At 40.3% G+C, this 63,390-nt stretch overlaps 1 protein-coding gene across 4 annotated transcripts; it reads left to right on the top strand.

Moving 5' to 3' along the window:
• Positions 1–3,406: 3,406 nt before the first annotated feature.
• Positions 3,407–54,183, top strand: EPSTI1 (epithelial stromal interaction 1). Of its 4 annotated transcripts, none has more exons than XM_074931363.1 (12): positions 3,407–3,597; positions 13,224–13,282; positions 15,286–15,369; positions 19,268–19,341; positions 19,972–20,055; positions 25,590–25,663; positions 37,575–37,668; positions 40,845–40,928; positions 43,685–43,758; positions 45,280–45,385; positions 50,340–50,372; positions 53,770–54,183. In XM_074931363.1, exons 1-11 carry the CDS (start codon positions 3,407–3,409, stop codon positions 50,358–50,360), a joined length of 945 nt encoding a protein of 314 aa, XP_074787464.1. In that variant the 3' UTR covers positions 50,361–50,372; positions 53,770–54,183. The 4 variants fall into 4 exon arrangements, with proteins under 4 accessions (XP_074787464.1, XP_074787473.1, XP_074787455.1 ...); XM_074931372.1 differs by lacking the exon at positions 53,770–54,183 and adding an exon at positions 52,642–52,677; XM_074931354.1 differs by lacking the exon at positions 53,770–54,183 and adding an exon at positions 51,878–52,117.
• The last annotated feature ends 9,207 nt before the right edge of the window (positions 54,184–63,390 follow it).

Here is a 63,390-nt window from a genome sequence, read left to right as displayed (position 1 = left end):
AACTTAAGGGATGACTGAGATCGTCAAGTGCCATGCATTTGATTTCTGGTAAGAGCCCAATCACTATCCAGGGCAAAATGTTTGTGTTCCCCACAGAGACCAGAGGTAAAGAATAAATACACACGTAGTCCAAGCCTATAATGCCCTTTGGTCTTCTGGCAGTTCCTGAAGCCATCGGCAGAGGACACACTCTTGCCCACACCAATATGGAACACCCTTAAACAAGAAACCTGCCCAATGTTGGCTGTTGGCAATATCAACATGGAGCTATGACCCAGCAATATCTTACAGACTAGGTGTCCTCCTTTGCCAAAGAATATGGCTTTAAACAACATGAGGCAAAGAAGGCTGTTACAGTTTATGTTCTGCTCTGGCTTCCTGGGCAGTTTCCAAACCAAGATGGGCTGTCTGAGCAAACAATCTGATTAATGGCACAGGCAACTAAAAGAGATTGGAATTAGAGAGATCAGGGCTTGGCAGAAGTTAGATCGAGGGCCTTTGGGTGACTCCTGCTCTCTGTCTCCAAGAAGTGACAATACTGGACTCTCTCATGGTGTTTCTGTGTGTTCATAGACCAGGCTAGACCTGTTGGGATTCTAGAGGGCTTTCTGCAAGAGAATGGACATGTGAGCAATCCTGCGTGAGAACAAGACTGATAAGAGCCTCAGCCGAGCAAGAATGCAATAAAGACGTGACCCTGAATGAGGGGGGAGAAACTCGACGAGACAAACAACCCCCGGAAGGGGTTGGGACGGAAGAGGAAGTTCCACAAGGCAGGAAACCTGGCAAGGCTGATGGGGCACCTTTTATCCAATCATAAGAAGGTTTAAAGCGCGGGCTAAGTTAACTGTCCAATCTTGAGGACTTGTACTGCATGTTACTTACGTGTGCGGGAGAACATTATAAAAGGGCTTTCTTAGTTGTAATAAACGGGCATTGCTTGATCACACTGGTCGTGTACGTGCTCAGCTCTCCCGCATAGACCCATCATGGCCAAGAAGCAAAACAGTTCTGGGAGTGGTACAAAGGACTGTGCATCAGTTCATCCCTTTGCAACACACTGCCATTGCGCTCCAGACTCTCTGTGGAATGTTTCATGTACAAAGAAGATCATTCCTGCTGCAGAGCATGTGTGAGAGATGACTTGTAACTCCCTGAAACAGGGCCTTTGAGAAACAGGCCTGCAAGAAACAAGGACTGAGAAAAACAGCCTGAGAAAGAGATAAGGGGTAGTGGGGGAGTGGGGCCCCTCCGAGCCAATAAATCTCTCAAACACTTTCAAGTAACAAAACTACAGTCACAGGGGGGACAGTGTGGAATTTGGAGCTGATAAGGCTGCCTGGACAGCACAGGATTGGCTGGAGGAGCCCTGTGGAGACAGGACGGTTCTGCTTTGATGCATCTTGTAAAGTTTCAAGGGCTATCTGTCTGGTGAATGACCTTTGCTTTATTATCCACAAAATGCATATTAAAGTTGACACCCCTGAATATGCTAATGAAGATTAAGAAGATCATTATTGTGGTTTGAACTCATCTGGTACAAATCACCATGTGGCCAGTTGTGTTTTCCCTCCCTCCCCCAGTGAAATAGGGGAGGGACAAAAGAAGAAATTTGTAGGTTGAATAAAATTAATTTATTAATACTAACAAAACCAACAGTAACAATAGTAGTCCAAAATGGGTACAATGTAGCAGTGGCTCACCAAGCAGCAACCAGTACAGAGCCCATCCCCAGCAGCAATCCAACTGCACCAGGGAATCCCGCCCGCCCGTCTGGAAACCGAACACAAAGAACGTGGGTGAGAGAGCACATGCCTGCCTATATGCTGAGCATGATGTCACAGGACACAGAATGCTCCAGTGATTGATCAGGACTGGCCCTTTGGCTGTGCTCCCTCTCAGCTGAAGAAAAGTTAACTCTATCCTGGCCAAAACCAGGACAATCATGCTATTATATTACATCATCCCATGAAGCACTTTACCCCTCCCTATATATGGGATACATAGGTATGTCGGTCAACCTAGGGGATGGACCCAAGGAAACTGTGTATAAATTGATGGAGGGTGAGGAATGAAATACAGAAATTATAAATAAATCATGAAGAAGATGGATGCATCCCTGATGAACTCAGCCAGGACCAACGCAGGAACCCAAACCAGTGATGTCTGTTTCTCTACTCTCTCCTTTTCTTTTTCCCCTTTTCCCTCACTACTATTAAGGAACACAAGGCATACTATATCGCCTGCCAATTATATATCCAGTTAGTACATTTTGGGAAATTAACAAATGTCTGTGCATGGACTTTGAGACTTGTCTCACTGTTGTTTGCGCTGTTGGGGATTTATGAATCTAAATCACTCAGTCTCCATCTGAGTGGAATGTGACAACATGTTAGGAGGGATGGTGGAAGGGAGAAACCATTGATGCTGCCATCATTGAGCATACTTCCTGCTGGATGTGGCAGCTCTGGGAAGTGTGCTGTATTGATGGGGTTCCATACAACACCCAAAGGAGCATCACGAACACCAGGCAGCCTGTGCTTCTCCATGTGCATTTTACTTTGCTACTTTCCCAGCATGTGTGGGGTGCGCTATGAAACCCAGACAGTCTGGATCATTAGGAAACCTGACCAAAAAGTGACAGGATCTACATGTTTGGAGTTGGATTTCCTTAGCTCTACTGCATAAAGCTTGAATAGCATGACTAGTTCTTTTTTTCTTGGGTTAGGAGCTGCCAAACATCTTTATTTTACTAGTGATATTAAGAAGGTTGCTGACTTTCCCCAGCCCCACAGATCCCATAGATACAGTATCGCTGGTCAGATGTGTTCACTGAAGGGATCTGCATTTTCACAGGAGGATTTGTTCTTTATTCATCAGGTAGAATTAGGAAAGTCAAAGTAAAAAAAAAAAAATAAATAATCTGATTGGGCAGAATTGAAAGGCAGAGCTGGAGTTGTGCAGGACCATTGCCTTAGGATTTATCTGAGGGTTAGTTTTTAGTTTCACTTTCATCTTTCTTTGTACACTCCTACAAAATAGAAACCAGCAAACCCCCTAGAGTTATTTCTCTCTGTCATAGGCAAATTTAAAGCGCTGGGGTAAAAAACTGTCAGAAATATGGCTTTCAGCCAGACCTCACCATGCTTATGCTGAAGCAGTCTATTCCAAGACTCACAAACTGTTGCTGACTGTTTTATTATTATAGAACAGCTTTGCTCTCATCCCATGACTCCAGTTGACTCAGAAGCCAGTGCATCTATTTGCATGCCATAGAGGTCAGAGTCCAGGCAGGGGCGGGTCTTACAAGGAATTGAAACCAACTGGGGAGAACACAGAGTTCTGAACCTTTGCCTATACTTAGTGGCAATACTCCTTTCTGATAAGGCAAGGTACTCCTGAAGCAATGTCTGGGGTTAGAGGATGGAGGGAAAGCAACAGGTACAGGACGGCTGCTGCCTCCAGTACCCCGGTTTCCTCTCATGGTTACCCCTGGGATAGCAACACCAAACCAGAGAAGGCTGAAAACCCCCAGAAGCTGACAACATCTGAAGAGCAGCAAAGTCGCCAAGCATCGGTCCAACATCAAGAGCAGTAGTAAGTAACAGGGAGCCTGAGATCGTGTTATGTGTATCAGGTGCCTGTTCTCCACCTTACTCGAGGTATGCACCTTCAAGGGTGGAAATACTTTATAGAGAGCCTGTGAATGGGACTGGGCACACAAGCAGCATATCCTTATCCTCTCGCAGCCACCTGTGGTCAGCCTAAAGCCCACCTATGAATGATGCTTCCTACATGGGACCCAAGCTGTTCTGCAGTTTCCTGATAGCATGGCTCACACGCCAGGCAATTGCAGTGGCCAGTTCTGTATGTTTGATATTGGTGTACGTGGTGTCTGTTTCTTGGCATCTTTTTTCAAAGTGAAATTTCAAATCTGGTTCTAGCTCCCTATTTTCTGTTTCCTAATATTTCATCCTAGGAAGTCTAAATATACTTCCTTTGGCTAAGAGATGGATGGAGGCTGTGTTCCAGCACTGATCTGAATGCAGTCCAGGACAGAGAACAGCTTCCAATAACTTAATGCTGATAAAAGTAAAGCCAAAGCTCTATTTCACTTTAAGCTTTATTGGGATATATGCTCTGTCCATCTCTGGTTTTCCAGTGACAATTCTTAGATAGCTTGTATAAACTCTAACCTGCAGGTGTAATATGGAATAAAAACTGTCAGTAGTGTGTGTGTATTTTCTGCATGTGCTTGATACACGTATATACTTAGCTGATCAAAGCTAATTGTTGATAGTCTTTTACCCAAATGTGCTTTTTCTGAGCTGTTAGTAACAGTGCATGTAATGCTATCACTATTATAATGTGCTGAGTTTGCTTAGCTTGCCTTTCTTTCCGTGTCATTCAAAGCACAGCTGATGGAAGCTGAAACCTTTCAGTTTCTTTTCCCTTCTTTCTGGATGAGGAAGGTGGAGCCACACAGTGTTTCACAGTGGTGAAATGACAGAGGTGGCAGGCTGCTGATGGCAAGCAGCAGCCAGTAGCTTTCCATTGTAACCCATGAATGTTTGCCTGCTAGGTAATAATGATACAGGGACTATTAAGAGCTGGGTAGCTTTGAAATCCATCAGCACTTTAATGACTGACTTTCAGGAGAGCAAATAACCCTTCCTGAGTTGCAGTCTATGCTTATTTTCTGCCACTTCCAAACATGAAAGACCCACTGTCTTGCCTTCCCTCACACTGGCATTTATCAACAGTAGAGTGAGAGCAACTCTAGTTAGCTTATGTATTTGTGCTATATGATTTTTCGGTTTGGGGTTGGGTTGGGTTCGTTTGGTTTGGTTGGGGGGGGTGGGGGGGAGTAGTCAGGGTGAAGGCATGGGTAGTGGGAGTTTTGCCATGTCTTTGCCCAGATTTGATCAGGGATACAACCCCCTTGGCACAGGTTAGGTAAATACTTAATCAATTGGTTAGCCTGAGCTCCCTGCAGAATTTAAGGCTAGAGCAAAGCCCCTAAATACCGCCTAAAACTAAGTAAGCTTTGGGGGAAGAATAATTTAAACCCCTGTTTCCCTTTTCATCTTTATAAGATGCTTGCAGAGAGAAAGCTGTTGTGCATCTACTGCAAAGACTGTGCACTTAATGTTTTTGCTGTGTGATACTACAGAAGATTCTCTCCATGTCTTCATAAAACTGTAACAAAGAATTCATTCCTAAAGGTGGAGTGTACAAATTAGAGTCTGCCTTAGTATGTAGTTAGTGTGGAGGAGGGAGGGAAAGGCAGCTTCAAATGGAAATCTTGTTAATATGTGTAGGAAACAAATGCTCAAAAAAAGAAGTGAACAAGACTGGGGTTTGCTCCCTTCCCTCAAGGCAGGGCATGATAGCAGTCAGTTTGAAGGATATGAAGCCGCTTAAACTGTGATTTCTTTAACTAACTCAGATTAAAGGGGTAGAAGGTCTCTGCAATGCTGAATCAGAAAAAGTTACAATTTTGTTACAATATAACAATTCATTATTAAAATATCATTTTAGCAATGATAAAGCTGACTCGGCCTTTTAGCCATCAATCCTTCTGAACATAACCTTTAAAATGAAATACTAGGACACCCTCAAAATAGTTCGGTTTTCAGGCTCTGGGATAGCCAAGGGTTAAACAGAACAGTTGCAGAGCTGGTCACAGGGTGTCAGTAGAAGAAAAAATGCACAGACTAGCCTTAACCTAGAAGGCTTTCTGGAATATGTGTAGCAGGGGGGAACATGAGGGGCCCAAGTAGGACACCTCTGTGCCAAGGAGTGGCTCTATTCCAACTTGTGTGCTGTTTGCTATTTTTTGGAAACCGCCAAGGTGTGGTTTTGCTGCCAGCAAAGCAAGAGTTGCAGTCGCTTTTGAAGCCTTTGTGTGAGTTGTATCCATGCAAACTCTCAGTCTCAGGCTGTGCTTCAGAGCAACTGGGAGTGGGAGAAGACCTTAACAGCATCTTGGGGTCGGATCAGGTGATTTCATGTAGACTGGAGACATGAAATATGTGTGGGACGTGACATGTAGTCTCATCCACCAGTCAATATTCAAACTTGAGTATTAAAAAGTACTAGGTGGGCAACTGGTATTAGAGGGTAATTTTTCTCTTGCTTTGGAAAAGCACTTATGTGATATGTTGAGGCTCAGAAGTGATAATAAAATGGTTCTAATTAAGTTAAGAAAAATACTTGGTCATATGCAAAACTGAAATCAAACTTTGCACATCCTCTTCCAGTTATATATAGGATGTGGTTTCAGGCCATGGAGAAAAAAAATCACCAGGATGACAAGTGTTAGAAACTGTCTATAATAATAAGCTCACATTTAAGTTACTTCACCTTGTCTGCTAAGTGCCATGAAATTAACTTGTAGAAAGTGAATTGCCCCTGTTCATGTCTATTCAGAAACAAAAGTCTGTCCAGAAGAAAAGGTGGAGGGAAGTGGGGAAATTAGGTGCCTGAAAAAGAATGCTGTCCCCATTCAGCAGCCTGTCCTTGGCATCTTTAATGCTGGCAAGAGTAATACTGGTTCTGGTAAAATCCATTTAAAAAGTCAAATTCAAAATAATAAAATATGAAGATATATTGTTGCACAGCTTGTAACAGTCCATCATCATTTTGTGTGGAAGGAGAGCAGAGTTACTAGAATGCTTGACTTATGAAATTGCATTCTTTGACAGTCAGACCCAAATCCATCAGGACTTTCTTTCCTTCCTTTTCCAATCTTCATCCTGAATTTTTAATATATATATATATATCTACAGTGTTGTAAGACCTCTCAATCTTTTCCTGATAGAGTATACTTAACAGCTCTTCTGAAAATTCTATTTTCTTTCACAATCTGAAATTTCTTTTTAAAAACACCAAAGTAGTCTACAAAGAGTGGAGGCAGATGCTTAGCAAAATGCTTGTTTTGCCCACTGCCCTGCCGCTAGTGGGAGTGCTAGAATGGTAATTTGGATTATGGACTGTCTGTTTAGAGTTTAGCTCTGCATTTGCTGCACAGGAGGAATCTCCCAGCTCTCTGTCTTTCAGGCTGATGTACAGCCCAGTGGGGCGATTCAGAGGTGCCCAGCTTTACTGTGGTCAGTAACCAGCCTTGTCTCCAGCCAAGTGTTTGGTGGCAGTTTATGTAAGAGGATAACTATGTTGTAAAATCTATGTTAGTCTGGATTGTGGGGGTTGCTGTGTTGCTCATAATGCTTGAAGAGGGAGGAGGAAGTACTTCTAACTCCTGTATTAGAAGGCTTTCTCGGAAGAGCTTGATTTTCACAAGCCCTGACATGTTCCCTTGATGCATAGCTTGATGAGGAGCTGTGGTGAGATGATAAGGAACATACGGGAGGACCCTGTGTTTGGACAGGGGCAATAGAAGGACAACAAATAGTGTGGTACAGAGGCAGGGAAGGAGGTACATTGCTGAAAAGAAAGTGGGGGAAGCAGAGATGAACATGCCACTAGTTTAAGTCTTAATCTTCCTGTGATACAGTGTCTGACCTGCTCAGCTCTCCAGGCATGCTGGCAAGCCTGACTTGCAACACACGGACACCTCTGTGGGGGGTACTCTGCTCAGGGCTGGTGTTGCCAAGCCCAGTGCCTGGCCTGCCTGTGTATGGATGCTCTGTGCTCCTCACGGCTACTGATTACCAGGTGCTCCAGCTGGCTCTGGCATGCTCGCTACATCCTGGCACTGTCCTGCGCTGAAGTAACTGAGCTGCTTTGGGACCTGGGGGCAGCATAAACATGGCCGTATCTGACTTCACAGGCTTTGCTGGGTCTGATGTTAGTCTACCACACTGCTACAGCGAACTGTCTCCCGTCGGTGTAGTCTGCCCACAAGCGTATGCTGACTAATGGCATGTTAGAATTTTCAGGGAGAAGAAAAAGCTGTGCTGTGAGCTGAGTTTGGGCTGAGAGCTACCCCTGGGCTCCTTGATTTGATCCATCACTGTGACAATTTCCTGGGAGCTTTAGAAGGTGGTTGCAATCGTCCAAAATGGGATGCTGGCTGAAGCACCTGCTGCTCTTTCTGCTGTGCTGTGCTGCTGAATCTGAGCCATGTCTTAACTCTTGGAAATTCAGTTCTGAGTTTCAGTTTTATTCTTTGGACTAAATTTTAACTTCAGGATTTTCTCTACAAGCTTGTGGGTACTGGAGAATTGAGATTTGGGTGCCAGCAGCAGAACTCCAGGTCTGTTGCCTTCCTGCTTGTTTCTGACTCATACCTTCTCCTGGGCCTCACTCTGCTGCTGCTTTCCTTCCTGCTCTTTTCCCGTGCAAGTTCACTTTTTGCAGAATTTAACTCTTTGTTTTATCCTGAGGCCTCACTATGGCAAGAAAGTTGGCTGTTTTAATGAAAGCTTTAGCTAACTGGAGGGACAGATACAGAAGTGAGTTACCCTGGATTAATAAGCTTGCAGATATCAGCTGAACTGTGGTAATTAAGTGCACTCCTAGCCTGTGGCAAACACAGGACAAAATCCATGAACGTAGGCGTTTGATGATAAACATTTTCTGCTCATGCAGTTTATTTTCCACCTCTCATGTTAAGAGTACACATGCAGCTAGAATGAATCAGACAGTGTATATTGTTAAGCCCTAGTAATTCACTTTTATCTCTGAGCTGCAAACTGGTAAGATGCTGCTGCTGATGAAGATGGAAAACCAGAGCCCCAGGCCTGCACGCAAGGTTTGTACACCCTCCGAGAGCTCTGCTTATGGCACTGCTGGGGCACAGAGCATATTGCTCGACTGAGGTCTAGAACTGTGGCTGTCGGTTATCGTTAGCATCTGGCTGTGTGTACGTTGCAAAACAGGGATACCTAGGGGACAGTTGTCTGCTCACTGGGATTTGGCATCTTGTAGCCCTCTGATTTGGCAGCTTCCATGGTGCTTAGCAGCACATGGCTGCTGCATCAGGCATGGGAGCCTTGGTGAAAACAATACAATGTGATGGCCTGGACTTGACTGCTCTCAAAACAATTCTTGATAATTGAATGCAAAATTCAGCTTAGCATATCTTTGAAGGAGATTTGCCAATTGTCTTTGGCAGTTTTGTCCCTTTTGTCTTTTAAATTCAGTCATATTATTTAATGCAGTATTTCACCTGTATCTTCCCTTGAGTCTTTCCTCCAGACTGAACCTGCCCAGGTTCTTTTTCCCAAGCTTTTGCTATTTGCGTTGCTCTCCAACTACACCCTCCTTGGTTTCTGTCTCTTACACAGAATGCGTTGCCCAGCAGAGCGAAATATTTAGCTTTCAGCTTTGTGGCATTCATGTACTGATGCACCCGCAGTATAAAACACAGTGGAACTGGAAATAGTTTATAACAGCCATTACTTTTGTAACTCTTTAAACTATTTCACACTTCATTTGGAAAGCTCCCCAGTGGTAGATGGCTGAAGTGGGCTTGAAGAAAAACTGAAGGGCACAGCTCTGCAAAAAACATTATTGGTGAACTGCAGTTCTCATGTGTTTTTTCAGTTTTAGAAATAAAACTTTTTTATACAAAGCTGAAAGAAAGTAGAACACAGCTTTCTATGGTTATACCCTGAAAGCATTGAAAAGGTGTCCTTCAGTGGTGCTAGTTAGATGAGTAGTTACACACAGGATTCATAATTTAATATTGCAGACATGGTGTTCCCTGTGTTGCTGATCATTCAAAGTGTAAACTGTCTTTGCAGATTTTCTATGACTGTATCACATGTTTCTCCTGACTAAAATTTTTCTATATCCATCTATTTATATGTGTTGTTACATAAGTATTCATCTTCCCACTACTATGGTATTTGATGTCTATCTGTTTGAAAAATCATAGGAGGTTGTTTATTAGTTTTTATTTCAATACAGAAACATTCTCTTATTGAGATATAACTTTCCTACTCTTGTTAGTATCTGTTCAGTCTGTGTAATGAGTCAATACATTCCCATTTTCTGCGGAGAAAGTAAACCAAAAAAAAAAGTCTCATCAAGATTAATATGATCTATAAAGGTAAAAGATGATTTATTTCTCTTTTTTGAAGAGCTCTAACCTGGATAAGATGTTCTCCCCTCCCCCTCTGGTGACTTCTGTATTTTTATTTATAAAACAACCCTACCTCAAAGATAGGCTTAAGTCATATAACAGTAAGAGTCATTATTAGGGAACCTGTAAAGTTAAATTCTTTATCATTTTTTTCTGGTTGTGCATTTTGAAACACTTCATTTATTGGTATAAAGTACAAAAAGTCTGCACACCACTGATACAGCTTCAGATCTTCACGTTTCCTTAATTGCTACCCAGGTAATTAGGTTAATTTGCTCCAGACTTATGGCTACTGTGGCAACTCAGAAACTGATTGGAATATTAATTTGACAGGCTGTAGCGGGTTTTATAGACTTTACTGAATCAGAGTTTTTGTCTAAACAGAGAAATGACATGCAATATCCTGCAAACTGGCTAAAAAGACAAGGTGATAGCTGGTAGTGAGTTTTTGGATTAATTTTCCTTCCTTCAAAAAAGTGTCAAGAAAATAAGGGGCACTAGGTGTGGATTTTAATTTTAGCGTTGGAACTGGTAGGGCAGGTGGAATCTCAGGAAACAGCTCATCTGACTCCTCTTCTGCTGTAGGCTTGAAAAGCAAGGACCTGTTCACCCACACCACAAGAAGTTTACCATATCCTTGCTCTTCCTTACCCCTGATCCCCATTACCCAAAGCTACACTCTTACTTATCTATCTTTCCAGAAACCAAAGTGAATGCTAATTAGACAAACTCACTAATCCTTTTTTTTTTTTTTTTTTTTTTTGTTAACTTCGTCTAAAACAAAGCATGTAGTATAAGCATAGGTAAAAGACAATCAAAAGTTGGTATCCTGTTCTCCCTTTCCCTCTTCTACTGAATACTTCACATCCTTCACATCCTTAATTTATTTTAACCTTGTCTTTATTTCAGTAACATGGAAACTAAATCGGCCTTTAAGTAATCATTCTTTTAGCCACAACAACTCTTACACTGCTCTTTGGAAAACAGAGCAGAACTTTCCCTGGCAGTAAGTGTAGTGTCACCTTTACCCCTTCTGTAAAGTGATTGATCCTTGCTATATTTCAAGTGCCATCCTTTTGAGCTCCTGGATAATGACCATGGTCAGATGTCAGAAGAGTGCCCCCCACCTGGCCTCCTGGACTCTGAGCCTTTCAGTCAAAAAGCAGAAGCAGATAAAGGAAATGATTCATTGCATAAGGGCTAGATTTGATACCATGATTTCTCATACATGTGCAGACATGCAGTGGTCCATGCTTTCAATTGCTAACTTAAAACAAAAACAAAACCTGAAGTCGTCAAGTACACCAGATGACATAAAAACTCTTCTGCCCTCTAGTGTTGTGAAGAAGTGGGATGTCTGAGATGCGCTTGCTGGGTTTGGGGGGAAAAATGTGCAGTCTTGCAATTCACAATTCCAGTAATTTTTTTCATTGATGGAAGGGAGTGTAAAAGGTACTTAGTAATTTTTATTTATGAACCTGAGAGAAATATGATATTAATATCTGAAACAGCCAAGAAAAACTACTAAAAATATAGCTTGAAACTGATAAACTGTACAGCAAATTGTCAAAGTGAGTTTGGTATAAATTGTAAATGCTACTACTCAGTCAAATAAAGTCTGGAAACCCATCAGTGATGGGGAATGTTATGCCACAAGCAAAATGGGTTTTCAAAACTTCTTTTAAGTAACCATTGCAGTTGTGCTGCGAATACCAGAGGGGCGTTGCTGCTCTCTTAGCTCCAGCCTTTGAAGGCCTGGGATTCAGTGGAGAGGTGAAGAACAGTCTCACAGGCACCAGAGTAAGCTAGCGGGAAGAGAAAGGATCATATTAAATGGCACCATTAAAGCTCGTAGCTCTCTCTTTACTAGTTTAATCTCATAAATTAATCCATATCCTCCTAGAATAAGTCTTCAAAGAGAAAGAGGTAATTGGATATAAATACTTTCTTTCTCAAACCTTGAATTACAGGGATACAGCAGCAGGCAGCTTTTCGCACTTTGATCTCTTTGCGTAATTTTCATTCCCCTTTTTAGCCTTAGTCTCGGGCCTCATTCTCTCATTACTTTTTCACAGCCAACTGTGCTCTGTCTGCTTCCTAGCTCGTCCTCTAGCCACCCCCTGTGGGCCTTTCTTCTTTTAAGAGGCTCAGCCTTCGCCCCTCATTATTCTTTGTTTTCTGCTTTTCTCCTTGGGCCTTCCCTGCAATGAAGTCAGATGAAATATTTGTGCCCACGTGTGCAGATAAAACCCTATTGAATGCTGCTGCAGAGACATGTGAGCTTATGCCTCTTAGTGCATCCCTGGTAAACCTGCACCCTTGTGGCTCAGCTTCCACTGGGTGAGAGCAGTGTAAACTCGTACCTACACAATACACTGTGCAGATAAAACACTTTGTTTTCTCCAGGTGTAACTAACTGACATGTTTTCATCACTCTTTTGATCACCTCAAGTCTCTAATACACTCTGAACCCCGTCCTGCTTTTTTGCTGTCACATTAGATTGATAGCTACTTGAGACAGCAACAGCATTTTGAATTAAGTCTAGCAAAACAGGGCCTTTGTCCTGATTCAGTGAGTCACACCTTAGGCATGACAGCAAGATAAATATGCCCAAGGAATTATTGGTGCCTGACACATGCAAGACAGACAAGGAAACTGAGGCTCAGGCTGAGAGCAAGTCACCTGGGTCCATCACAAACAGTATGATTTTGCACATTCCTTGCACAGCTCTGGGGCACACTGCCTAAATCCATGAGGTCCTTGGTGCCCTTGAGGTACAGAGTGGGACTGCCAGCACCAGTGCTCTTCCCAGTAGACAATGGTCTTCCTCTGTGCTTGAGCAAGCTGTGAAAGTAGTCGTCTACCACGTGGAATATTTTGATTCAAGGAAGTGATTTGATTTGAAATGGTTGAAATTTTAGGTCAGCAGTCAAGAATGAGACTTGAATTAAAAAAGTGAAGGCTATGCTAAAATTTTCTGAAAATGTTATCCTTGGTATTTGCAGACAACTCCAAATATAACAAGTATTTCTAGAGTATTTGCTAAAAATTCATGAAGAGCTGAATACCAGTTTTGATATTAAATTATTTGCTACAACAGCAGAAAATTGCTGAAGGAGGAACCTCCTTCTAGTTACAATAAAAATAAAAGAGTGTTTTCTTTCATTTTAGTGTCGGCCCATATGTCTTGATAACTCCAAATGAAACCAGAAGAAAACAGCTGAAGCAAAGTAAGTTGAGTTGTCTTATATGGTAATACATTATTTCTACTTGAATAAGTTTAGGGGTCTGTGTGCTATATTGCTCTTGCAACTTTCATCCTCATTTTTACAATGCTTTTATATGTGCAACTGTGACAGTGAAGTCAGTGCTATGAACATTCTCCATCATCATGTAGGCTTTTCTTAAGATTAACTTATCACCTGACTAAACTTCATGCAGAATAAGTCGTGTTCAGGAAAAGGTTTTTGGTAATTTCAGTGCTGGAGCTGTTCAGGTTGACTTCTACAAGATTCAGCGGGAATTAGCTCAATCCCATTTACACAGGATTGAATTCAGATTGGAGAACCTGACTTTGAATTCTCTCCGGGTTAGGGAGAGGAAGAAGAAAAATATAAGCAAGAAATATTTTTGAAAATGGTCTCGTGTGGAGTCTAGAGCAACCACTGTTGGTTCTTGCATTTCCATGTAAGGATTGTGGGTGGCTCTTTTAATGAAGCTGGGAAGGGTCATTTTAGATGGAAAATCTCTGTGGATCTAAGTTCCCTTTTGCTTGACTTTGAGTCTTGCTCGTGAAAGTAGCTAAGCAGGAATACCCTGAACCTCTACTAGAAAGATTAGGCACGTGTTAAAAAGCTTTCATTGGCAAAGTTATAGCAAGGTCTGGTTGTGAAAGAAATTCTGTATGCAGAAGTGACCAAGCACTGCAGTCCTACACTCTTTGCTGTTTATTTGTGCAAGATATGAAAGCTGAAGGAATGTCAGTCAGCATTTGCACATTTTGAGCCCTCAAGTAAACAGTGCAATTAAATCCTTTCTTCACAAACGTTGTGAATTCAGCTGAAATACTTCACCAGCAGACTGGTGTGGGGTTGGGTTTCCTTTGGATGCAAGAGAGAAAATGGAATTGTTCTGAACCAAACTGTAATCTTCTGGAAGGAGGAATAAAAGCAGATCAACCTAGAGCTGACTCTGATGCTAACAACAAAGGTGCTGCTGCTCTAATAAAGATCTGTTTTCACTTTGTGCCACCAGCATCCAAGGTCTGAAGCCTGCCAAGTATTTCCACCATGGATACTGGCAGAAATAGGGCCTCACCAAATCCAGTCTCTACCTAAGTGCTTCTTTTAAAGATGAAATAAAAGCTGGTGTCTCTCTTGGGCATCTTTAGAGACTTTCCCTGGAACTGGCTTCACCTTGTTAGAGGAGAGCTGGTGTTAACATCTGATAGCCATAGCCTGCCATTAGAAACTATAGCCGACGTTGGTTTTAATAAAAGTGATATGAACTGAAGGAACTGAAATACTACTGTAAAATAAGGCTCCTCTTTCCATAGCCTTTGTGGGCCTTGCTGTTGAAAGGAATTGTTGGGGTTTTTCCTCTGTCAATCAATTTGAGAGAGCAATTTAATCAGACAGCCACCCTAGAGCATATGGCTGATGCCCTTGGCTGCATTTTGACTTCCACCAACTACACCGGGAACTTGCCACCCATCTCACATGTGAACACCTATGTCAAAGTGTCTTAATTTGAAGCTGAATTGTGCATTCCTCCTGTTTTTATTTAGGGACCATGTGGTTGGGAGAGAAAATTACTTATTCTTCATTTCCCCACTCAGAAGTGTTACACCACAAACATTTCCCTCCATGCAGCAATAACATCTTAATTATAACAACTTCTGCTTTACCTGTAGGAGTAAGTACTGTGGCATTTACCTACAGATTCCCAGGGGTTAAAAAGCAGTCTATTAGCAGTCCTTTAGATGTTTTTGTTTTGCTTTTGGGGTTGAGTCCTAGGGTTTGCTCACCATACCATCTTGAGTTAGGCATAATGTTGCCTTGTTAGCTGATCATTGCAGTGATTACATAACCTCCTGTGGGGTGCCTGCACCCCCTGAGAACAAGTTTGTCTGTTCCTGGATGGGTCTTCAGGGTTACATACAATTAGTGATACTGCCTGCTTTTTAGTATTGCCTCTAACTTCCATATATTTGTTTCTTTTTGTACCTGCTCAGTTGCTAAGAAAGAGCTAGATGACCTGGAGCAGTGGAAGGAAGAACACAGGCCAGGGCCAATTAAGCTGGTTCCGCAGAGACTGGGTAAGACATGTAAATCAGCTATTATGAATTGCAAAATTTTATTTTTCAGGACATGAGACATTTTTCACTTTTTCTCACATGCTACTTATTAAAGAGATTCAGTGTCAATAAGGGCTAACGTGAGCCTACTGTCTGTGCTTTTTATGGTCTTGGCAATGAAGATGTTTCTGAGACAAAACATCATGGATTGTCACTCAAGATATCTGTCAAATGTAGAAAATCTATACTAACATTCAGGAAAAACAGGTGGATTATCCCTCCTGCTGATGACATTGCCTGTGGTTGACGTCTCCGAGGAGGCTCACACTTGGTGTTAGCGTGCAGATGGACAGCATGTGTTGGAGACCCTACAGTTACCCATAAGAAAACTCCTCTGTGTTAGGGGCCAGTACATGTGCTTTCCTGACTGCTGACTCTTGAATAGGCAAAAGTGATCCCTGCAGCTTCAGGCATTTGCAGGCTAAATGCGCATGAGGCTCTGTATTACCAATTTTATAAAAATAACAACAGAGATGGGTAAATGAAAAACAGGATAAAAAGCTACAGGAACTTAAGTCACCTCGAACTGAACTGATGCATTTCGAAAGATAACCAACTTTCTTTGTAGCCAGGTGATAGAAACCATAGGAGATCTCTTCAGTTATAACTACTATAAACTTTTAATTTAGTGCTATATGGCAGTTAGGTAAAAAAAACAAACAAGCAAACAAACAAAAAAAAATCTAAACCAGCCCACCCCCAATCTTGTACAGAGAATAGGACTGCAGGTTGTGCTGAAGCAAAGGGAAGGTTGTTAGAAGTGCTTTTCAAGTACCAGTCTTCAGACCTATCTTGTTCTAGTATCTTTCTTTAATGTCTTTGGCACAAAATGTCTTGGCACAAAAGGTAGGAGAAAGCTGATGAAACTTACTGATAAGACAAAACTTGAAAGCATCATCTGTACAGAACACAATGAGGATACTGCGCAGCAAGAATGGGATGACCTTGAGGAACTGCACTAATAGAAATGGGACAAAGTTAATTCTGACAAAGTGAATGATTATGATGGTATAATGATGCCTTTTTTGGTTTTGTAATTTAGAGCTACCCTTCCTTCCCTTGGCTGTCATAAAAGAATTTGGGGTGCACAGTGTAAACTATTGTCTGCCTTGACCTGGGAACTAAGTTCTTTCCTTGCCATGCTACACGAGATAAGTTGGGTGATGAACTGTGTATAAAAATAGATACAAGATGGGAGATGAAGGAATTTGAACTGACTCCTAACACAGATTCAGTTTTGTGGTCAAGGTGATACACAGGGGCCTAAGTCCCAGTTGTTTGCGTGGTGAACCTACCTTTTCAAGTTGGTGTAATACCCTGTATTCCCACCATCGTATGCAGTTGTGTGGCCAGACATGTTCTTTGTGAGTTCATACATACTAGCTGCTTCTTTCCTGTGAGCAGTTCCTAGGAGACATGCTTCTGTCCCAAGAGGACCACAAAGCTTTTTGATGAAGGAAGTGAAAGCTGGAAACAGAAATGTGGTGTGTGGTGTCTATGAAGAATGTGTGCAGGATGGCTGCGTGACTGGAGACATGGTGGCAAACTCACAGTGACTGACTGTGGGGAGTCTTCACCTTTTGTGATCCCACTGCATTTAAAAACTTTCTTGGGAAAGAAGCAAATTAAGAGAAAGACAAAGCAAGAAAAAGCTGAAAGAATTCAAGGAAGTTATATGAGCTCTTCAGTCACTCTCTAGCTGCCACAGAACCACCCCTGGAGACTGAGACACATGCACTATGTTCAGTGCCTCTAAAAGAGATAAGGTGCAAAAATTATTAGAATTTATAATTCCCACAGGAACAAATTTGGAACAGAAGAAAGCTCAGGGAAGGAGAAAAAAAAAATGTAAGTGGCATCTCTAATTTTACAACTGTAGGTACTCATTAAGGTAAAAAAGTATCCTATGTTATTTTCTCAGAGTGATTTTAAGAGACACATTGAGTCCAAATCACCAGAGAATTCTTAAAGTTGAAGTTTCTTAACTCATGCTTTCCCAGATTTCAACTCTGTAACATTTGACTGGCAAATTTTCAGGTACCATGGAGGTATGAGAACAATGAAGGATGCAAAGTTCCCCCCTCCTCCATAAGCAATGAGTGGAGCAACAAATAATGTCTGATAAATGCAATGGCCTCTTTTTGATCATATTACATAAAGCCAGTCATGATACACTCTGACTTCAGTGAATCATTTCACACATTACAGCCAAGCCAACTTGAATGAATTAAACCTGGCTGAAAGGCTATAAGCAGTGGCTAGTAATGATCAGAAAAATACTTGTTTAGGGTCAATGTCCAGCAGTACATGCAGAAGAGTACAGTGAACACGAGGGTCAAATGTTGCCAATAAAAGGCAAGGAAGGAAGGAAGGAAGAAAGAAAGAGAGAAAGAAAGAAAGAAAGAAAGAAAGAAAGAAAGAAAGAAAGAAAGAAAGAGAGAAAGAAAGAAAGAAAGAAAGAAAGAAAGAAAGAAAGAAAGAAAGAAAGAAAGAAAGAAAGAAAGAAAGAAAGAAAGAAAGAAAGAAAGAAAGAAAGAAAGAAAGAAAGAAAAAGAAAGAAAGATCAAGCATCAAAAAGGTTTCAAAACTTGTGTAGTAGCAATTTTATTTCCTAGACCTAGAGAGGAGGCACTCTACGATGCCAGCTGTATAAGCTTGGTGCTTGTATACTGTATGGCCAGTCTTTCTTGAGAGCTTAATCTTTTGGAGTTATTTGTGTGCATAGAAATGTTGCCACATTGATCTACCATTCACTGACCCTCACAAAAGCACCTAAAGATTAGTTACCTTCCATTAGTAAGCAGAGAAGGGTACTTAGTGAAGAGTGATCCCTCCTGAAAGATCTATTATAGTTGTCTTACATTTCAGGAACCTCAGGTAGCACAGATTGGTCCAGCTGCTTCTGTAGAATTAACAGCCACATAGTGGGGAACTTCTCAGAAAAACACTTAGGTGAAAATACAGCCCTCATCTTCAGAATGGGTTGGGGGCTGCTTTTTTTTTGCAATAACTGAGGGAATGAATTATTGGCTTTTCCAAAGCAAGAAAATACTTTGGAAAATAGTAGAGCAGAATAATAGAATCAAACCTACTGCCTCCATCCCTTAAGACCTGTTATCACTTTCTCTGTGTGGTTGATTTTTTGGTTGGTGGTTTTGTTTTTTCGTGAGGGTTTTGTTTGTGTTTTTTTTTTTTTTTTAAATTGAAGGCTGAATATTATGGCCAGATCTTTAGATGCTCTCAAAAGAGAGCCTGTGCCTTTGGAAAGGGCACCTTCTGCTACCTGGATATGAATATGAGGTCTGTGGGAAAAGGGTTTGATTTCCATTTCAGAAAGGGGATTCTTCCTCAAGCCCCAAGACATTACTTAGAAGATATTCAAATGATTGCATCCCATTAGAGCTGGCAGACTCTAAGCTCCTAAATTTGATAAAAGAGAAACTTTTTGGCAATAAAATTTCTGACTCTGTATGTATGTGTGTGTGACAAACTGAGCAAAGGCGGGGAGAGCTGAATCTGAAAATGAAGATTCACCTGCAAACCGTGACTGATTTTCTGAAACTGGAATAGTTCCTCGGTAAACTGTTCATATACTGTAGGACATATTTGATTTGCTGGTAGAGTGGATGATACAGTGGATGCTCTGTAAATAACAAGCTAGTGCTTTTGACGGATGGATAAAATGATCAAAAAGGTCTTCTATCTGTTCTCTTTAATGTCAAACAGCTACTGTAATTATGAAAAATTTCCTGTATATGCACACATCCAATCTGTTATATTGCTGTGTTCTGAAATGACTGGCATTTGAACTTAAAATGCTTATACAAAATGCAATTTATACTTTTTTTTTTTTTTTAAGGTGGAAAGGAATCAGAGGCTCAAGCAAGACAAAAACAGCAAATGATGTTCATGCAATCTAAATACCAGCAAAAGGTCAGGAAGAATAAATTTGTTTGTTTATTTTAAGAACTCAAAAAAAGGTTTTCGTGCAGTGTTTCATATGGCTATCAAATGAACTCATAGCTGCTTGACAAAAGTCATGAAACCTGAAGGAAACTTCAGAAAACTAGAAACAAACTGTTCCAAACCAAAGAAAATGAGAAATCTGGCTATAAATATGTAGCAGCCTGTATTGCAGATCATATCTAAAATGATAACCAATACAGTTGTAAAGACACTTCTGTGTCTCTCTGCATCTTTCAGCATGCTACCTACGCTTTGACTAATTGATCAATGTACCACCCCATCCAGTGCTTATGTAGAAATGTTGTTCCTGTTATAAAAGGTATAAATGCTTGTAAGTTATCAATCAGCTGTGTGATTCCTTGCATAGATGCCCATTTATCCATCCTAGATTTCTCAGTTTTCACAAAGCCAGTACTGGAGTAGCTGGTGCACAGCCTGCTTTATTCAGTGCCTCATTTTAAGAAAAAATTCTGGAAACTTTCCTCAGACACACTTTAGGTTTGAAAGATGTGCAGTACAGGAGTCAAGTCAAGTTACCTTATGTATTCTTTGTATGCATACATCTGTATAATAATTTTCTATGTTTATGTCATACAGCACAAGAGAGAAGAATATATAAAAGCAAAAAAGGCAGCTGAAGAAGCTGAAATCCTGAAAAAGAAAGAAATTCAGAGAAAAAAGGTAAACATGGTTAGTGCAGAGTTGGAGCCATATAAAAAGTTCACGTCTTTGTGCTTGATTTTGATGAACTAAATGGAACAGGCTAATTAAATGGAATGGTAGCCCTGGATTGCATCAAGGACTTAGGAAATCCAGTCCTCCTTCTCTTTGTGGCTGACTGAAGGATGCCTAACCTGGTGTTCTTTGGGGCTTGAGTGTTCCTTTGGCTCTTCAGAAACTCCAGCCTCTTGGTGGCATCCATGCCGAAGAGTTACCAGAAAGGGACAACACTAGGGTCAGGATTAAAGTTGTGTGTACAGGTTATGTAGTTCACTTTGACATGAGCTTTATCTGTGTAGTGGTTTAAGCCCTGCTGGGACCGGAGAGCACGTTGCTGTTGCCACTCCTCCACCCTCTGCCAGTCGGGCTGGAAGTTAGTCACAAACCCCGGGTAAAAAATAAGAAGAAATTTAATACAACAGTGTGATAAACAACCTGAACACAACAGTGGCAGTGATAACAACAATAAACAGCAATAACAGTGAACAAGACAAAATATATACAGAGAAATACCGCAAATGGTCACCGAGCAAACCCAACGTGTGTGTTTCCCACCACCAAAAAGCCACCAAAAAAAAAACCACCATGTTTCTGCCCCTGGACCTGACATCAGCATGGTATGAATAACCCGGCTGGAGATCCCTTCCCCCTTCTCTGCTGGGGAAACTTAACCCTATCCTAGTTGAACCAGGACAATCTGTAAGACTGGATTGTGGCAGATGGCACAAAGACCTTTTAGAAGTCCATAACTGCGTGCTGTACACATGGAAAGCACAAGAAAATCCAGTCTGTCATCATGGAAAATGCATCCAAATGATGATAAGGTCAGTGTAGTCTATGTGCATTTTGCTGAGCACACCCTGAAATTTAGACGCCCCACCAGTCCCTCTGGGGCTTGCACACCCAAGTGTATTGTTAATATGTAAGATCATGTTTCTTTCTAATATTAACCATATACTGACACCAATGATAGCTCACTTTCAAATTTTCAGTTTTATTCTGGGTTTTTTTTGTTTTTTTCTATTTATTCTCACAAAGCATCTTCTTGTCCTGTGTGCTGCATAAAACTGTAAAAGTTCATTCATGTCTCCTTGGTGGAAACTGAGTAGAATGTACTTGAGAATGTAATGTGGAATTTAAATGAAAATAGAAAAGAGGGGGAGCATGATAGTGATGTGCACAGTAATAATGAGAGAAAGGGAGATTTTTCTTTCCACAACAGTAAAAATGATCTTCTGCGCAGAAGCCGAATGTTGAGAGTTAATTAAAAAATCATCATTACTGGATGGTGTACAAGGGCTTGCACAAACAAAAATAGCTATAATTGCCTCTAGGTAAGGGTTAGTCTGTTCTCAGTCTTTCGGTGGTTAGCATTACTCTTTGGGGATAAAGCCATGCAGAATAGCTCACAGGGGCAATAAATATTATCATGTGAAAATGTCATTAACAGTTACCAGCTCATGTATAACTCCAGAAGCAGTGATAATAGCAATAGTAGAAAGGGGATTAATTATATTTTATTCACCTATTAAATATATGTTGTTTGGCCTTGAGCATTGGACAAGAAAAATGTTGCAATACTGATATAATTTATAGTTACACCTAGAAAATATATTGATGTATCAGTTTTGCTTTCATGCTCTTTAATTTCCTTACCTTGACTCCCACAGATTATAAAATCTTTATAGATGTTGTAGACAGTAAAACTGTAACTATCAGTTTCTTCTAAAGGAGAATACAACATCATGGCAAACATCTTTGCCAAACAGACTGTTTAATTTGAATAAATAAGTTTATACTCAAAAAGCAAACAAACAAAACAGGAGCATAAAAGGGAACTCTTAATTTGAAATGTTTATTTGGGTTGCCTTCCATAATAGTGATTGAGCTGATGAAGATTTCTGTTTGTAAGATATTTATACATTAAAAATTCAACCGTGTTTCAGAAAAGCATGCTGGAAAGCCACTAAAAGGTGTCAATTTGGCTATCTCATCCTGCCTGCAAGTGAAAGGCTCCCAAGAGCTGAGGATGGCAGGAAAGGGATGCTAAAGAACTGGTGCTGTATGACCAACATTGGGCCCTGGTTACTGCAGGAGAGGAACTTTTTATTTAAAGTTATAGATCTGTAGATGACTGCATCTGCAGAGCATCAGCTGAGAGCATATCTTTCTGCAAATTCACAAGCCTTCTTTTCTTGCTGGCCAGTCCTTCTTTTACTCAAGGTTATTATTCATTCAATAAAAATCAAATTGACAGTCTGAAGGAGATAGTGGCTAGCCAGCTTTATCAGCAGGGGCCCTGAAACTTTCCCAGCTGGAGAGTTACTTTGCCAACAAATGTGAATGGTGAAGCGCTATGGACTAATACGTGATGACTAGAACGGGTGCTGATGCTCGGCTCAGTTCTTTCTTGATTGTAAGGATGATGTACTGTAAGCCAGTGCTGCTTATGAACATAGGATCTGTTTATGTTATTTCTTTAATGCCGATTTTGCAGAGAAAAGCAGCATCCACTCTCCCGTTTTCTTTGTGACCAAGAGAAAACTGGGTGTCTGCCAAAGCAGTACCCAAATGTGGAAGGTCTGCCTTACCATCTGTAGGAGTCCACTTGCCTGTCTTTGTCATTCTTTAATTAACCATGAGGTTTAGGTGCTGGAATACCAATGCTTTTAGCATCTACTTTGTCTTTCTCCAGCTCCCAGAGAGAAGAAGGGTGGATCCTTTCCTCTTATTCTATGTTCCACAGGACGAGTTTGTGTGAACTGGTACTCAAGTCTCCATGTGTAGCAGTGAATGGGTTTTGGGATCCCATGCGCTCCATGTCAGGCAGCTTGTCCTGAGACTGCTTTAATTTGTTCATGGAATAACCTTGGACTCCATGAGTTTGGATATTATTCTTTGCTAGTGATCTCTTGAGTGCTAAGTGAATTAATTTTGAAGAGACTTTGCAATGTTATCAGGGGAGTCCCTATTGCTGTATTTGTTCCTAGTGCTGAGATCCGTGCCTGATCTGCAGAAAGTGTGGGAGTACATGGGAAGTAGCATTATTAATATTTGCTTATTAGTAGCAGGCATCTGCAGTTGGGTCTTTTGTGCAGCCCTTCACATCACAGATTTTGACCAGACTGAACCATAACTTTCTTTGTGTCTTTTGGGTGAAAGGACTGTCAGAGTTTTCAAGAAAATAAACAAGTGGCTGATATTCGTTTTCTTGGGTTTTAAGCTTTCTGCATTTGAGCTGGACACAAAATAGCATAACTTCAGTGCACTGGATACTACTGTTTCCTGTCATTAAATCTCTGCTCCTGGTTACCCTGCCTTTAGCCTTTCCTTCTATATTCTAAATGTTGACTAAATATTAACAGATTCAAAAGATTTGAAGTGAAAAGGCTCAATGTAATTCTACTGCATGTAACTTTCTTTTGCTCTTAGATTACATAGTAACAGTCTTGCCATCTTTAGAAACTGTCCTATTTAGAATAAGCTGTAATTTCATTTTATTCTTTATCAAATTGTGTGCACTTTAATTTGACTGTGTTAATCAACATGAATGGCCTTTTTCGGGAATTTGTTAAAACCAGGCACTTTACAGACCTTCTGCTAATGCTTTTCAACATGTTTACCTTCAATATCACAGCTGTTCCTCTCTTGGCTTTGTTTTTGAAGACTGTGCCAAATGTGGAGTGCTTTGGCAATGTCTATTGATAGATTGTCATTAGTTAGAGAATGTCCTAGTCCCTTTGTCTGTCATTTGTACGTGTCCTAAGCAGAGATCCTAGAGTAAACCTCCAGAGTAGAAAATAGTCACACCAGCCACAAGTAAATAATTTCAATATGCTGGAGTTTTCTTCAGGCACCATTCTGGTGGTAGGATATTTCAAATTTTTTTAATGTAGTGGGAGACAGGGGTGATACTGAAGGATTGTATTTATCAAACTTAATATCACTGTGTTGCTCTAGCTAGGAGCTAGACCACAGCAACTCCGAAGAGCTTCAGATTTGAGCTTTCAGAAGCCTTGCAATATGATGGTGGATCCCATGTCAAATGCTATTTTAGAGGTGAAGGCATAAGCTTGCAGTGTTGAGCAATGGTGGGGAAAAGCCTGGGAGCTATTACTGGTGTTTTGAAGATATCAACATCACCTTTGACAACAATAGATGCCATCAGATTCCCTTTCTTTCCCTGTCAATTGTTAACAATAGAAGAGTGGGAATATTTTGCCTAAAAAATCATCTGTCTCTGAGTGGAGGGATTAGGAGCAAACAAGATATCCTTTGAACACCATCGAAATTTACCTATACTGTGGGGTGACATTCCTTAATTTAGTTTGATTTTTTTTTATTGCATCAGTAATTTTACATTCTACTACTGTCTCAGCATGCCAAATGACCGAACAATGGAACTTCTTACTCAGAAATTTGTCTTCCTCCTTTTGTTTATTTTCCCATTTCCATTTTCCAAATAACAACTTCTAAGTCATTTGCCTTCCAACAGTTTATATCATTACACAGCATAGTGGCTCTTTTCCTATCGGCAGACATCTGACAGGGTTTTTTTTTTTTCTTAATTCAATACAGGCTGAGGAGGAATTTGTGCTTGTTTTGCAAATCTCTTCCAGAAAATCATTCTTTATCCAATTAAAAAACACCCACCCTGAAATAACTGAAGGCAAAGTAATTGAGTAACTGCCAGCAGAATTGTAATTTTTCTGAAATGTTATTGACTGCAAGACAGGAATAAAATGATGGGGGTAGGGGTTACAGCCCTGTTCTTAAAACCCCTTTTCCCCTTGCACACACACCCTACACCACTAGTTCTACCTGGCCTTGCACAATACCTCCACTCAGGTATAATATCCTCTCCCTGATTTGGAGCTCTGAGCAAATGGGCCATTCCCACCTACAATTCCCTGTAGCAATTTTAAATTAAAGGACTTAATCAGTTGTGTGTCATCCAGATTTCCACAGGAGTTTTGTGTGTCAGATTTGGTTGACACTTGCACTGGACATGGTATCTAGGGCAGAATAACACTGGTTAAGTACAAACGTCTCCCACTTCCATCTATCTTAGCATGTATTCAGCTGCCCAGCACCTAATGCTCCTGAAGGCCATAGGTTTGTGTGCAAAGCTATGTGTACTTGTATCACTGTGCTTTCAGTGCTACAAGACTATGATCTGCTTTAGTGCAGTGGTTCGCATCATCTACCTTCTTACTAGGACCAGTGTTTTATCAGTTATACCAAGAGATGGTCCCAACAGTTCTGTGACATGAGAACTCTGCAGGCTTACGAGGCCCTCTGTGAGGATGGAGGGGTCTGCCAGGAGCACAGTAAGTGTTTCAGACTGGTCTCTTCACTAGGAGCTGTTTGGTCATATCTGAATACTTTTAAATTTGAGATTGGGTCACTTCTGAAATACTTGAATTAATATAATCAATGTTTTTTTCTGGCTTACTGGAAATCCCGAGTATGTTTTCCTGTTTTTAATGCTGTAGGCAGAGAGACTTGAAGTTAAAAAAAGACAACAAGAAATGCAAAGAAGACAGATGTTCCTTGAAGATCATTATTAGTAAGTAAAATTTTAAACTTATAACCTAAAATTCCTCATTTGCTTGTACTGTTTTGGGGTTGATTTTTTTTATTTATTTATTTTGTTTTCTTTTGTCTGGTTTGGGGCTTAGGAAGGGTTTGGCCTCTGCTGCTGTTTTTTCACTTTTTAACTTGAAACGTTTGACTTCAGGGAAAGAGACAACAGACACAAACTAAAACACAGGAGGTGCCTCCTGAATATCTGGAAATACTTTTTTACAGTGAGGGTGGCTGAGCATGGGCACAGGTTGCCCAGTGAGGTTGTGGGGTCTCCATCCTTGGAGATACTCAAAAGTTCTGGGCAACTGGCTCTAGGTGGCCCTGCTTGAGCTGGGAGTTGGATGACATGACCTCCAGAGGTACCTTCCGACCTCAACCACCCTCTGATTCTGCAAAATATTCCAAGCCTCCTCCATACCTCATTCTGTGAGAAATTTGGTTCAGTAGATTTCTCTTAGTTTCTCAAAACATACACTTTGAAATAAAACCCATGAATTATAGAATGACTTTGTGCTTTATTTCTCTAACAGAATCAGTATGATCATTTAATCCAAGACTTATTATCAAAACAGGATCTAGATTACATCTCCATCTACTTATTTTAGTAACTAGTAAAGAAATCTAACCCACATGGAAATAATGAGGATTTCCTATATTTAGCATAGTCCTACAGCTTAAATGTAGAGATCTACTGTGAAGACCTCCCTAATGTCAGATTTAGATACGGCTTAACTCCTGACATAATTAATTCCATTGGCAGTGAAGTTCCTGCCTTGCCAGTTCACTCTATTTATTTATTTTTAACTGATCAAACCCAATTCTATCACATAATTAACACACAATGCTCTTTAGCCACCTTTACCTTTTTTATCTTTGACTCCTGAAATTATTCACCTATGTTCTTAGCATGACTGATTGCTCTTTCCACCTCTTTGACCTTTAAAGGAGTCACTTTTGTCACATGCTAGTAGCTCCAGTTCCTTCATCACTTGCCCAGACTCTGTTCTCTAACGTATAGACATTTCAGTGCTTTCTCACTGATCTCAGCCTTTCTTGTCTTTTTCCTTTTATTTCTTCCCATTTGGCTTTAGGTACAGATCTTTCCTTAAATACATTGCCAACATTTCTCTCTAGATATTGGTATATTGCCTACTGTTTGTCCTCTGTTTGTCCCAGTGTGGATTTCCCACACACACCCCTTGATTCCTCAGGATTTCTGAAGACACTGCACAGCTTTAGATCTCTGCCTGTTTCTGACAGACTAGACACCTTCTGGCTCTTTGAGCCTAACTCAACAACAACCTCATCAGATCTTTTCAGTGCAGGGTCCTCAGTTACAGGACTTGCATTTTCCTGAGGGGATTGTCAGGGTTCTTTTCTTCCCATTTAATCTTTTTTTTTTTTTTTTTTTTTTTTTTTTTTGTCTTCAGGCTTATTCAGTTTTGAACAGAGACATACCTCTTCCTTTCCCTCACCTTCCCAGTCTGTTCCTTTTTTGGCTGAGGGTGAAATGAATTCTTCTAATCAGCACTTTGCTGTCAAAAGCAGACCCAAACCATCTGAAACACCTTCATGTGGGCAGTCAGTTGGTCCTCAGGTGGTGCAGGAGCTCAGACTTCCTGGGCATTAAGAAGGACACTGCCTGGCAGATGTTCTTTCCACTGATTTAGGAAAACCTTGTGAGTATTCAGCTGCTATCATCTTAAAAAAACAAAACTAACTGATGTAACTCAAGGTAAAGATGGATGGTGAAGCTCTGTTGCTGAAGATTATGTACAACAATCAGAAGATTATTTGTATGTGCTATGTATTGAACATACACCAAGAGGGCTTTGTAGATACTGCGCCTGGAGGAAGTGAGCTGAAAACCTACCTAAAGTGAATGCAGTTTTGGTTAAGCAAAAACCTCCCATGCTGTACAGCGACACTAGTGCTTTCCTTGCTCTGAAGGAATCCTCTGGTGGGCAGAAGAGGAATCTTCACCACTGGGTGTTGTTGAGGTTGGGTATTGCTAATGTGGTGCCAAGATACATTCCATTATGGAGCACAACATCCAGGAATAATGGAAAGATACGATACTTGTAAAGTAACTCCACTGAAGTACTGCTGGTTATTAGAGACATGTTCAAACAAAAGTGCTTAGTATTTAAAGATGTGCTTTTGCTTACTATGCAAAAACAAGTGACTCAGTACTTCTATCGTCTAAGAACCTCTCTAGAGTCAAAGAGGACAAATATGAGGTTGTGCCCCTTTCCTCACTGTCTCTGCTAGTGTATTTTGATCTCCTTCCCTGCTTGCTGTGAGAGGGGGGAAGGAAGGTCATGCACTGCATATGAAAGAATGACCTCTCAAAGTCATGGCCTGTGAAGCCATTTAAAAAGATAAGCTGCCTTGTTAGTCTGTCTTCTGTAAGCGTCTGTAGCTGCAACATCACAATTTTCCTGAGGAGATCAATGCCTACCAGCAGTCTCATTAGCTGGGAAACCTTTTAAAATTGATCACTGCTTCTAGCTGTATCAGCCTCCATGGGGCAGAGCCCAATCGCTACCTCTCCTGTATGAAGTGCCGCTTCTATTTGATAAGGAAAAGCACTTAAGAGTCTCATGTCACTAACATATTCTGACAGTAAAGTATGATGCTGCCTATAAGGTCATTGTTCTGATTAAATTCCTGTCACTATTAAAAACATGAACTGAAATCCTGTTTCAAATGGTGCAATGTGAAGTAAGCGAATGTCAAAAGGAAAAATTTTCTGCAACCTCATCCACAGTCTGCAGAATACAGTTACTTCCTATCTCTTGAAAGCCTCTGTGCAAAACTGGCCCTTGAAAGCCAACTGTCATCTGTTATCGCAGTTGCTTCAGTGTGTGTTTATGTCTTGTGAGAATGAGGTCTAGACACACACACAGAGTGCTGTGGAAAAGCCTTCAAGCCTCTCTCTTTTGGGATCAGCAGCTCCTCTGACCCAGATGGACTCAAGCTCTATTAGATGACTAAAATGTACAAAACTCACAAGGTATATCCTAAAGTAGCTGTGTATAAAAAGCCTGAAGAGCATACAGGAGCAGACTTTGCGCTGGGGGAGTTCCTGCATAGCAGGATTGCTACTGTTGTAGTAACAGAGAAGCACTTGAGAGATTTATTGGTGATAGTGTCACTGTGGTTCTGCCTCAGGAAATGCCAGATTGAGAAAATAAGCAGTACACATGCACTTTTCTACCGGAAACTACTTACACATGATATGGAGTCCTTCCTTTTGAGTGTCTTGGATGCATTTTACATTGATGACCTATGGCAGACAGTGTTTCTGTCAGAGTGCATTAAAAGGTAATGAATGCTTGTATAGTCCATATTTTGCAATTGCTAATCCTTGTGAGGAAAGGACTGAGTGTCCATCTTTCCAAATGGGAATGAAGAAGAGGTTAGACAGCTGGCACAGGACTTTGCAGGACATCGCTCTTTAGTTAGGACATAAGAATTGTCATTTAAGCAGTAATGAGGGATGGTTATCTCAAGACTTGCCTTCTTCTATGACTTGCTGTGCAAACTGCATGAATCTGTGCCTGAACTGTAGTGTGTCTCACCATGTGGTTTTAGCCCAGCTCTCTAGTAAGGTGCTTTTGTTTAATTTGGATTTGACTTTGCAGAAACTGTAGTGTTGGATGTGATCCACAGCCTTTCTAATAGCCATCTGCCTATTTATGTAATGGGAAAAGCAGTCTAGAACATAGGGTTACTTTTTAATAGTACATGATGGCTGCTATATCACTTCATCCTTCCCTTTGTTACATATTTGTGCTTCTGTTTTTGTGAAGGTTGTACTCCTGTAAAAATTCCTGGCACTGCTGCACTTGGGTACATGTGTGCACTCAGTATATTCTGCTCAAAATTTGAAGCTGGAAACAGAATTTGCCAGAGTGCCTCTGAGTGCATATTCCAAACACAAGGCAGGAGGTTCACCAAACCAAGCTGATATACACTTGCCTGCCAAAGCAGTTTTCTCAAAAGTCATAAAATGCAAGAAAATAAAACCTGAATAAACCCAGATTTTTTATTTATTTATCTATTTTTACAGGATAAATACTAGTGTCCTTGCAAGTTTTTAGTCCCCTATGATGTGTGGTTCAAACAGCAGGCTGGTAACAAATTTTCCCTGCAGAAGTACAAATGTAAACCTGACCAGACTTTTAATATAGATTGCTAGAGAGAATGAAAGAGGGCTCACACAAAAACGGTTTGCAGCCTTGAGAATCTTTTGTTTGCTTCTTTTCACCACAGTGGTCTTCATTTTGTTCATTTGTTCCTGATTATTTTAAGCGTTGTCAATTATTTAGCTAACAGGCAGAAAACTAGGCTTTTATAGACATCCAAAGGGACTCTCTTGAGTGTAATAATGAAGGCAGTTTATTGAACGCCTGTGAGGTTGCTTTCTAATTGTACGCATTAATCTGCCCATGCAAGCTGGCTGAAAATATAGAAGCAGATTGCACATGCAGATGGAGCACACAGAATGGAAGATCTATGCCATAGACTTATACAAAACTGCATTTTCCTTAAAACTGGATTTATGCTTATTACTTCAGATAATAAATGAAACTTGATGTCTAAAATAACTTCCAAGAATATTGAATGAGTTGGTGGGAGGAAAGAATAGCCTAGCTGTATTATTTCATCCAGTCAGGAAAACAAAAAAAAACAAGTGGGTTGAATGGAAAGATTAGTTTTGGGTGTGGGTGAGAAGTGATGAAAATAATTCTGCTGAGAAAGTTGTCTTTTTTTAAAAAAAAACAACTTATTTTTATACTTTCTTGAAGCCTTACACCTAAAATGCACTAGTGCCACATTTTTTTGTTCTTATCCCCAAGAACAGAAACACAGGCTCAAGAACTTGCAGACAAGAAAGCCTACCAAGCCAAAGATAGCACAGTTTTGATCACTATCATTAGATTTGCCCAAGTCCTCCTTAGTATGCTTGTGCATTACTCCCAGGGAAGTCTGTGAACACTGCTTTAAGCTTGGTTTGTGGTTACTGGAAAGATTTGTGCTGGAAAGCAAGTGAACTAAATACCCAGAGGCTGGCCTTTCTTCTCAGCGAAGGGCATTGCAAAAGAGCCATCACCATCATACAGGATTTTAATGGGGTAATTCTTTAACATTGTAATCTTTCACTTTATAGCTTCCAGTAAAAGATAAATCCCCCACCCACGCACATGCAAAAAAATGGATATTAGTTCATTAGTTGCTGACAACTTTGCACATGGATGATGGGTTTTTTTGTCTTCTTACCCCAAAGTGGACTGTCCTGCATGTGTGGGTTAGACTTGAGGTACAAGAGAACCAGAATCCATGTAGAATTGAGGGCATGTTTGTTGTTGACAGACGGAAGTGTAACCCCCTTGCCCTGGCCCAGCTGTGGGAAACATGGCAGTTGCTTGTTGCCTTCTGAACTTACTTAACCCTTATAAACTATTTGCTGTGGTAAATCACTGCAAAGAGGAGAGGAGGGGCCAGTGGCATCCTGGCTTGTGTCAGCAATAGCGTGGCCAGCAGGGACAGGGAAGGGATCTTACCCCTGTACTCGGCACTGGTGAGGCCGCCCCTCGATTCCTGTGTTCAGTTTTGGGCCCCTCACTACAAAAAGGACATTGAATGACTCGAGCGTGTCCAGAGAAGGGCAACGAAGCTGGTGCAGGGTCCGGAGCACAGGTCGTACGAGGAGCGGCTGAGGGAACTGGGGGTGTTTAGTCTGGAGAAGAGGAGGCTGAGGGGAGACCTCATCGCCCTCTACAGCTCCCTGAAAGGAGGTTGCAGAGAGCTGGGGATGAGTCTCTTTAACCAAGTAACAAGTGATAGGACAAGAGGGAATGGCCTCAAGTTGCACCAGGGAAGGTTTAGACTGGATATCAGGAGGCATTTCTTTCCAGAAGGGGTTGTTAGGCATTGGAATGGGCTGCCCAGGGAGGTGGTGGAGTCCCCATCCCTGGAGGTGTTTAAGAGTGGGGTCAACATAGCGCTGAGGGATATGGTGTAGTTGGGAACTGTCAGTGTTAGGTTAAAGGTTGGACTGGATGATCTTCGAGGTCTTTTCCAACGTAGACGATTCTGTGATTCTGGATGCGAGAGAAGGCACATGTAATGACCATTGGTTATTGGTGGTATACAGTTGGTATGCAGATGGTATACATTGCTCCCTACTCAGGCTACTTGCAACTTTCTTGATGTTGCAAGTTGCTACTTGTAGCATGTTGCTACTTGTAACTTTCTTAATTTTGAAATATGTACCTTTAGTGAGATTATTTTCTCAAATGGTATTATTGGTCCTCCAGCTTCATTCCCACTCTAGCAAATGATTTCCATTAGTACAAATCCCAACTACACCTCCCTTTGCAGTCTCTTTCTCCATGTCCCAACATAGAATCTATGGGAAACCTGCATTAATGGACAGTAACCTCATCAACCTTTCTGTCAACTTGGAATTTCTTCTATTTTAAAATTTGATTTTGTTAGGCCACATGGCAGAGGAGCAGCAATGGCCCTAGTACCAGCCAGCCTGGCTGATGGGTCATAGCAGGTGCCTGACCAGGATGCATATGGCATTGCACAAGGCAGAGCCCTCACTGAGGGAGGAACAATGACATCAGTAAGAACACACACCCCATGGACCTTAATGAAATGAAGGGCAGCTTTTCTTGTGGGTAGGCTTTGGTAGCATTAAGCAACTGATCTTAATTTCTGCAAAATTTAAGGAAGTTGTTACACTTAGCCAATTAAATACCTTGAAGTGGGGAAAGGTATAGACATGCTTGCTGGTGCTGCAAAAAGATGCGTCCTGAATGAAATTCAGTTTGGTGTTTTGGTTTTGATTTTGAGAGGTGGAGTCCTGCTATTGTTTAAAAACCATAATGAAACTTCTGGGCAGATGTTTGAAACTAACATTATGTATGCATTATGCATTGTTCTTAGTTTTTCAGCTGAATTGGAAGAAAATGGTGAAATAGCACTTTAGCACTGCTTATTGGCAGTGAATAGGGAAGCTGGTATCTCCCTGTCATTCAGCACTAGATGCTATTTCTGTTGTCTTACGACTACGACTACCCATGTTGTCTCATCTCTGAAATGGCTATAATGATTCACCTGGCTTGAGATTCTTTATTTTTATTATTTATTACTGTTTTTGAATGGCTCTTGGCATACATGTGGATGTTCATTAGAGCAGAATCGTAACGCTAGAGATCTCAAAGCTTGAGAAAACAAGGAGTTCAGAAGCTGTCTTGTTTTCAGTAGTGATAAGAGTGGCCATTATCTTTTTAAAATTGTCTAGAGAAATAAATAGATTTATTATATATGCAAAAGTATTGTGCTGCTTCTTATTCAAAAGCACCAGCATAAAAGCCAGTATATTTTTCTGTATCCTGGCATTTCAATATCCATCAATTAAAGCAAAAGAATTAACTGCCACTGGTTTCATTGGGAAGGAGTAATGAAGACTACAAGAAGCCTTTTTAATTGATGCATTTTTAGTGTTAGTCTGTAAAACAGACTTAAAGCCAAGAACTTTACGTGTAGGCAGAAAAATTATTTTTTACATCTTTGTTCTGAGAGGAATACAATCTCCTATGAAAAGCTTATCAAACAATGCTGTGCGACTCGGGTGGAGGAAGATGCTGGGGCCTGAGTCTGTATCCTTATTCATGTCCCTTAAGATAAATGCTTTTCAGGACTGGCTTTCCTGTTTGCCTTGTAGGTCTGAGGTAAGACTAAATGACACACATAGTTAAAGACCTTATTCTGTACAGGATTTTAGACCTCAGGTCCTGCAATAAGATCAGTTGCGGGTCTTCAGATCTTCCACAGTTGTAAACTGGAGTCAACTGTGGAGCTCTCTGCTTCTTGACTGTCAAGGCTGGTGATCCTGTTGGAGCATGAGAATTGCCACCTAGGCCAGAGGAACACAGGCTCACTCTGGCTTTTATATCCACCCCCTTGTCTCACCCCAGTGGAAATATGAGCAGCACACGCATTTAGTCCCAAACAATAAGAAATGTGCATGGATTCCCTTATCTTTAAGTATCTTGTGAGTGCAGGCTGCCAACTCTAATTCCCTAAATGACACCTTTCTCAGTGGAACACCTAGCAAATTCGTGTTTCTGCTTTTCACAAATATTTGTTGAGCTTCAAGTATGTGGTTTTACGTACCAGCCTTTAAGAAAGGTTTCTGCCTAAAGAATGATTGTGAAATGTAAAGCCATGTATCTGAGGACCCACAGAAAGCATCTGCAACATAGACTGATTTCCACAGTCACACATTGTCCCCTCCTAGTATGTTACTCAACGACTCTGGCAGCAGAGTTGGTATTTTCCCATGATAGTTCTTAAGAGTTTTTCAGCCCCTGAATCCAGTATTGTGCTTCACTCCCCCACAGCTACATCTGTAGTCATAAATTAAACACTGTCAATCACTGTCACTTTGGATGCCAACAGGCCTGAGACTGCCTGCTTCCCTTGCTAGCAAACTTTTTTACTTCCCAAAATGGGATGGTTGCATGCAAAGTGCCTGCTGGGAGCTACTTGTTGATATTCATTCCCAGACAGCAGCCAGGAGTTATTTGGGAAAGTGATATTTGGTCAAAACTGTTCCAGGAACTGTTACCACAATACAGATGACCAAGTTCCCATGGTAAGAGTATTGCCTGGTGCTATTATACATACCAGTATGGGAGTAGCCTATTTTAAGTAGCAGAGCAAAAGGCTTGTTCCCGATGGTGTAATGGGATACAGGACTACCAAGAAAGACAAAATACCCTCACAAGATCACTCCAGTCTAACCACTGCTTTGAAATGGCTCTTCCCTTCAGCCTGATGCTTAGGGGTAGCGAGAGGTCAGGTTAGCAGCCTGTTAGGAGGGTACCATCTTACTTTATCTAAATTTTGGATCTCCTTTTGCATAGCTATTTTTGAAGGGTATCAGGATGATGCTGTATTAAAATCAATTTCCTCAGCTCATGCTCTTCTTTCCTTAATATTAATTAGTTTAGAAACACATTTTATTAGCACCTTTGATTAGATCTTGAAGTCTTAGCAAGTGAGTGAGATGTTGCTCCAACTGTCTGAAAGTGGAACACCTATGGACACTTGGCTATTGTTTTGCCAATTACTAGGCCTAGCATAAAGGACACAGCCAGCATAAAGATGAACCAATAACCAAATTGTATTTGATACAAAAGGGTCAGTACATGGGTGAGCGTTGGGGGTACAATTCAGTCAGATTATACATAATCAACATCAATCCCACTGACCCCAACAACAACACCACATGACCAACAATGGGTGGAATAAATGGTGAAATGCTGTGTCTCTAATAGAAGAGAGAGGAGACAACCGAGTCAACAAGCCAAATACATAAGACCAAGGAAGCTACCTACTGCATCTCTACACAGCCCATGTTTACAAAGGCCAGACCTGACTGGAGCCCAGTCCCAGGGAGGCAGGAGGCCCTTCCCCAACAGGGAACTCTGCACAGGGGATCCATCTCACAGACAGACACTCCCCTTCCTGCAAGTGGTCCCAGCTTTTATCCCCAAGTGTGACACCTGACCTTGGGTTACTTAATGCAGACACCTGGGGCTCCTTTACCCAATGGCTCTCCCTGCAAGGCCGGACCCACCCTGGAGGGAAGCTTAAAGGGAAACTCACCCCCGCTTTGTGAAGGGCTGTGGGAATCACCCATATGTCAACCTTAATTTGGGGCTTGGGGTTGAAACCCCAGCATTTCAGATATGCTGATTTCCTTCTGGAAATAATGCTTTCCTCTCTGGAACATTAATTGAACTGTCATCTCTCCAACTTTCCCCTTTCCCTGCAGCATGGCTTATGCTATGCTCTGCATTGTTATGCCTATAGGTTAATATAATGAAAAATACCATTCAGACAATATTTTGACAGTCTGGCAACTCCAGGTGCATTGCTGGGTTTCCATAGAGATGATACACAATGATTTAACATATATGACTGACTTGACTGAGTTTGTCTTTAATCAGGTTTGGAAACTTGAGTCCCTTTCTTGACATAGGGACACAATTAATTATTACTTAATTTGGTGCAGTAGTGTGTTTTCTGTATTCAAAGACAGTGCACAGTCTTGCTGAGAAACTTTATTTCCTTCCACTCTTGTAATCATATTTTCTAATACTGAAACTGAGCTAGATTTTCATCTATCAGTGTCCTGATCCAGGAAATGTAGTGTCTTAACCCTCCACCCCATTTTTATGCAAATAATGAGAACTTCCACATACTCCATGTCATTCTTTTGCCATCCATAAGGAATTAGTACATCCAGGTATACCTCCAAGTTGCCAGGTATTTCTTTGCAAAGCTTCAATCTTCTCAAATACATTCCAGTCTTTCTGTAGGAGTTCTTAGTCTTTCTGGTGTAGAAATAAATTGGTTGGGTTTGGTTTTGGTTTGTTTTTTTTTTTTTTCCCAGCAATTTTAGCATAGGTAGAGGAACACTGCAGTTTAAAACTTCAAATTCCCAAAATTATTCTGCGCTATCTCACCACTCAACTGCTCATCTTTCATGGAAAAAATGTGTGTGCTTAACACTTGGGTAAGAAGACTATTCATTTATTTAACCTTGATATAGAGGTGATTTGTAGATCAGGGAGTCTTATGCTTCACTTGGTTCTTTCTGTATTGGCTAAGGACCATGTTAACTGCCGAGGGAATGGAAGAAAGGAAACGAACTGGGAATGCTGACTCTCTAAAAGCATGACCTGCTACAGCTTGAGCAAGTACTCTGTACCTGAAGTGGTAGTATGGTTTTGTATTGTGCAGAGTAGCAGAGAAGAGAGAACTTGTGGGTTCTTGTTCTTTTTCCTCACTTCTCAATATACCCACTGACCAGCAGGATGTTTTCAAAGAATGCATCTACTCACCATTTCAGATCATGGAGTGAAAGATAAAAACACACTTGGTAGTCCGTTTCAGCAGTTAGTCATCATCATTCTTCGGCAGCCAAGGCTTTTTCTTCAAGGTTAAATACCCTTCTCTGGTAGTGGCATCTTCTCCCCCATAGAGGTAGCTGGTTGCCCTGTTAGCAGACTAAACCTTTGTGTTGAATGCCTCTTGAAGCACTCTTTCTGTTCTCACTTCAGTACTTTCGTGCTTTCCAAAACTGTATACAGAAATAAAATTGCCTCTTTCCTCTCACTCTGTTCCTTTGAGTGAGCAAAGACTTATACAGATATGCCTGGAACTGCAGGTTAGGAAACTGATTCCTGATTGAGACACTGAAACTCCTGTTCTTAACATTTGTTTATGTTGTTGCTTGTGACTTTGTTTAACTGTAGTTGGTTGAAACTGTGAGCAAAGCAATACTACTTCTGGTTTATAAGGGATGTAACTGGAAAAATAAAATAGGTCTTTCCAGAATAAGGGATGACAATGTTGTGTAATTTTGCTTCAACTGAAGACAAGCATTTTTTTTCAATGCTGCAAAAAGTTTCCAAGTCTTTCTGCTTGAATAAGTAGAAGGATTTACAACAGTTCACTGAAGCAGTTGGATCCTGATGAAGTCCCATGGTATGTGAGTCTGTGCTTTAGGAGCTTTACAATAAGGCAAAAAACCATAGCCACTGTAGACCCCAAATATGCAAATGACAGTAATTGTGTGCTTAAAAATTACTCCCAACAAATGTCTTATCCACAGTATAGGTTCTGTATCCTCTATCCCATTTCATTCTGTCTGTCTCCATAACCTTTTGTTCCACCTGTGATGTTTTACAGCAGTCACATGATAAAATGTCTAGGCTAGAATCCAAGTGTGGAATAAAAAGCTGTATTTATTTTTATGGAAGCACTAACAATTCTATTTGGATTGGATTTCTTCATAGCAAAACCAATGAATTATTGAACAGATTTGACTTGGGTTTGCCAAAGAGTGATTCCTGTCAGATTGCTAATGGTGGCCCAGAATCTACAGCATGGGTAAGCAAAACTATGGCATGTGCTATATTTTCTGTCAGCTTTCCAGGTGCTGTCAATACTATAATATTAGAATATTCTAATTGAACTTTGTTGCCAAGACATAACTCAGTGAGTACCAAGGAGTCTTTCTGGGTGAATGAAATGGCCTATATTGTCTCTTACACGCTAGCAGAGTATCCTACATAGTAGGGGACTGCCTTTATTACTCACAGATATCTCTCTGATAAATGAGAGCCAGATTTATATTCTAAGGTCAGATCAGAATCTTAAATGTCCTCTATACGCATCCATCGGTGGCAAGCATTTATGAAATCTCAACTAGTTCATGCTGGCAGATGCTTTACTACATGGAAAATTTAGTCAGAAGAGAAGCTTCTGGGCCTGTATCACACTACATCCTAAAAGTGATTCTATAGACTGCTTGTGGACTTTGTCACAGTTTAAGTGAGACTGGTAAGTATCAATGTAACTATGAAATAGATAAAGTATTGCTTAAATATCATTATTCTAATTGCTTCAAAAAGGCTTTTTCACATATGATTAGTCTCTTCATGTCTAAACCAAGATTTCCTACTGATGTAAAAACTTGCAGTGAGGAATATTAACCCTGAGACAGAAGGGTTTCACTTCCTGGGGGAAGACAGCAGACAACCAAGTGGACAGAAACTTGTTACAAGCAGTAGTCCTTAGTCAGCAGAAACTTGGAAGTGTCTGATCTGGGCAGCCCTCTGTTGTATACAACCTTGAACACCAACAGCTGAGTAAATGGAGGGAACAATTTACTTTCATATTTCTTCAAAAGCCATGGAAATGTGCAAGACCCTTCTTTTATAGAAACTGCTGGAAACACTCTGTATATGACAGCTCTGTCTTGCCTCTAGTATCTCTTCCTGGTTTTCATTGCATGAAAAGGGAAAGTGATATTGAAAATAGGTTCCTTTCTCCTTTGATTCCTTAGGTCATTTTGTGTCTCTGAAAACTGTAAAGAAATTTTAGTATATGTGGGCAGATATATAGCTTGAAAGACCCAACTTCTGCCCAGCAATGCAGGTCAGTTGCAGGAGAATGGCTTTCAGGCTGTCTTTTGTAGTCATGGGTGGAAAAGCAAGATGAAGGACTGTGGGAAGGGAGAAAAGATGTCTTTAAACCACTTCTACATCCATCTTGAAGCATTCAACACTCCAAACAGTGGGGAGCTTATTCTTTGGTAGGAAAGACCCAGATCTGCAGCTTATTGTATGGTGTGAACATTGAACTGAGAAGACAAGTGAGCTCATGTCCCCAGGACTGACTTGGATCTCAGCATTTTGGTGTGGTGCCTTCATATATATACAGAAGTGAGTGGATGCCTGAAGGAACACTGAATTCTTTCAGGTGTACAGGTACTACTTCTAGCCTTTGCCTTCTGCTTCACCTACATTTGTGTGCCTTTCTTGGTCCAGTTTTTGAGGGGTTTCTTAATAAATTATGCCAAATTACATACTATAATTAATCTTTGACTTTACTAGTATCCAAGTAGATAAAATATGTAGTTTATCTGTACTGTTCTTTAATACTAGTTGATATTATATGTCTTTTGCATGACAGCATTTCTGTAACGTTGTGAATCAATTCATCACTTGCTTATAATGCAGCAATGCAGTTAGCAACATGTCTTCCCAACCAACTTGGATGATGTACAGTCTATAGGCATATGCACAGTCTCTGTGCTCTGTGTGAGGATTCTGAAGCACATAACCAATGAGTTGTTATCTAAATAAACTCTGTGTCCTTTGTGTGGAGCAATTAAAAGATTCAGGAGCAATGCATTTGAAATAATGAAGTGTGATAAGCTTAGGAACTGCTTGACATGCATGCTAAGAGGAGGGCAAATATATATATATATATATATATGGGGATTTTTTAAATTTAAAATTAATGTTCTAAAAAAAGTTTGAGACAATGTAATGTTGATCAAATTTTCTCCCTCACATCATTTCCTTGATAGTGATATTAATTTAGCACACCTTGTTCAAATATCAGTGTCAAATATTACTTGATGTGCATGAACAAATTTAACTTCTTTGGAGTGACTCTGTCATTGGTGACTTTTTTGGCCCGCTTATTTAATAAGCTCATAATTAAATTTAATCTTGTCTTTCAAAGTGTTACCAATCCTGTGTAGATTTTTATTGTCTTCCAACTTGATTAACATACACTCCACACAATTCTCCAAGCCATTACAGAGAGTAATGAATAATATTGGACCCAGAATGAGTCTCCCTGGACACATGTAACAACTCCTCCCAGCTCAAAATTGAGCTATTAATAATTGCTTTCTCTATTCAGTCTTTTTAGCAAATTATGTGCCTGATGTTTTGATGGTGTCATTCTGCGCGCATATATCAAGTTTTGAGAACATTGTGTAGACCTGTGACAAATTCCACACTAAAGTCAAACCTGCACACTTCTTGTATTAAATTATACTGCCTCATTTTTTAGCATGCTACACTATGCTTCCACTCAAAGACTTTACAGTGTAAGTTGCTATGTATAAGATCCTAGGGATCCTGTAAGACAATAATGGTAGGCTGGGTCTTTGCTAGCAACTACAGGTTCTGAAAACCGGGGCTAGTTACTGTAATGAAAACCTACTACATGGCTGAATACATTATTCATGAAGTGTAGTTCAGATTTTTAGTTCTCTTGGCTGCCCCACAAATAATATAGCAGATTTGATCTCTCAGCTTCTGTTGTCCTACCTCCACAAATGCCTTTCCACAAATAATCCTGGATTCCCCTCTGTTAGCAGGCCTCTGTTCTGCTTTATCTTGGTAATACTCTCAGTACTTTTCTTTCTTCTCCAAATACTCCATCTTACTATCATATATCCTGATTGTGTTTTCTGACTATTCAGGGTATCTTTATGCTTGCCACTGGGACATGGAATAGCATGTGCTGTGGCTGCCTGGTTGTGCTGTGCAGATGGATGTTCAGACAAACCGAATGACTGAGAGGCTTTAGACCACTTGTTTAAATTCCAGTCTTGAGACTAATCTGTTTTTTAAGTAACTGCAATCATTCAACCATTTCTCTTTTGTTAATTACCTGTATAACAATTTGGGAATAAGATCTGGGATTTTGTCCCCCTAACCCCCTCCACCACCAATATGTTTATATTCTCTGCTGAACAATAGACAAGAAGCCATACTTATAAGCAAGCTCTTCGAGAGGATGAAAACAGAAGATTAGAGGAAATGAAGCAAGATCAATGGAGGAAGGTAATTATACATTAACACTTTCCATATTGTGTCATTTTTGCATGCTGTGAAACCAACTAAATACATTGATTACTTGTAGCCTATGCACAGAGCTTCTCTTTAGCAGAAGTGATTCAGTCACTGTTTTAAAATACTGTGAGAGAGATGAGCCAAGATGTAAAATTTGGACAGGGACTGGACAGTTATCTTTTGGGTTCAAGGCTATTTTGCATCTGAATGACTAGCTCTTGTTTGCCACTCCATTTGAAAAATTGTGCAGAGTGTTTTTTCACCATGGCACCCAATTTCATAGGCTAAGGAAACCAATATCCTCTCTTTCAGGCAGAAGTTATCTTACTGAGATATTCATGATGATCTCAGACTCTGAATAATCTCTTTCTAGAGAATCAAGGCCCTTGTGCCCTGCCTTCCCAAATGGGTATGTGGAGGCACTCATATATGCTGTTAAGTCTGTATGCCTCTCTGTTCCCTTGCTAACCACCTAAATGAAGAGTTTTGAATTGTCTAAAAATCAGGCATGCCATAACTACAAGTTTGAACTCCATATTCTGCGTACATTGCATGCATTGCCTGAAGTGTGTCTGAACCACTGTAGTCCCTCTGGCATAGATTTGTGTACCATATCCACGTAAAGTTCCTCCACACAAGGTGATGGTGTTGTGCTAAGTTACCTGTCTTGGCTCCAGGTCTGACTGTGCAGGTATGGGGAGGGCAACATTTGAAAATTATATTAGCAAATCATTCAAAAACATATTAGCAAACACTGAGCATCTTACTATTCCTCTGCTGTTACTAACATCCAAATTAATGTTAAACTACTTTCCCAGTAGCAGAATAGTAGCGCAACAAATTCCATGCAGTGAGTTTCTACAAGAGCTGGACAAGTGACTCAGCCCCTCTCATGGCTATGTTTAAATGTTGGGGATAAGTGTCCTCATTTCATAGTAATCTAGCAGCCAGGATGCTGGAAACAAAGAGTGAGGAAAAAAGGAGGCTTTTAATTGCTTTCCCATGACATGTATGCTTATTTCCAGGAGCTATAGAGAGGAAAAAAATTTGAAAGCCATTTCTGATGGGTGTAAGGCTGGTAGCTGTTGTATTCGTTACATTGATTCTTCAACAGAGAAAATAACGACAGATATGACTTAGCATGCCCCTACTTTCTGAGTTTGGTTTCAGGGACTCATGTGGATCTTCAGACTTTACTGATTTTCACAGATTTCTAGGAGGGTGTTGGCTGCTTCTAAGGCTGCTCTTGCCTGGTACATGGTTCCAAGTGCTCTTTGCCTTCACAGTTGCTGCTACCTATTGCGCAGAGTAATGCACTACTTACAAACCTACCGTAAATAATATGTATTTTAAAGGCTCCAATAATTGTTCCTCAGATATATGTTGGCTCATTTCTACTTCAAACTAATATTTATTAAAGTAATTGTGAATTCTGTTCTGTGCGTACCTCCTAGCACAGTGTAGCTATAAAACGCATAGGTATTGTCAGTTCCCTTTTTTTTTTTTTTTTTCCAGAATAGGTTTTAGTATGTATTGCTTGATTTAGAAATTTTCAGTACACTTTGAACACCACATCATATACACACAATATATTTCAGAACATTACTCCATGTAAGGACTCAGCATATTGAAAATTCAGATACTGAGTTTTAATTTTCAGGTTGAATAGTTATTTAAAACAGTGAAAATTAAGGTTGGCTTTTTTATTTCTTAATCCTGTTTCTTCTTTTAGGGCTAGACAAATATTGATACACAACACATTCGCAGTTATTGATTTTCTTCATACATTTATTGCATAGTTTTTATTTAATGTTCCATTTAAATTGATTTTTTTTAAACTTTTGTGGTTCCATTCAGTTATTGAAGCTTTTATCTAACCGCATCATTTTATTTTAGTTCCTATTCCTACTGCTGCTCAGTTGCTATGGAAAATATGAAAGATAGATCTGTTCCTATCCCTTCCCCCTCACCCTGCAAGCCAAATTTTCTTTGCAGAAAAATATGCATCTTCAATTCTTGGGTGCATTGCAGAGAGCAAGAGCCTGACAAACAAGCACACATGCAGAACAGTCATACAAGCTGTGTTTCATTCACAGTCACGGCTAAAATTTCAGAAGCACTCTTCTCTGAAAAGAATTTCCTTTGACACCATTTATATACCTTAATATTACGTAACGTAAGGATGAGAAGCTCCTGCAATGCTGGGAGCTTGCACATGCTTTCACTTTACCAGCAGGTACCATTTGCCCTTCCTTCACCCTTGGGAGAGCCCTGGGGAACTGGAAGTGACACACCACGCCACATACCCCTGTTTTCCTCGTGCTCCATGGAAGCAGGAGGCAAAACACATGTCTCCTTTGTACCCTGTGTCTGCTCCTGCTAGATGACTTCATCTGTCTTCTCCCTTGGACCCACAGAGAAATTCAACCTGGGGGTTGGAGCAAGGGGAATTAGACTGGTGTCTGGCATACCCCTTTAAATGCAGTACTGTAAATGTCTAAATCCTGTAACTCCCCACTTGTTAAGGCACAAACAAAACGCACCCAGTACAATGCTGAACAGAAAAATTAGCTCAGTTTTTAATATAGGGCTGTCACATAAAAAAAAATGCTGTTGAGAGAATTTCTGGGAATGACACATGGCTCTAAGTGAAGTTAACACCATGTGGAATTAATTGGGTTTGCAACATAGGTATATTAATTAAAAGTTTGCTGCTTTTTTTTTTTTTTTTCTTTTATCATTCCAAGGCTGAATTAATGGAATTTAAACAAAAGAAGGAAGAGGAAGCCAGAACAAGAGCACATCAAAATGAACAGAGGAGGTATGATGCAAAAAGGCAGAATACACTTTAATTGCAATCCTGTCTGGAAAGAGTCTCAAAATTGCAGGTGTTCATGCTTTTGAAGACAATTGTAATGAAGATCCCCGACTTCACCTCTGGTTTAACTTTGCCTTCAATTGAGCCACTAATATCCATCATTACAACTGCTCCCTGTAATGCAATATGACCCAGAGTGCCTTTTTCACTTTATTTATCCTATCGGCATAAGATTCAGCACAGGGTAGAAACTATTAGTAGTTTCATGGGTAACTACTAGTGCAGTAGTATGTATGTATGTATGTATGTATCTATCTATCTATCTATCTATCCATCCATCTATCTTTCATAAAATTTTATTTTAGAATGGGCTTTTGTCCATGACACGTTTGTGGTTGACTGTCACTGAGGTTAACAGGCAGAGCTAAACATGGGATTTGATATCGATACAGATAGAAGCTGCAGTGCAGCGAGGCCGTCTGCAGCTGCACTGCTTCATGCCCTGGGCTGTGCCCCACTGATGTGCCCTCTCTGTGCTCAGCAGTTCTAATCTTGCACTTCTGTCACTTAACTGACTTTCCATTATCTTGAAGCACAGCTTTATTCCCAACATTGTTTTCTGCTGGTAAAGAATGCTCAGGCTCAAAAATAAAACCACCATTTATTTCTTTTTTTATATCATCAGGGAAATATTTTTAAAATTGCTTCTGTAGGCAACCATTCTCCATAATGTTTTCATTTCTTTTTTTTTTTCCTCTAGCAAAGATATTGAGATAATTACCCATAGAAGTTAATGAAGGATTTTTGATTCAGTCCATCTCATGTCCCTAGATAGAAATAATCCAGTATCTTGCATTTTCCATAATTCTTATTGACAGCTTATAAAACATTAAAGCAGCAGTCATGTCTAAGCATGTGTGGCAGTCCCAAGCATTAATAGGGAGAAAAAAGAAACAATTTTCAGAAGGTTTGCAAATACTTAAAACAGATTGAGGAAAAGTGTATTTGTATTTGTGCATGAATACAAGAAAATGCTAGAGTTGATTTCAACTCTGGATGGTAGGAAAGTTGTCACCTACACAAATTGTCTCTATTAGTAACAAGCTTAAGTGTTTTTTTCCATTGGCGTTAGGAAATCAGTACTTCTAGAAACTCTCCTTGTGTACTGAAGGCTGAAAGACTACCTCAGATGAATTGTCAAAATAGCTAATCTCCCTGATAATGTGGGCGGTAGTATGCAGATCATCTTTCTATGGAGAATTTTGGTGCATTTCTCACAGCAGCCAAGGTATGCCTTTTAATCACAATGAAGTGATCACGGGATAAGGATGCACCTAGTGAGTTGAAAATTAAATCCACCCTATCTCATGCCTGTCCATGGTTATGCAGCACAGGCTTGAAAAACATAGGAAGATGGGTACTGAACAGAGAATAAGGAAAGCCACTCACAGAATGTTAACTTTCAAAAGTTTGTGAACCCCTCAGTTGCCTTCAATCATTATTCTTTTTTTGTTGTATTTTAAGGGTAAATAATGCTTTCCTGGACCGACTTCAGAACAAAATGAAACCTCATTGCACCTGTCAACCTGGACATTCTGAGAGTCTGGACTACTTCAGTAATGATGCCCGGGTAAGTTTCTGGGTACAGAACAGGAAATAAATTATACTGTTTAAAAGTTGACTTTTTGCCCAGATACTATTATGTGTCTGCATGTGTTTAGCCTGACTGACAGAACTTACAGTCCTGGCTGGCTGCCTACAATAGCTTTAAGAAGAAACCCTGTCTTAAATATAAGCTGTTCCAATGGGAGGAGGGACAATCAACTGCTCTTGCAGCAGAACTCAGTGGCTTTGCATGCATCCAGGGTACTTCCTTAGGTTCAGAACAAGGACAGCAGAATCATAAGAGATTTTTTAAAAGTCTTTAAATGAAAGATATTTGGAAATACTGTAAACATTTTAATATGATATTGAAGTTGGAGGGGAAAATTCCCATGAAAGGTACAGCTATTAATTTTTCATCCATATAAAATTATGACAAAGACACAACTGCATCCAATTTAAAATACATAGTATTTGTAAGGATACTTTGAAGAAAATATATCTTAACTATAGCCTATTAAGCATCCATTAATGTTTTCAGCTATCCTAATGAGACATTAATGTAACTGTTATTTAGAGTTGCATTCTTTAGTGTAAAAATAATAATAAAAAAAAAAGATGTAGAATTCCCACAATGGAAATTTCCATTAGGTTGAAATTCCATTGCTGAGAGGTCCCAAGGGCAGAAATAGAAGATTTACGAAGACTGAGCAGCAAAAAGATGAGAGTCTAAGAGAATTTAGTGAATGTGCCAGTGCAGAGAAAGATGTTTAGCTGAAACCAGAAAAGCTTGAATTGGATTAGTTCAACTGTCTGGTGACAGTGTGTTGGCAGATGAATGCCAGGAAGACTTAGTTTCAAGCATCTACAAAGTCAAGGCACGATTAAGAAGCAGATATTCTTGCTGCTGGAGTTTTCTATATACTAAAAGTAGAAAAAGGGTGTCTTAATTACTACAAGCTTTGGGCAAGCCCTGGGTCATGGCAGAGGGAACCTTGGACTAAGGGCACTTTTGTGCATAGCAGTTCTCTTGGTCTTGCTGAGAGGATGTAGGACCTGCCATCTCAATCTCTCATAAGGTCTTCAGGCAGCTGCTTGGAGAACCAGTTGTTAGAGGCTTTACTGACAAGGCCTGTGTCACATGCCAGGCAATCCAGGAGTTCTTGGAAACCAAACTACAGATGTCCAGGCTAGTAAAAGGGTGCAAGTAAGAGAGCACTCTGTATGGCAGGCCTGAACCATCTCCTGAAGGATGGTATGTTTGCAGAAAGCAGAACTGGAGACTTCAGAGTACAGAGCCGACTGATACCTAGTAAGGGGCAAAAAGTAAAGTCCGATGGATGGGGCCTGGTTGTCAAAGGCAGCAAGGGCAGAAATTATTATTTTTATTTCTCTTTGTGTCCTTTATCCCGATTTGTAAACTGTTTTCTGATAAACTCAGAAGAAAATGAGGGACACAGCTGATATCCCCAATATCTAAACTTGAGCATCTCCATCAACACGCTTCTTGTCACCACTGAAAACCTTGCCACTGTCTGCAGAGGAAGCAGGCTTTTGCCTTTAGCCAGATGCCATATGTCCTTTTCCACAGGGCAGGTGTTGGTACCACCAAATGAGTGCGCTCAGCCCAGGCACAATTTTAACAACAGATGACTTTATGATGTACACAACCAATCTATGATTTTTTAATAAATAAATATATATTCAAAAGTGCATTAACACAAATGCAATAAAACACTGCATGTAGAAATGATAAATTTCCTACTCCAGTGTTTACTTAATGGGTCCCAAGGAGCCTGCCTTCTGTTGGGTAATGCTAGATTATCTATTTTTCCTTTATGCTATGATGTGAGTTTCAAAGACTGAACAAAACAGGGAAAGAATGAACTGTGAAAGAATATGTCATCTCAGAAAGGAATTAAAAATTAGTAATAAGAGCAAGAAAGAAAAACATCTCTCAAAAGACAGGTTGGAGGCTGCAACCTCAGTATCTTTGATTATACCAAAATTCTTCTCCCTTCCCTTGGGATTTTAAGCAAAAAGAACTGAACTCCAGGTGAGGCTTACAAGCCATGTAGTCTGCAGCATGGTGCTTTACATTACAAGGGAGCTAACTAAATCAGGTCAGACTATATGCTAAAATTAAAAGAAATTAGAAATGTTCCCAAAGTTAAGACCTGCAGATAACTTTTGAGCCTGCTCCCCTGTGCAGTGGCAGTGAAGAGGAAATATTTGTTCTCTTTCCTGCTGCTTTTTTTCCTGTTTGAATTCTTCACAGTCACAATAGCTTCACACTTAGCAGAAACTGAACATTGCACCATGTTGTTGATGCACCTGCTGTATTTTTCACTATTATTTCTATTAGCCTGGTTTCCTAAGGAAATTAAGTTTCTATGATCGTGCTGTCTGTCTACATGTACTAAGGTTTTCAACTTGCTGGCCAACCTTAGCTAAATTTGAAAGGGCATATAAGTCTCAAAGATAATTAAGTTTCTGTGCATTTTGTGAAAAGCAACGGTTGGAAGACGAGAGACCCCAAAACAGTGCCTTGCTCTGAGGGGTGGTAGGAGGGACCTGGGCACTCTGTGCATCGTTTGGCTGCAGCTGTCCAGCTGATCAGCATGAGCACAGCTCCAGGGCAGTTGCAGCTCTGCTTTGTTTTCCTGGGGGCTAGGGAGTGCAAAAGGGGACATAGATATCACAGGGGACATGGAGAGGAGAGGGGCAAGGTGAAATTATTGTGTGTGTCTGGGCAGGGGGGGAACAGTTGCATTGCCCAATCGTCCCCTAATAGATAGGAAGCCAGTTTTCATTAATTCATCTGCCCTCCAGACAACTTGTGTTTTATTGGGAATATTTATAAGATGTTATTTCAAGAAGGATCCTCATGAAAGTAATCTTTTCTCCCTTTTTGGTTATAAATTCCAGGGTGCTCTCTGGGTGGTTGTGTGGTTTCCTTTTTTAATGGGAAGACAAATTAATTAATTTCCACTTCTGTCTGTGAGCACCCTTGAGAGACCATCAAGTCTTGTTGTATGCTATAAAGAAAGTTTTCATGTTCTTTGCACTGCCATTGCTCTAACATAACGATAAACCTTTTAGGATAGGAGGGTAAAAAAATAACAGTTGTCATTTCAACATCAATGTTTAATCAATAAGATTTGGTCCTTACTCAGCCGGGACCTTTGACAGAGACAGTATCTGTTCATTTTAATGGCTCAAATGATCAGTTTTACTTAAATATTAAACCACTTCTATTTTTACAAAAGAATAACTTTAAAATACTTGCATATTTTTATATTTACTCCCTCACGAGATTTTCCCATGTTTAGGTATGGAGGGATTTTCACAGGCCAAGTGCTACTGCATGGCAAACCTGTAAAAGAGTGCGTGTTTAATTTTTTGTATGGAAATAGAGCACTGTCAAGGACCCTTTTGTCTATTTTATTAATGGGGAGAGGTCAAATCATGAACGTATGAAATTTATATGTCTACCCTTCTTTAATGAAATACTAGTTGTCTTGTTGAAACTCTCTGAGCTATAGTAAACCCAGACTCTAGAAGGCAGCATGACATATTACACCTTCCTGTTTCATGTCCCCATTACACCCAGCATCATGCACAAGAATAAGAAACACTGTCTTCGATGCTGACTTTGCTCTTTCAGTGGCTGCATATTTCTAGATATTTATTGTGGGAAGCAGCTATGCTCTGAATACACAGGTACAGTGTGATAGGAAACCCCATTCTCTTCCTTTCCCATATGCAGAACAGGAACTCGATGGATGCTGGATAATTTTTTTTTTTTTTGAGAAAACATGATTTATGGATAAAACTATTTTAAATAAACATGGTTTGTGAGTTAGCACTTGGTTCAGTTCTTGCAGCACGATCCATGGGAATGTTTCTTTGGAGTCTCAACCAGCATTTGATTTATGCTGTTTGCTACAAATCTGAGAGGGAGCATGTCATGAAGTTTACTGTGGCACGGCGAAGAAGAACCATAGCTCAAAGGTTCCTGAAGTTACAAGGCTAGTACAAAGCATACCACAGTTTTCTATACACAATCAACCTTTAATGCAGAATTTATGAAATTTTAGACGGATAAAGCTGCACTGAAAACGCTGGTTTCCTAGCACAAAGAAAAAGCTTTTATTTAACAAGGGAATATTGAGAATAGAATATTTATATAAGAAGGTTCAAGAGTGCAATTCACAATGCTTACATTTGTTTTAACTTGCTAACTTAGCTTTAACCTAGTTAGTCTATTTACAATCTGAGTAGGAAAGATTATTACATTTTGCCTAAAACTGGTTGGTTGGTTGGTTGGTTGGTTGGTTTGTTGACTGGTTTGTTTATTGAGAGTAATATGCTAGTCTTTCCTGGCAGAAGGGTGGCAGAAAATAAACTACTCAGCAGAAGTATCAGCACTGATATAGGAACCAGGCATGCTGTAGCTGAGTTTAATGACTTACCTCTGACAAGACACTCAAACAGCATATGCGGATGTGTTCTGCCTGACTTGACTTTGAGCTCAATCATTCTTTCCTTTGAAAACCTCATCCTAAAAGAGAATAGTGGGAGTCTAGGGAGGAATGGAAGAATCTTTTCACTCTTTCAAATTATGTGAGATCAAGAAAGGACTGAGGCATCTGAAGATATTTAGAACACTTCTAGATTGATTTTTTCCAGCAAAACCAAGATATGTTTATCTCCTGAGGTGATACCTCCTGCTATTCATAGAGTTCAAATTGAAGAAATATTTATTGCTGGAACTAGAATCTTGCAGAAAGGTTTACTTGTTATTTTAAGTGGAGTTTCAAAAGACAGGAAAGGGCACTATGTAATCAAGAAAGTTCCACATAACTGCATAACCATAATTCCTTGCATAAATATGTGATTTTATTGTACATTGTACATTGAACTACTAATGTGTGGGTTTTTGTTTTTTTGTTTGTTTGTTTGTTTGTTTTTAAATTCAGGAATCAAAATACTTGCAATAAAGGAGGAGAAAGGTAAAAATAATGAATTTGTTCATTCTTTTTAGTACCAATGCTGGTGTTAATTTAACTTCATACTTGACATTTCATAATGACAGCTTATGTGGTTTAATTCGCCAGTAATATGAGAGGGGATCGTAAACTAAATGCTTCCAGCTCTGTGTTTGGGGCTATGCAATGGCACATACCTATTCTGAAACACGTTCTTTCATAAAAAACTGCAGAATGGGTAGAAATCAGAGGAAGTGCTGATGGCATGGAAGGCATCTGCTGGGGGTGTCTTAATGTTTAAGCTAAAACCTCAATACAGCCACATTCTCTGTGTCACGGACTGTGAGTGGATAAACCTGGGCAGCTGAGGAATGTGGCTGGAAATGCAGGAGGCAACTCTGAAAACTTTCAGTGGTCTTAACTGAAGGAGGATGGCTTTGTTGTGGGCTGCGTTCTTACTGCTATTTCCCATGAGCAGGGGTGCAGTGGAGGCTGTTGGTAAAACACCACTACTGAATCACAGAAATCAGGCCCTCTGTTTTCAAATGACCTTTTCATAAGGCTCATTGCACCTATGTTCTTTTCTGAAAGGGGTTTCCTACCCTGATTCCCAGTTCTGATATAAAGATTTGTGCAGAGCCTTTACTTCTAGGCTTGGAGACTTCTTATGCAAGTTTAGGTACTGACATAGATTATTCTTGCCTTAGGAGATAGCTTGGACATAACTCTGTTTTTTGAGAGACAGGATTTTATAAAGAGGTATTTTTAAAAAAAATCAAACTTAAAAAAACTCCTTGCTTTCAGCCCTTCTCCTACAAATGCAGATATTCTTCTGTGACTTTTTCTCATTTTCTCTTATTTTAGTATTTTTTTCAAAAATGCTAAAATAATTTGCAAAATATTCAGTTATTTTAGTATTTCTGCAGCAGGGTTGTATTCTGAAGATGGTATCTAAATAATATTCTTGGCCTCCCATGAGCTGTCTTTTCAGTTTTATCAGGTAAAATTGTTATTAAAAATTAACTCAAATTCACTAAAGAAATTATGAATAGATAAAGGCAGTTCCCCACAGGGGAAGAAATGGCCATCTTTTGCAGCCAACAATTCTATTAGGTTTTATAAACTGTGGGCAGCTGAATGAGTTCAATGCATTGGATTCTGTGTTGTTTTTCACAATATCTACAATACCAATAATATTTCTACACATTAACTGTACAAGAATGATGTATGATGTACTTTTTAAAGCCTCGTTTTACTGTTGTTTTGAAAACACATTTCAGCTTGCTACATTAATATATTGTTCAAAGAGTTATTAATATGTCTGCAGATAATTAGGACATTTTGTGAATTAAATTTACAAAAAGATAGAAATCCCTTCATGAAGGCTTTACATAATTAAAAGCTAAAACCTGTCAGAAGAAAAGGGAGACTTTCTTTTCCAGTGGACTTAATCCTAGATAAGTTGACTTTGATTTTTGTTTTTGCTGCAAAAGATAATTTTTAATTCTGTTTTCTCCCTCTTGTTACAGAGTATTGGAGAAATATTCACTTTGATCTGGTCTGGGCCAAATGACCTTGTAAAAGCTCCAGGAAAGCACTCTTTTATCACTGTGCTGGTTTTTTTTTCTACCCTGACTTCAGCTTCACACCCACTTCATGAGCAATCTGCAGAGACTAGTTTCTAGCTGTCATTATTCACGCATATTTGAAACATCTGATTATGAAAGTCCTATTTAATTTTTAATAAGAGAATGTGTCTTTTTTTTTTTTCCCCATAAATTGTTTTGCCTCTTGCAGAAGTAATTATCCCAGTCTTTGGGATCTCAGAAAAAGAAGACATTAATGGCTGCAGAAGCTGTGGTTTTTTGCTGCTCTGTACCTAGCCAGAAAGGTCTCAGAGATTTGAACTGAAAAAGCAGGTAGAGGATTTTCTTTTGGGATAGGAAGGAGAAGTGTTGCTTATCTGGGTTTTTTTGGTTTGTTTTGGTGGGGATTTTGTTAAGTTGTTTTACTATTGTATTTAACAGCAGACACTCAAGAAGAAACAGATGTGCATATTGTAGAAAGGATCTTTTAGATATGTTCTTAGAAAAATACAACACATGAAAGAAAATTTATTCAATCTCTCCCAATTCTTTTGTGATATGATATACTAGTTTTTCATTTTGCTTGTTCTAACTTGTCAACTTGTTACATGAGTGGGGAAAATTACTGCAAGGTTAGCTTTAGTTTCTTACTTTTCTTCATCCCTCTAGTCTAATGGACTTCAATTTATATCTCCCTGTTTCTGCAGAAGACAACATCTTAATGCTTTCCAAAAGTCAGATGCATGACCAAGATATTTCTAATGGAAAATTAAAGTCCACAGTACAGGTTAGATAAACCATGCAGACAAGAAAAAATACCCGCGGCATTTACAAGTACACCTTAGGCAAAGTCAGAAGTTTTCTGAGCAGTTTCTTTCAGTGTGCAGTCATGCCACAATATTTTTCCTTCACCCTTGCAATATGTAAGCTTCATAATGGATGGTCTGAAGGATTTTTTTGAAACATGTATGTTGCTACATTTGCTTTCCCTTCCAGGACTCTCTGCAGTTGTCCTTTGCTCTCTTTGCCTCAAAGAATTCTCAGATCTCTAATACTTCTAGCTAACTGATGTTAATAGGAAACGCTGGAAATCTTGGTAATGATCTGTGGTTTAGCCTTTTTTTAAGTATCTGACACTGGGAAAATTCCTTGTGAAGACTTTTGCATACCTACACAATGGCACTGTATTGCAAGTGGTACTTGGCTGTGCTATTGGACTGCTGCTTTGAAAATTAAATTCACATCTCCCTCCAAGAACTTTCTCACCCAGCCTCCTTTAGTAGATATCAGGGCTGGAACTAGATATTTGCAGAGTGGGTTATATGTACATGCATGCACATATATTTTAAAGGAAATCTCTTTGCTTTAATCAGATCCTTGTATTGTACTCTAATAAGTCTAAGACTTGTAGGTAGTCTTTTTGAAGCAGTGAACATGCAGCCTCTCCGCACTTGACATATGATACCCCTTAGACCCTGCTGATAAAGGATGAATGGGAGGGGAAGTCACCACAGTCACTGACAAGTTAAAATTCCACGTGATTATGTTGCTGTGTTTCTATATCCAAAGAAGAAGAACTTTTTATTAACCCGCTACTTTCACATTCAGGAACAGTCATTGCAAGTCACCTTGAGTAACCTCTTCCATTAAGCTTGTCCTCTTGCTTTTGGCTGTCTTCAAAGATGAAACTTGATCACAATCTTCAAAATGCTTTTCCTTATCCAGCATTTCAATCTTTTTTGAAATGCTCTCTACAAACTATTTCAGACATTAATTATTCCAAGCCTTTTTAATGGTGAAGTATCTGAATTTTTCTCTCCTATCTTTCTGAACAGAACAAACAAATCTATATGAACAGTGGCCCAGGAAGTGTCTTTGAGAGCCATGGCCTGCAATGGAGATGATAAGAAGTTATATGCATCCATGAATTGATGTTAGCAGGATGCCTGGAAAATGCTGTTCTTATCCTGTTGGAAAGCTTCCAGTATCTCAGAATTACCACCTCCACACACACATGTCCTGCCAAAAATTTATGCTTGAATGCAAAGAGATGACATCTTTTTAAAGGGGCTATAATGAAATAAACCGGCAATAGACTGGGAAAGTGACTTCAAGTCTGCCGAGAGTTAGGAACTGATAGTTGGGTGTGTTTGCTATCTACCTGTTAGAGTAAACCTTTGATAAAGGTTTTCAAACTCGTAAAGGTTCCTCTAGTTCTAACTTACACCAACCAAATTGATTATCTATTATGCAGTGGTATACAACCAGATTTTATGACTGTATAACAGTAAATAAAGGTTCATTTTTTTGTTTTGAAAATTGTTGCTGTCTCAATATAATCTGCACTGATTATCTTTTTCTTTCAGAAACAAACCTTCCAACAGGGAGTGGTATGGTACTGGAAGTTACAAGAGGAATCACCCTTGCTTTTCCATTGCTGAGACAAATTCATTTTAACAAACTGACTAAACCATTATGATTAGCTATTTTGAATTCCGATACAACTTGACAGCAAGATTCCTATGTTTAGGTTTTACAGTCTGCCTAAATCAGAAACTACCTTCCTATGAAGAAATGCAATGTTCATTTAAGGACTTACAAGACTGATTCTCTATTATATACTTAAAAGTTGTTCCAATGGTTTAACTATTCCTGTTTTTAAAATATCTGCCTGACACCTAGTTCAAACTTGCCAAGTTTCAGGTATCTGTTATCAAATTTTCTTAACCACTTGCCTGGTAAATGAAAGAGTTTTCTGCTCTTGGAACTCTTATTTTTTTCAATATGCGTATTTGGGCAGCTTCATTCAATTTGCAATCCTTGTTCAGCTTTTGTTCTTAAAAACATCCCAGATTTACAGAAAGCCTTAGATGCAATAGGGTTCAATATAAGTGTATCTTCTTTCTGGTACATGCCCCACTACCTAGACACCGCTGCAGAATATTATTAGCTACTAGAAAGGGAGCTATTCTGTAACTTATATTTTATGTTACTCATCCATGTTCAGTTCATGCCTCTGCTTCAAGAAACCCAAATCCTTGTCTCCTGTCTTGGAGAATATCTTAACCACCAGGCACTTTAGCGTAGTTTTCAGCACCCAGGCTGTGATAGCTCTTCTGTTTTATTCAAAAGAATAGAAATTCATGTGAAGTGAGAAGGCACATGGCTTTAGCCCAAGAGCTGGATGTTCCTGCTGTGGCCCATGCTATGACTCTACTCCCCATCATAGTCTTCCCTAAGGGCTCCCTCACAAAGTACACTCACTCCTTTACCCTTCCAGATATTTGTTTTCTTTAGTCTTGCTCCTGGAGTACAGACTTTCTGACAGAAATCCCTTTTGCTCCCTCTGTTAAGCATTCCTCCTCCTTTCCCTTCAGTCATGCCCCCTTTCTTGTTAAAACCCTCTACTTCACCAGCTGAATTGAATCAGGTGCCTATAACCCACAGATTCTTCTTCAGCACTCATCCCCTTCATCAACAGACTCTGCTATATCTTATCGAAGAACAAATGAACAAAATACTATTGCTATTTCCTGCTTAAACTTAACTTTTTACTTTTGCAATAATCTCCCTCTCCTTTCTGAGAGGCAGATGTGTTTTACTGACTCCTCTTTATGTCCCCTTCTCATCCCATCCTTTCCCATCTTGGTATGGGGCTGCATTAGGAAGAACATTGCCAATGGGTCAAGGGAGGTGATCCTTCTCCTCTACTCAGCACTGGTGAGACACATCTGTATTGCTGAGTCCAGTGCTGGGGTCCCCAGTACAATTAAGATATGGACATGCTGGAGTGAGTCCAGCAAAGGACCAAGAACGTGATGACGGGACTGAATCATTCTGTGATTCTGTGATCTTTGATATAAGGACAGACTAAGAGAGCTGTGACTGTTCAGCCTGGAAAATGTAAGGCTCAGAGGGGTCTTAATCCATGTGGGTAAATATTGGAAAAGGGGGAGTGAAGGAGATGGAGCAAGGCTCTTCTTGGTGACCAGTGACAGGACAAGAGGCAATGGGCACAAGTTAAAATATAGAAAATTCTGTCTAAACACACAAAACCTCCTTTTTTTTTTATACTGTGAGTGTGATCAGGCACTGGCACAGGTTGCCCAGAGAGGCTGCTGAGTCCCTGTCCTTGGAGGTATTCAAAACCAAACTGGACAGTGCTGAACAACCTGCTGTAGATGACTCTGCTCTGAGCAGGGAGATTGGACTACGTGACTTCCAGGGGTGCCTGTGAACCTTACCTGTCTAGTGGTGACCTCCTAATCTGTCCATAGCTATTTTCATCTTGTGTTAATACTCATTTCTTTCCTCAGTTCCCATTTTCCACTTTCAGCTCACAAGCCAAGAAAGAGTTGTTTCACCTTGCAGACATAAAACAAAATTTTTGTGCCCCAATTAATTTTAACTACTTCCAACTCCCTCTTAAAAAAAAATAAATAAATGTAGCTTTATAGTAATTTTATACTTTTTAAATTAATTTTTTAAGAAGTAGTTTCAATCAATATCTCAAATTATTTCTTTTTGTCTACATCTTGGAGTTGACCCTTTGTCTTCACTCTCCTTTCTTGTTAGCAACAGCTGGTCCTGATCCTCTTGAGTTCTGCCCATGGTGGCTTTCTCTCAGTTCCGTTCTTGCTCTTTTGGGCAGCTCTGCATAGCTCTGCAGGACCCTGCACACTTACCTTCAGTGCATTTGAGGTCTGAACTTCCCACTTCCCTCCCTTGCCTGTGGAGGAGGAACCTGTAAGTGTCTCATGTTATTTGGAATAAATGCTTTGTCTTGTCCTGCTCTTAAAGGAGTCACCGCAGTCCCAGCAATCATGGGCAGGCACTCAATAGATGCTGCTACTGTTAGTAGAGGGGGATCATTCACTGTGGGTAGGGCTGGGTAGAAATGCAAGCTTGAAGATGAGAGAAAATTCACTTGAGCTTCTTCAGTCTCTCATTAAAGGCTTTCCAAATTTCAAGATCTCATCTGAACTCTCTCCAGTCTGCTCTCATTAAAAAAGGGTGGGGTTTTTTTCTTGCCAACATTAATTCATTTTTGATTTCACTTACAGCCCACATTCCCTGTTCCTAGCTGTTTGATCTTTGCATGTATCGCTTTAATTAATAGAAGGCAAGCCCAGATTTTCCTGCTGTCTGGACCTCTCTCTGGAAGCTATCTTTATCTTTCATTCAGTTAGTGCCAACCACAGCTTTTACCACCAATTGCTCTTGCTTTCCCTCCCAATCCATGAACTCCCCCAAACTACATTTGGATAAGAAAATCCTACCAGAAAAGTTGTTTTTGAAAGATCATTCCCATTTACTATTTTCTTTTAAAAACTCTCTAGTAAATTTTTAATGTGCTTACCTAGGCTTTGAAGTTTGAATAGTTCTTTTGTTTTTAAATGAGAAAGTCATATGGCATTATATAACTCTGATATTTTAACAAATATGCATTTTGTCAGACTGGTAATCCCACCAAAATTACAATTTATTTATCTTTAAAGTTTTATCTTTCATTAAACCATGTTCTCTGGTATTAATTATGCTGTTCAGCCTTAAATCTTTACTGAATGCATCCTATTTTGCCTTCCTGAGATTTTGCCCTGGGTAAGCATTAAATTGACAGACCTATAGTTACATTTTCAGCACATTTTCCTTTGGAAATATTGAAAAATTTGTTTCCTGTCTTCTCTGTTCAATCTTTTGGACAGTCACCGTATCTCAGAGGACTTACCCATTATCCTACTTTGAAAACAGCAGTTTAACAATCTCATCAATCAATACTTCTACAGCCAATCCAATGGTCCAAATTTTCTGCTTTGGTGATAGTTAGTAACCTACTGCTTTACTGAAGGAATGAAAAATATGTATTTCCCTATTCTAATCTGGAAATACTCACCTGTCTGTTACCCAAAAATAAATAAAATTTATTTATTACCAGAAGTGAGGATTTTGCACTTTGGCCTCCTCTTTGGCATGGTATTTCTTACTGAGCTAATCTGGGGTGATGACAGAGTTTCTTTCCTTATGGTCCCTGTCTTAGATATTTTGGTCTCTGCCTGGAGTGGGGTGTTTCCCTGGAGGTAGGTACACAGTAGCAGTAATCCCCAAAATCATAGAATCATAGAGCAGTTTGGGTTGAGAGGGACCTTTAAAGGTCATCGAGTCTACCCCCCCCTGCAATAAGCGAGGACATCTTCCACTAGATCAGGTTTCTCAGAGCCTCATCCAACCTGACCTTGAATGTTTCCACGGATGGGGCATCTACCACTTCTCTGGGCAATCTGTTCCCAGTGCCTCACCACCCTCATTGTAAAACATTTATTCCTATATTTAGTCTAAATCTACACACTTTCAGTTTAAAACCCTTACCCCTTGTCCTATCACTATATGCCCTACTAAAAAGTTTGTCTCCACCTTTCTTATAAGCCCCCTTTAAGTATTGAAAGGCTGCAATAAAGTCTCCCTGGAGCATTTTGTTCTACAGCCTCAATAACCCCAACTCTATCAGCCTGTCCTCATAGGGGAGTTGCTCCAGCCCCCTGATCGTTTTGTGTCACTCCTCTGGACCCGCTCCAACAGGTCCATGGCTTTCCTGTGCTGAGGGTGCCCGAGCTGGACACAGCACTCCAGGTGAGATCTCATCATAGCAGGTAAAGGGGCAGAATCACCTCCTTTGACCTGCTGGCCAGCTGATTTTGATGCAGCCCAGGCTATGGTTGGCTTTCTGGGCTACAAGCACACCTTTCTGTCTCATGTTCAGCTTTTCATCCACCCATACCCCCAAGCCCTTCTCCTCAGGGCTGCTCTCAATCTCTTATCCCCAGCTTGTACTGATACCAGGGTTTGCCCCAACCTTGCACTTCACCTTGTTGAACCTCATGAGGTTCACATGGGCCTCCTTCTCAAGCTTGTCCAGGTTCCTCCGTATGACATCCTGTCCCTCAGGTATGTCAACTGCACCACTCAGCTTGGTGTCATCTGCAAACTTGCTGAGGGTACATTTGATCCTGCTGCCTCTGTCATTGATGAAGATAAGAAACAGTAATGGTCCCAGTATGGACCCCTGAAGGACACCACTTGTCACCAGTCTCCATCTGGACATTGAGCTGTTGACCACTACCCTCTGAATGTGATGATCCAACAAATTCCTCATCCACTGAACAGTCCATTCATCAAATCCATATCTCTCCAATTTGGAGAGAAGGATATTGTGGGGGACCAGGTCAAAGGCCTTACAAAATTCTGGGTAGATGACATCCGTAGTTCTTCCCTTGTTGACAGATGTAGTCACTCCATCATAGGTTACTAGACTGGTCAGTCAGGACTTGCCCTTGGTGCAGCCATGCTGGCTGTCTCAAATCACTTCCCTGGCCTCCATGTGCCTTAGCATAGCTTCTACAAGGATCTGTTCCATGACAGACACAGAGACTGACAGGTCAGTAGTTCCCAGGGTCCTTCTTTCTACCCTTTTAAAAAAAATGGGTGCAATGTTTCCCTTTTTCCAGTCACTGGGGACTTCACCTGAATGCCATGACTTTTCAAATACCATGGAGAGTGGCTTGGCAACTACATCCCTCAAGACTCTGGGATACATCTCGTCAGGTCCCACAGACTTAGGTATGTACAGGTTCCTCAGCTGATATTCTCTTACAGTGGGAGGGACTTTGTTCCCCCATCTTCATCTTGCAGATTCAGTAGGTGTGGAACAAGAGGTTGCCAGTGGATCTTGAGGCAAAAAAGCTGTTGAGTACCTTAGCCTTTTCCTCATCCGTTGTTACCAGTTTACCAGTCTTGCCTATCAAGTGGTGGTCAGCTTTCTTTGACCTTCCTTTTCTGTAGACATACCTGTAGAAGCCCTTATTATTCTCTGAATCCCTTGCCAAGTTCAGCTTCAGCCATGCCTTGGCCTTTCTGACCGCATCCCTACACAACCAGGCAGCATCTCTATACTTGTCTCTGCCTCCACTGCCTGTGCATTTCCTTGTGCACTTTAGTTTGACAAGCAGGTCTGAACTCAGCCATGCTGGTCTCTTGCCTTCTTTTCCTGATTTTTTACACCTGGGGATCAAGAGCTCTCGTGCTCTATGGAAAGCATCCTTAAAGTTTTACCAGATCTGTTCTTCTCCCTTGTCCCTGAGGACAGTTTCCCAAAGGTCCTATTGACTAACTCCTTGAAGAGCTGGAAGTTTGCTTTCCTAAAATTCCGGGTCTTGACTTCACCTTTTGCCTGACCCATATCCCTCAGGGTCATGAACTCTACCAGTGCATAATTGGCTGCCTCCACTCTTGATGTCACTGATTAGCTCACTTGCATTGGTGACCAACAGTATTGCAGCCCCTCTGGTAGGGTTTAAGAAGTTATCCTCCATGCACTCCTGGAGTCTCCTGGATTGCCTACAACTCACCAGGCTACTTTTCCAGCAGATGTCAGGGTGGTTGAAGTCGCCCAGCAGGATGAGAGCCTGTGAGCATGAGGCATCCTGTAGCTGGAGTAAGAAGGCTTCATCAGTAGCCTCCACTTGATCAGGTGGCCTGTAGTAGATACCAACCACAAGCCTCCTTTTGTTGCCTCGGTCTCTAATTCTTACACATAAGCTTTCAACCTGCTCATGGCTAGTCTTCAGCAACAGCTCTTCACACTATGCATTTCTTGATGTAGATGTCAATGCCTCTTCTCCTTCCTCCTCTGTCCCTTCTGAAGAGCTTGTAGCCATCAATAGCCACACTTCGGTCATGGGACTGGTCCCACCAAGTTTCAGTAATGGCAACTAGGTTGTAGCTTTCTAGCAACATGCTAGCTTCCATCTGCTCCTGTTTGTTGCCCATGCTGTGTGCATTGCTGTAGAGGCACTTCAGCTGGGCTGTCAGCCGTGTCCCCTTCTTAGAGGAACACCCCTTAATTCCTTTAAGGTATTTCACTTATGTTTCCTTGTCAGCTCCTCAGGAGCCCCTGGCTCAGCTCCATAATATTTCAAGTGGGCTCAGGTGTACCCATCACATCTCAGAGGAACAGGCCAAGGGCCCTCGCTAGCACCCCATCCTACCTGTGGTGTATCATCTCACAGCTTGTCACAGGCAAGCCTGATATTAACACACTCCCCCTTCAAGTCAAATTTAAAGCCCTGTCAATGAGCCCTGCTAGCTTGACGGGTCTAGGTCTTTGAGAAAGGTAAATCCCATCTGATGCCAGCAAGCCTGGTGCTGTGTAGGCAATCCCATTATTGAAAAGCCTAGAACTGTGGTGGTGACACCAGCCACAGAGCCATATATTAATAGACTGGGCCTGTCTGCTTCTTCCAGTGTCACTGCTTGCAACTGGGAAGAGAAAGGAAAAAAATAACCTGTGCTCCATATTCTCTTACCAACTGACCCAAGGCCCTGAAAATCTCTTTTGGTAGCCCTTGGACTATGTGTTTTGTCTTCATCACCACCCACATGGAGGAGCATGTGTGTGACCCTGGGCCCTTAAAAGGAGACATACTCCAGTGTCAGTGATTCCCAAACTCCTCATGGCTTACAGATGTTCCCAGAGGCTCTGTTTTCACAAGACACATTACATGACTGGTGACCACTGAAGAAGCAGGGTGTCTCATTTTTGTAAAATTTAATCCTCACAGCAGATAACCTTTTCATAGCCACCCTCCATATCTACTGCACCAATGAAAAGGTTAAATCTTTATGATTGGACTGGATGATCTTCAATGTCTTTTCCAACCTTGATGATTCTGTGATTCTGTCTTGGATTACAAAGGTGAAAACAAAGTTATAAAAAGAGAAAAATAACAAATGCAGTCTTGGTGTATCCCTGATGCCAAAGCTCTCATCTGACTGTCACTTCAAAGCTCTGAGTAATACTATAGCCCAGTAGCCAAAAGGAAAACAGCCAGGTCTACTCTTCATTAACATCCTCTCAGTTACAGCCAAAAGTTTTCTGGTTTGTTCAATTGCATTTGTTCAGTTCAAAACTGGAAAAAAAAAAAAAAAGCATTTTGCACCTTGAGAATCTACAGTTTCACCCTCAGTCTAGAGTATCCTATATTATTTCAGTTTTGTTCTGCTTTGTGAAGACACTCTATTGCTATTGATTCTCTCATTTCCTTTTATTTTTTTTTTTCTTTTAAATATGCAAGATCTTGTTGAAATGCTTGTATCTTGATTTGTATTTGTTTTGTTGATCTACACAACTGAATTGCTTCCTCCTTCGTGGACAGTCTGAGAAACAGATGTGCTGTTGTAGCACATTTTGAAGGTCAGCAATTGCTAGCATGGCAAAGCAAACTATAGCCTTCAGTCCTAGAAATTGGACTACTCTTTATTCAGGTACCTGATCCAACCCCATTTAAATAAATAAAAAAAAAATTGCTACAATGAACTAATCTAGACCTTTTACTGGAAGTAAGTGGACTGCAACTGCAAAACTGTAATAAATGAGGAAGTTTCTTAGGGAAATTTCACCTGTTTTTCCCAATTTCTTTTTAACTTGAATAAAATGGAAAAACAAAACCCAAAAAATAAATCACAAAACCAAACCAAATCAAAATAAAACATACTCTTTTGGTTCTTTTTAATTTCCTCCAGAGAGAATAAATGGTTGAATTTGATAGGCTGAAAATTTTTTTGGATTAACCTTTATTTTACGTGACTTTTCAGAAGTTCTGCAGTACCTTGTCACACTGGATCAATTCTGATTAATTCTCTGTTCTCTTGAACTTTTATGTTTTCTACATATGAGATGAATACTCAAACTGACAATTACTTTACTCTTTAAATCAATGTCTCTTTTGGCTCTCCTTCAGAAAAAGACTGTATGAAGCAGTGATTCATTCTACTTTCTCTGTTTAATCTGAGGAAATGCATTTCTTGCTCTTTGTACCGTGGCAATTGTCTCCAGCAGAAGACAATGGGAAATATTGGAACTGAAATAGGTTAAACTGATAGGAAAGAAACCCAACCATAAAGATAAAATAATTTAATAAAGAGATTCAGTGTATTTATTGCCTTACAAGTTGCAGCAGCTTTTGACTTCAAGTGGTGTAGCCAGCACTTGGACCTCCTGCAGATTAGCTCTCTGGTGTCACAAAATGGACATGAAAAATGGACAGCTTTTGAGATGTTGGAGTGGGTATGTGGGCTCATGAACAAATAATGAAAACAAATGCTACTGTGTTAGCATTTTGCAAAATCTATGATTCATAGAGGTTATCTTTCTTAGTGGTTCTATTTGCAATTTAACATAGGTATTGGTAATCTTTATAGTGGTCTTTTAATGTTGTGAGGTAGAATAAACAGAAAAGGTAGGTGGAATACAAATATGGAGGTGGTACAAATAGACCACGTATTAGGTTTGTAGCTTTCATGTGGAGAAGAGAAGTGAACACAAATTGATTCTGCAGGAGCAGTTTATTTTCTGTCCCAAGGTGTGTCTTTACTGAGGGAAGGATTTAGTTTTCTGAACTGTC

Source organism: Athene noctua, chromosome 1 (genome assembly GCF_965140245.1).
Source record: "Athene noctua chromosome 1, bAthNoc1.hap1.1, whole genome shotgun sequence".
Classification (NCBI taxonomy): Eukaryota; Metazoa; Chordata; class Aves; order Strigiformes; family Strigidae; genus Athene; species Athene noctua.
This window is presented reverse-complemented; position numbering and strand designations above follow the sequence as displayed.

Coding starts and splice junctions, on each gene's coding strand:
- EPSTI1 (XM_074931345.1), top strand. CDS start 3,407: ATGTCTGGGGTTAGAGGATGGAGGGAAAGCAACAGGTACAGGACGGCT. Junction 40,929..43,684: donor AGCAAGATCAATGGAGGAAG/GTAATTATACAT, acceptor TATCATTCCAAG/GCTGAATTAATGGAATTTAA. Junction 43,759..45,279: donor CATCAAAATGAACAGAGGAG/GTATGATGCAAA, acceptor TTGTATTTTAAG/GGTAAATAATGCTTTCCTGG.